General features: G+C 48.2%; 1 protein-coding gene and 1 pseudogene across 1 annotated transcript; both read right to left on the reverse strand.

The window, feature by feature from the left end:
- Positions 1–20,904: 20,904 nt before the first annotated feature.
- Positions 20,905–24,072, reverse strand: LOC149353257 (uncharacterized). Its single transcript, XM_089582431.1, has 3 exons — positions 23,804–24,072; positions 22,938–23,134; positions 20,905–21,887 (listed from the first exon to the last, which is right to left on the reverse strand). Exons 1-3 carry the CDS (start codon positions 23,961–23,963, stop codon positions 21,420–21,422), a joined length of 825 nt encoding a protein of 274 aa, XP_089438557.1. The 5' UTR covers positions 23,964–24,072; the 3' UTR covers positions 20,905–21,419.
- Positions 24,073–49,787: 25,715 nt separating this feature from the next.
- LOC149353258 (U2 spliceosomal RNA) lies at positions 49,788–49,943 on the reverse strand (annotated as a pseudogene).
- Between the last annotated feature and the right edge of the window lie 22,146 nt (positions 49,944–72,089).

A 72,089-nucleotide genomic window follows, 5' to 3' on the forward strand; every position in this document is an offset into this window, starting at 1 on the left:
GTCCACTGTGTTAGCTACCAACGGTTTATATTTCTTCGGGCTATTTTTTTAAACTTGCTAAGAAATTTGCTGGAGAGAACGACAGCGATGTTCACAAAGCTTGCGAAACATTTTTTTGTGATGCGGCTGCACGTTGATTCTCGCTTGCTGCCGGAGAAGGCTGCCATGCATGGACCAATCGCGCATAATTTTTGTGCAAAAGAGGTTAGCGAGTTTGGTCGTATTTGTTCGACTCGGTTTATTTCCCGTCTTCACTGCTTACTGAAATGCTACCGTCCCCGCCTAGTACCACTCGTCGCCCCGAACCACGCCAAGGAACGCACACCGTGGGAGAAGCCGCTGCACGTCTCGCATCCTCAGAGTTTCGCACGCAGCCGACTCTTGGCCGCGCAGTTCCATTCTACACAGTGCGCAGCTGTCGTCCAACGGCACCTTGGGGAGACGAGCAAGGGAGGGTGTGGCGTGGTGCTCGGCCCCCAAGGCGTACGAGCACAGTGTGCTTTGGACATATAGCCACCGCCGGGATGCTTCCATTAGTGCTGATTATTCGATGGTGGGCCACCGAGGCAGCAAGAACTCAAGCTTTCAGGAAGTTGGGGCGGGGGCAAGGCGAGAGGACGGAGGAACGCTCACAACAGGATCGGGATGGATTAGCAGAGAAGAGCGCGTGTTCATAGATGTGTCCCTAGCGTTGCTTCGGGGGAGCTCCGGCAGGCAGGCCGGCAGGCAGGCAGGCCGGCAGGCAGGCAGGCCGGCAGGCAGGCAGGCCGGCAGGCAGGCAGGCCGGCAGGCAGGCAGGCCGGCAGGCAGGCAGGCCGGCAGGCAGGCAGGCCGGCAGGCAGGCAGGCCGGCAGGCAGGCAGGCCGGCAGGCAGGCAGGCAGGCCGGCAGGCAGGCAGGCCGGCAGGCAGGCCGGCCGGCAGGCAGGCAGGCCGGCAGGCAGGCCGGCCGGCAGGCAGGCCGGCAGGCAGGCAGGCCGGCAGGCAGGCAGGCCGGCAGGCCGGCAGGCCGGCAGGCCGGCAGGCCGGCAGGCAGGCCGGCAGGCAGGCCGGCAGGCAGGCCGGCAGGCAGGCAGGCAGGCCGGCAGGCAGGCAGGCAGGCAGGCAGGCAGGCAGGCAGGCAGGCAGGCAGGCAGGCAGGCAGGCAGGCAGGCAGGCAGGCAGGCCGGCAGGCAGGCAGGCCGGCAGGCAGGCCGGCCGGCAGGCAGGCAGGCAGGCAGGCAGGCAGGCAGGCAGGCAGGCAGGCCGGCAGGCAGGCCGGCAGGCAGGCAGGCCGGCAGGCAGGCCGGCAGGCCGGCAGGCCGGCAGGCAGGCAGGCCGGCAGGCAGGCAGGCAGGCAGGCAGGCAGGCAGGCAGGCAGGCAGGCGCACAGACGGACGGACGGACGGACGGACGGACGGACGGACGGACGGACGGACGGACGGACGGACGGACGGATGGATGGACAGACAGACCGACAGACTGACAGACAGACAGAAGCACGGATGGACGGACGGAGAGACAGACCGACAGACAGGCGGACGGACAGACGGGCGGATGGAGGGACGGACAGCCAGATGGATAGACGGACGGACGGACAGTCCGACAGACCGACAGGCAGAGGACAGACAGACGGATGGACGGACAGACAGACGGACAAACAGACGGACGGATGGACGGAGAGACAGACAAACAGACAGACGGAAGGACAGAGACGGACAGACAGTTCGACAGACCGACAGACAGAAGCTCGGACGGAGGGAGGGAGGGAGGGAGGGAGGGAGGGAGGAACGGACGGACGGACGGACGGACGGACGGACGGACGGACGGACGGACAGACAGACAGACAGACAGACATGCGGACGGACGGACAGAGAGACAGACAGATGGACGGACGGGCAGACAGACACACAGACAGACAGACGGACGGACAGACAGTCCGACAGACAGAAGCACAGACGGACAGACGGACGGACAGACAGACAGGTGGACGGACGGACAGAGAGACAGACAGATGGACGGACGGACGGACGGACGGACGGTTGAGCATCCGCCTCACATGCGGTAGGTGCAGAGTTCGATCCCCAGTGCCGCCGGTTACACACCGGTGATACAATAGGTACAAACTTCCTCTGGCCTGGTGCTCGGCTTACTCAGGGTGAGATGCTTGTGAATGGGTATGTGACCCTATCTGAAGCAAACGAAAATACCTTGTGCCATGGTGCTTGCCTTTGCGCCATAAAAATTCACCATCATCATCATGCTTTGCAGTTTATCTCCTCAATGACTTAGCAAGGCGATGCCATCAGTGAGTCGCAGATTACTTGGCTATTCTCCATTAACTCTTATTCCCAGTTGTTGCCAGTCCAAGCCTCTGAATACCTCCTGTAAACAGGCAGTGAATAGCATTGAGGAAATAGTGTCTGCCTGCCTGACACCTTTTCTTATTGGAATTTTATTTCTGACGTTTTGGAGGACTATCGTAGCTGTGCAGTCGGTATAGATATCTTCCAGTATTTTTACATAGGGCTGTTCTACAGCATGATTCCGATGCCTGCATGACAGCTGAGGTTTCGACTGAGTCAAATGCCTTCTCGCAATCTATGAAGGCCATGTATAAGGGTTTGTTATATTCTGCGCATTTCTCTATCACCTGATTAATAGTGTGCATATAGTCTATTGTCGAGTATTCTTTACGAAAGCCTGCCTGATTTTTCGGTTGATTGAAGACTAAGGTTGTCCTGACTCTATTAGCGATTACCTCAGTAAATACCTTATAGGCAATGCACAGTAAATTCACCGGTCTTTAATTTTTCAAGTGCTCGACACCTCCTTTCTTATGATTTAAAATGAAGTTAGCTTTCTTCTAAGCTTCTGCGTGTGCAGGATGGCTAGTTTTTCTAGTACAATCCCCCTCCGTCCTTCCGCACACCTGCTGTTACCTGATCCTCACCTGCTGCTTTCCCCCTTCGCATTGCTCCTAAGGCTTTCTTTACTGCCTTTTTTGTTAATGGCGGGATATCCCATTGCTGTGTGATACTGCCTATCTCATTTACGTCCTGATTACATTAGCTACTATTTAGATTTGTGCAGAAGTCTTCGACTACTTTAACTATCTTATCCATCTTAAGAGTACTTACGTGCTGTGAATTGTAAAGCGTTTGTGTGCCATCGCAGGCTACCAGTTAACTATGTTTACTGGCTAGTATTAGGTATCAACCAGCACTAATGTCTGAAAAGCCTTTCCAGTGAACGCCTTTAGGAAAGAGCACACGACATACGCCTACATATGAACGTCGCTTAACAAAGCCACCATGCCACTTCCGGTTAGATAACGTTCTCTTCCGTTTCCGGAACTATGGTGACGTCACAATGAATTGTCGTGGCCTGGGTTTGAAGCCCACTTCGGAAGAAATTTTACCTTTCTTTCTTTCCTGATGTAGGCACTGCCGATGACATTGTGATGTCATGCGGATTTTCGGTCCGTTTCTCGTGGATGGTCGGTCAACGCCGGATTTTGACTGATGAGCCATAAGGATTTCGCCTTAAAAAATTACCGATCATTACGTTACTTCCTAATGTGAAATTTGAGCGCAGCTTATCAACTGTATCAGCTTCTCAATAGATTGTGGCGAATAATTCGAGCAAGACATGTATGTTCAGTTACAGACAACTTGTCATTTTTCACACATAAGCCTTCTTCAAGAAACACTCTGCTAACAGTTCTTGATTGTCATGAAGGAAGCTTCGTGGTCAGAGAAATAGATGGATATATGCTCGACTTAATGCACCAATGCCTGGTTCTCAAAGACGAGGTCTATGCAAGTATTTCGCGAGGTTGTCACAGCCGTGGGAGGCGTTACAAGCGAGAGGAATGGGATGTTCTCCCGCATTAGGGGTAAGAAATTTCTTTTTGTCTTTACATTAAAATCCTCACCAACCCTGCCACCCTGGTAGGTTGCAGTTAACGGTTGATCGTGAGAGTTCGCTCACCGTTGTCAGCGCTAACGCATGCAGCCCACATCTCTCTCTCATCACCCCACGTATGTACCTATAAGCGCGATTCTGGCGTCCACTGACCCAGGGAGCCAGTTATGCACAATTCTTTTCCTTAAAATGATCGGAGTATAAAACGTTGTCAACGCCAACGTCAGTGAACACAATGAACGCCGACGGCCTATGGCTTCAGCGCCGCGTTTCTGGCACAACGTTGTCAATGCCAACGCATGCAACGCACATCTGTCACTACCGCCACGTAGTTCAAACCACGATTGAGGTGTCCACTGTTTCAAGAGGGCAGTTAAGCGCCTTCCCTCTGCTTTACAAGCTCCTGCTCCACTGGTTCCGCAGCTTAAAGCGCGACTAAGGTGTCCGCAGCTGGTTACGAGGCACAACAGCGACGGGGACGCCGCGAAACGCAGAAACGGGCACCAAAGAGCTGCGCTCTAAAAAAAAAAAAGAAAGGAAACTTGTCACTACGCTTATGCGCTGCCATATTGGAGCGCTCCCTACCGTGTTTTGAACGAACGAAATATGCGCGCTATCTGTGCCCAAAGGAGCAGCCGCTGCTCACTTCGACGGGACGCACAATGATACAAATAAAGAAAACGGAGGCTGCCTCCGCGATGGTCGTGGCGGAGGCGTTTTTATTTCAGTCAGTAAACACATTTATTCCCGCAACACTGATATTGATGTTGGTGAAATCGAGGCAGTGGGGGTAGAAATCAGATTGCAAAACGGAAAAACGGTTTCGGTAGTCACACGAATGTCCTCTGCGAATTCAAAGAATCGGTGGTAACTATTAATAATAACTGTTTGGTCATCGCTGGCGATTTCAGTCTGCCAGAAATAAATTGTTCACAGCAGACCCCGTTACCTAATATCAACAGCGGGTCCGGAAAAGAAATGATGAAGATTTGTAGCTCCTTTTCACTAACCCAATTGGTCCAGGAACCCGCCCGTGGGAACAATGTTTTAGACCTGGTGCTGACCAATGAGCCCGCGGCCGCACGGTCTACCCTAGTACTACCGGGTATAAGCGATCATATGGCGGTTATGTGCGAAATGAATTAACAATATGTAAGGTTCGCTAAATAGAAAGAGCGGCGCATATATACGTACGCGAAAGCACGCATGGCAGAGATCTCGTTTTCACTTCAGAGGTACTTGGATGTGTTTGAAACATTAGCCGAATCTCAAAGCGTGCAGTAATTGTGGAACACATTCAAAACAAAAGTTTTTGAGGTGCGTGACCAGTATGTGCCGTCTTGGGTAATGACGCAGCGGCGCAGCAAAAGTAAACCTTGGTGTACAAGAGAGGTACGGAGAGTAATCCAAAAACGAATAAGCGCTTATGTTGCCTTCAAAAAGAACTCTTCAGCAAAGCAAAAGCAAAAATTGGAAGCCATAAGTGAAAAATTGAACACTGTTCCTAAACGTGCCAAGGGTACATACTTTGACTCATTTCATTTATGCGTCAGAGAACACCCCAAAGAACTGTGGCAGCTAATCAAATGAAATGGTAGAGATGACGTTTCCGTTCCACCACTTGCCGTCAACGGTGACATTATTGATGGAAGCCTAGATAAAGCCGAATGCTTGAACTCGTTCTTTAAGTATGTGTTTTCTGCCCATAGGAACGAAAACCGAACATTAGTTCATTCCGGTACAGTACTCGGTGAGCCAATGAATGATATTGTTATTGATAAACACGGCATTGAGAGAATATTACAACGGCTCGATAAGTCCAAAGCCACCGGCCCAGGTGGATTGCCATCTGCCTTGCTTTCCGCTTGCGCTAATTCTTTTTCCAAATTCTTGCCCATTATTTTTTGTAAATCACCGCAAGAGGCGCTTTTCCTCTAGACTGGAAAGTAGCAAATGCTGTACCAGTGTACAGATTAGGACCTTGGAATATTGTTAGCAATTACCGACCAGTCTCTTTAACAAGTGTCGCTTGTGAAGTGCTCGAGCATGTGTTTTACACTAGGACCATGCAGCATTTGAATAAATACTCTCTGTTGAATCCTCAACAGCACGGTTTGTGTAGCGGCTTTTCTTGTATTCCCCAACTTACAGAATTAACCCATGATATGCGTGTGCTTTAGATCAAGAGATTGTTGTTGGCTGTGTGTTCTTGTACTTCAAAAAATCTTTTGATGTTGTTTCCCACTCGCTGTTGATTGAAAAGCTGTCCTGGTATAACAAAAACGAATCAGTTGATATATGAATAGAAAAGAGCATCTTAATTTAAGAATCCAGCAGGTGATTATAAATGGAGAACAGTCAAATGGTGTAGATTTCTCTTCTGGTTTACCGCAAGGGTCCGTTCTGGGCTCATTGTTGTTTTTAATTTATATGAATTTACATGAATGACATTTGTGATTGTATTTTCTCTTGTGTACGACTATTCGCGGACGATTGTGTGATGTACAGGCAAATTACTGATCCAAATGACTGCACCCACTTACAGGAAGACAGACTTAAATAGGGTTGCCGTATGGTGCGATACATGGGATATGCAAATTAACCTATAAAAAACAGTACACCTGTGCTTCAATAGAAAAAAGACATCTCATGAGTATGCTTATAATATTAATAGCGCAAAATTTGAAATCATTGACTGAGCACAAGTTTGCAACTGTTGTATCAAATAACTCTTCTTTCTATGCTGAATTGATTCCATTATTGCATATTTCTGATCGTTCATGCAATTCCTGCATTTACGCTCTTGCCTTGTATTTTCCTTCCCCCACGCACACTGTAATGCCGTACAGGCGCTGTGGGTGCACTGATAAATAAATAAATAAAAACTACCTGCCTTCACTGCTTTCCCTTCATTTTTAGTGCGAAAGCATTCATATGCTCACCAACCCCGACCGTGAATCTTGCCAACCAACCTTGTGGTCTTGAGCCGTTGCCCAGCAACAGCGACGCCACGTTCAGTTCCTTGTGTGAAATAAATGAAACATACATTGCCGCGACTGGGTTTCAAACCCGCGGCGGTGCGAACAGATCAACTTCGCTGGCCACTGCACGAGAGCTCTATGATATCGCCGCAGCCGATCACGCCTCGTGTTAAACTGCAACACACTTTCGCGCTGTGCATTACACATCGTCATCTTAACCTCGATCAGTACTTAACCTAAGCCTAATTGTCGCCAGTCGTGCTGACGGCCCAGCAAAGCAAAACCATGCAAGAGCCAGCCAGGCTAAACACATGCTTTCGCACGCCTACTCGGTTTAACTGCGTTAAAACCATACAATTCCTTGTTCTGTCTATACGACGGCTCAGTAGAAAAAGCTGCGTACGAATTGGTTTTCGGTGGCCTGTCTATTATTTATCTCAGATCACGGCGCGCGCTTTTAATGTTTCGGGACGAAAGTGCTGTCGCACTTTCAAGACTGTGCTGAGAGCGGCGTGAGCCGCTCGCTTCGAGACGTTGACCTCATTCGTTTAAGACGCGTTTGGCAGCACTGCAATAGGGCAGTGCAACAGTTCAATCAAGTTTTTTTTTTTTTATAATTCGCGTGCTTTCTTGAAATGCTGAAAAAAAAACGTGTAGGAGATACGTTGCTTTGAGGTGTGATTTTCCTGCAAATAAAAACCGACTGATCGACTGACCGACCGTCCGACCGACCGACCGTCCGACTGACCGACTGACCGACCGTCCGTCCGACCGACCGACCGACGGACCGACGGACCGACCGACGGACCGACGGACCGACCGACCGACCGACCGACGGACCGACGGACGGACCGACGGACCGACGGACGGACCGACCGACCGACGGACCGACCGACGGACCGACCGACGGACCGACCGACGGACCGACCGACGGACCGACCGACCGACCGACCGACCGACCGACCGACCGACCGACGGACCGACCGACGGACCGACGGACCGACCGACGGACCGACGGACCGACCGACGGACCGACGGACCGACCGACGGACCGACGGACCGACCGACGGACCGACCGACGGACCGACCGACCGACCGACGGACCGACCGACGGACCGACCGACCGACCGACGGACCGACCGACCGACCGACGGACCGACCGACGGACCGACCGACGGACCGACGGACCGATGGACCGACCGACTGACTGACTGACAAAAAAGTGAATAGGCTGTTTCTGAACCTCTTTTAGAACTGAACGAAGCGCTATTGGGCCTAAAAGAAATATTGGATAGCCTTACCAACTGAACTAATTAAGTGAAATTTAAAAAATTCCGCACTGTCTGGAAGGCGTTGAAGTAATGAGCGTTAGTTGTTCGGTAGCGCCATCTATCGTCCATGTGATGTATTATCACGTGATTAGGCTACTTTTCCATACCTTACGGAGAGCGGGCGCCTACCGCTTTGAGGTCGGATATTTTTGACCATTTTGGGCTGAAAAAGTTTTCCGACTCTTTGAAGGGCCATTTTTCCTTACCTCAGGGTGGTAGGTGCCCGGTCGCCATGAGGTATGATATTGTGAACTGCCGAGTGCTGACGACATGGCCGCCATGTTAAGCCTAACCATAATTAAATATTAACCTAATTAGACAATATTGGTGTCTGACATGTCCTACTCATCGAGCCCGTTACGAATATCCATTAGTTAGATCGTGACGTTATCAGTTAGCTGATTATACGCAATTAAATATAAGCATTACCATAACTAAATATTAACTTCAATAACTGATAATTAATATTAACTGATAACAATACGATTGTTTGCAGATGACTGTGTAATTTACCGAGTAATATCGAGCCCTCGCGACATCGTTGCTCTCCAGACTGACCTTGATGAGCTAACTAATTGGTGCGGCAGGTGGCAAATGGTAATTAACGCCGATACAACTAAACACCTCAAGTTTACTTCCGTTGCCAACACGAGCCCTAATGCCTACTCAGTTAATAATACTACCATTGAAACTGCAGCGTCGGTAAAATACCTCGGTGTAAATTTTAACTCTAATTTATCCTGGAGCACTCATACTGAACAAATCACTAACAAAGCCTTAAAAAAACTTGGTCTTCTTAAACGCCGACTGCACCAAGCCAACCAGGACACAAAACTACACGCATTCAACATGCTTATCAGGCCTGCGATAGAATACGCGTCGGTGATCTGGAACCCTCATCACGCCTATCTTATCAACATGTTGGAAGCTATTCAAAACAAAGCTGCTCGTTTCATCCTTTCCCGTTACTCTCGGTATCAAAGTGTAACAGCACTGAAACTATCGCTCCATCTCTCGCCTCTGGTCATGCGCAGAAAATTCAGCCGTTTATCCTTTTTCCATACTATCTACCACAGCAACACACCATTTTCAAGCTCTCATCTTCTCCCGGCACCGCACACATCGGCTCGTGTAGATCACATGCAGAAGATTAAACCTATTTTCGCTCGGACAGAACGATACAAATACTCACCTTTGGTATTGTCTATCGAAGAGTGGAATTCGCTTCCTTCTAGCATTGCGACTATCGCTGAAACATCATCATTTCAAACAGCTCTTTGGTCCTATTTAGAAAATTCTAACATATATTGATGTGCGTTCTCTTTTTTTTTTATCACTGTGTGATTCACTTCTTATGTTTTGTTTTTTTTTTCTTGGTTGGTCCAGTGTGTGTGTGTGTGCTGGCCGTAACGTTCCGCAAAATGTTAGATGCTGTGTTTAGTAACTTTCGAAGCTGGGATTTTTCTTGATTTTTGCGGGGTTTGCTACATGTGCATTTTTTCAAATACCTCATATTAGCCTTTTTTTTTTCCTCCCTCTTATTAACTTGTACCTGCCTTCTTAACTTGTTTACTTCTGTTTTCAGCCGTTTGTATTCTGTGTTGTATATCTGCTGTTTTCTTTGATGAATCCCCCCCTATGTAATGCCCGCATTGGGCCTTTAGGGTATTGAAATAATAATAATAATAATTAGTTAATTTTGGTGTTTAACCTGTTCTACTCATATAGAGGATTCCAAATATCTAATTCGTTTTATGATGCCTCATTAATTACTGAGTTCAAACGATTAAACATAGTCATGTGACTAGTTAATTATGACGTCGCAAAATCAGTGACGTCACCAATCACCAATTCGACATACTAATGACGTCACCAGTCAATCACCAATTGGGTTGCTATATCGATTTACTATGCGGGCCGCCATCTTGAATTCCTCGGACTTAGAAAATTTCACGCCAAAGGGAGGTTGTAGCAGACCCCAAGAGATCGAGAAACGTGATGAATAAGAACTCTGAGGAGCGCCACCCGCGGGTTAACAATATCTCGTTGATTTCACCCAGCTGCGATGCAGCGCCTTTTTTTTTCATGCCTTGGCTCAAGTTACGTGAAATAGCCTGAATATACACTCTTGTCATGAGAGATTTTACTACACGGGCGGAACACACGTAACACCGGGCGCAACTCCCTATCGATGTAACGAAATGACTCGAACTGCACTAGTGGAATAATAATAGAATAATCGATGACAGTGGTACGTAGCCGATTGACGTTCCAGAGGCAAAGACGTTGGCGAACCTGGGTCGTGTTCCCGTTCTATCCAATGCTCCACGCACTCATGAAGAACCAATGTTTGTGAGCAAGCAGCCGCTGCCTGCGACGACGTACTACATCGCCTACTCCAGATTGACAACTCCGCCTCCCCGCTTCATTACCTCCGCTCGCAAAATCACCTCCGTTCGAACTTCACTCGACAGGTTGGATTTCGATTCATCTCCCGCTCCCCCAAAGCATCTTTCAAGAGACTACAGAAGAGAAGCGTGAGCTTGCTGCAGGCGCTCGTGTGGAGACGTAGTGAGCAAAGCGGAGGCAGTGCCATAGACAGTGAGTCGCGCGTAGGGCGAGTAAGGTTATAGATAAAAAGAAGCAACTTTTTGCAGCACTGTGAAAGAAAATCCGCGCAGCACTGGGCGTAATCTTCGTCGGGAGGACGCGCACTGGGGCAGTCGCGTGCCGTCGCTGCTGATTGCGTCGTCCGGGGCCGCCCGCGTGCGCAGGGCCTCCAGAGACGCCGGAGCGGGGACGCTCGCTCGGTCTGCGTCGGGCGCGGATTAAGCGGTGTTAAATTACACGCCGGTATTAATCCCGGCCTGGCAGCACTGTGGGCCCTCAGAAAGCAGCGTGATTGAAAACGTCTCCGGGAGCAAGAAAGGAAAAAAAAATAAGAGGGGCAAGTGGCAAGCAAAATTCGCCGGATAACAACGGCAACGTGCTGGAGGGCGACGAATGTGTTTGGCTTGCAGCGGCGACAAGCAGTGTTGTGTCGCGAGCGTCGGCCCCTAAGCAAATACATTACGCTCCTGGCACGTTCGTGCTCAGTGTTGCTCTTTAAAGCGACGTAATGCTTTGTCTAACGTCGGGGCTCAAGCGCTGTCGTGTCGGTCATGAGCGTTGTTTCTTTTTTTTTTTTTTCGTATGAGCTTACGCACGTAAAATATCTGCACGAAAGACTGCCAGTGATTCACTGCTCTTACTTTAAGCGTACTCGTGGCTGAACCCCCCCTTTTTCAGGAAAAAAAAAAAGAACCAAAAATGTTGGGCGTTTTGAGCCTCCTGCACCAACCGGCTTTGATATTGTAAATCCGCATTTGACAAAGTTGCAGTTATGTTGCTCTGAAAAGACAAGGTAGGTTATTTTTGTAGTAAACTTAGCGTCCGGCGTTTCTTTATCATCTCGTCGTATGTCCCCTCATTCTTTCTTTCTTTTTGCCGGCATAGTTGTCGCGCCTTTTCTCGGGCAAAAGTCGGCCCCCTTATGAACCCCCAATAGTTCAGTTTTACTCTCCTACGTTCGTTTAATTTCATCTTCATCAGAACGTGTACCTCGGACGCCCAACGAATTGCAGACATTGGCGAAACAGTTCTGGAAGGACTAAACATCAGTGACCCTCACATGCGCTTTCGCAATGTAGGAGAGTTACTTTTTAAATTCGCATGCCATGTTTTTGCCCCGAGCTAAAAGCAAGCATGACTCCAGAAAAATGCATTATGCCTGCTGATCTTATACTGTGATGGTGGGCCCTTCCTTTCGTAGATGCGCTCGTGTCACTGGTTGCTCAACGTCTGAGTGTGATTATTTCTGCCTGATTAACCCTGTGTAACTGAATCAAATCTAAGTTTACAGCTGTCGTCCGCATGACCGTTAGCGTTCCAGTGACGTGGCTTCGGCTCGAATGCGGGCTCCCATAAATATCCTCAACATTCCCTCCATTCGGAGTTGAACATTGGTAATGAGTTCTGTTCTCAAACGAGACATGTTCGCAGGCGAGCTTTAACGGTTGTCACGGCCCGAAACGTGAGAACATGCCAAAAAACTCGACTAGTTCGGATCCGGTCGCTGAAGCGCTCGTAGCGGGGCCCACGAGAGATCCGACGGCCGTTAACGCCTCATTCGGACGCTATCTAAACGGGGCCGCAGGTGTCGAGCCGTGGCCAAGAAAATGGGCTGGCGTCGCTTCCTCCGGGCGCTTTCCTCTGTATACGGGAGCAGAAAAAGGAAAGAGAAGCGGGTCTTCGAGTGCGCCATTGTTCTTAAGAACAAGAAAGCGACGAGAAAGGGAGGGAGAGGAAGAAGAGTTTTCAGCCAAAACGGGGCGGTAAACAATAAATCGAGATCCCACCAACTGTCCTCCTCTTAAATCCTGGAGCAATACGATCGACGGGAAGCGCGAACGAGCGAAGCCCGTCGCGATATCCGCGAGTGTTTCCCGGCTTTCGTGGCTCTGCTGGGACGCTACAACAGGGCAGCGAGGAGCCCGTACCGCTCGCAAGCGGCCGAGCGGGAACGGGGTCCGCGCACTCGGAGCGGAAGGAGAGATGCCGGCTACCAGGATTGGCCTCGCGGGAGCAACAGCGGTGTTCTTCCTCTTCCGAGCACCCCTCCTCCCCTCCCCCCTTTTCCCCTCTAATGGGCCACCCGGCGGGACGGTGAGGAACGAGAGCGCGAAATAAAAGCGCGCGCGCGCGCAGCGGCGCAACCCCGCAGCAGCTCACTACTGCCTCCGGGGTTATTATAATCTCGAGAACAATGGCCGCGCCGCCAACCAAAAAGGTACCCGGCAAGAAACAGATGGCTGGCCGCGGCCTTTCTGCGTGACCTCCCCCACGTTTTGTTCCCTGCCCACGCCAGGAGCACCCCCCTGTTATCCCCCCCCCCCTCTCCCCCCGCCTCTTTACTTCTTGTCCAGCGCGACTTGGAAACAGAGGGAAACACGAAGTGCGCGACGCGGTGAAGTTGAACGTACAGGCGAGGCCCCGGAGGATGAATCAATGGGGAGGCGGCAAACACTGGCACACAGGCGGGGACACGGGTCCGCATGGTCGCGCAAATTAAGTGAAATTGATCAGCCGTAAATCGGCCCGCGCACGACCCCCGGCGTCGCCATACGCGGCAACAATCGAAGCGGCGACGGCAAGTGTATCGCTTGGCCGGCGGCTGCCGCTCTCACGTGCCCCGTGCGCTCTTGGGACGCTGCCGCGGGACGATTGAGGGCATTCATGAGGTGGTCCTTAACGATATGGAGCTCGGCATGCTCGCATGGGCAGGGCTGTTTACTGATTGGCTGAGTCGGGACCGTCTTTAAAGTCCTTAGTGAGGCAGTTGGCTTCGGGGAAGCAAAAAGAGAGGAGGGAAAATACACATTCTTCACATTCTGCTATGGATTGAGAAGACTGACATTGTGCTGGAGTCAAATTACTGTGGGGCTCACGAGACTGTCGCCCACACTTAGCCGGCTTGCTACGCACGCTGTCCTGTTGCGTAGCTCCCCTGTCTTCCGTTTTACTGCTCAGAAAAAAAGTTTCCTGAAGTAGATCGTGCTTTTCCAGAGACCAAGTAGTTGAATTTGTCTTCTTGATGTTTTTACTTAACAAGGCAGTATTAATTTTTTTAGATAAACGTGAAGAGCACTGAAAGTGAAATTATTGTCTACCACTGGTAAAACGGCACAATTAAGTAACTCGAAATATCACAATTTCTGCCCGCTCAATTTTCCAGCCGTACGATGGCCACCCTGCTTAGGTTCTTAAGCAGCTTCCTTGTAGTAAAAAAAGAAAAAGAAATGCCCAGATGCTGCGTTGCACTAGAGAAAAAGAAATGAACTGGATTGTTTCTAGGTGAAGGAAATACACCGCAGACCACCGCCATATTTTATTCTAAAATTTTCGGCGCTTTAAACACAACCAACGAAGCAAAAAGTTATTAACTTTTCGGATGATTGCAGTCAATTAATACGATGACTTTTTAAAAAGAACAATTCCTGTAACGGCAATGTGACTGCACATATAGCACAATAAAGCAAGTAAGACGGGCAGAGTATATTTAACTGCAAGTTTTCTGCCAATTTGCACTGCAGCTATAACGCCAATAATTTCAGTTTGTCGGTAAAGCATGAAACGAAGACAGAAAATTTGTAGTGCTACAACTCATGGTAAATTAATGATTGTATACGAAATGAAAAGCCTTGCAATAAGGCAAAAATTAGCACGCATTCGCATCTGATTATTATTTCAAAATTTTCAATTGACGGTAAGCCCCTGACCGCAAAATTTGCAGTTGACAGTAAACGCCTGACCACTTTTGCTTTCGTGATTTTCGCATGCGGTTACGTCAGTCTCCTTAGTTGGCGAAACATGCTTCGCTTTTGCTATTTTAGTCGACTATGCAAGAACTAGCCCAACATTCTGAAATTTCACAGAAGTGCACGCACGCGCAAGCCGGTGCTTTCGCTTTGCGTAATGCATCTGCAACGACCACAAGAAGCCTGCGAGTGCCTTCAGCCTTGCGCCGAGGCTTACAACTCAAATTTAGCAGATTCCCTGCCCTATGGCGTATCCCAGTGGCTCGAATCGGTATAATATATCGGAACCGAAGGCGAAAATGTGACTTTAAAAGCGAAGAAAATCACCCTATTCTATCCTTGTTCCGCAGGTTGAGCATTTAAGGAGCGCTTAACGATGCGCAATATTTGCAGGGTAACATCAAAACTCTTGCGCAATCTCCCTGGCAGAGCTGATCTAGGGTTGCAAGCCAGTGCGCGCTGCCAACACAGAAAAAAAAAATAATTCTGAGCCCATAGACCGTTACAAAAATGGGGGCGTATTTAATAACTGTGGTTCTTGGACAATCTTCTCGAAAACAAATAAATCCAGGCGGAACGCATGTTCGCTGCCGCGTGAGTGGCAGGGCCCCCTTTTTACTGGGCGCAATTATCTCTTGCGCTCAGCGCTCATTCCCCCCCACTTCTAGGACTTGCGTCATCCGCGAATAGCGAGAAAGGCGCGCCGCGCGGCCGCCTCCCAGTTGTGGGAAATCAGTAATGGCGTGCAGCTGGTGCGAAGCACTTCTTCTGGTTTTCCCGTGGAAGGAAACTTTCGATCACTCTAGTGTGAACACGGCCGTGCAATCCTTCGACCGCCTGTTCCTTCTCTGATCGACGTCGAGGCCGGGCTTACATTGCGCAGCTGATGCTTGACTCATCCTTGAGACAGAGAGAGCGGGTAGCAACAACGGCGAGAAAAGCGCGCGCCTTCGAAATGCGACACTGGTGGGTAATAAAAGTGCGACACCAACGAATATTTGCGCGACGTCGAGTCGGTGGAATGGTTACTTCTTACTCTTCTTCATGCTGGCGCACCTGAAGCGTGTCGTGCACACGAAATATTAGGTGCGGTACGATAAAGAAGAAGCATCACCTCGATCATGGAGCATTTCTTTGTTCGTTTGCGCCACGAAGACCGTTAGGCGGTGCGGTTTATCAGGCGATGATCGTCGGTTTTGAGAAAGCGTACTTTTGCACAACACGCACGGCCCCGAAATGACTGACCGCGGGAGCAGCAGTAGCCATTAGCCTCGCAAGAAGCGTTTTTTGTTCTAGACTCACCGCGCCAGCATGCGTGTTGCGTCCAAACTTCACAGCCTAAATATTTAGCCCCCTATTAGTCCCCTGCGAGATTAACCAACGGCAGAACTGCTGCGCTGCTGGATCCTAAACTTTGGTGTCATGATTGGCGCTCACGAAATTAAGGTTTTCGTAACCGAAGCAGTGAAAATGAAAGGTTTTTCATGGACAATAACAGCACCATCGCTCTGGATACAGAAGCCCGAACTCTATATATGCATCAAGACTTGGCAGTACTGGAGCGGTCGGCAACTTATGAGGCGTATAATTTTGTACTGCGAGGTGCAAAACGTGTTGATGATGAACCTGCTTGTGCCTGCGTGAAGAATATGCGCCATTTTTTCAATTAACGCACCTCAATGCCTGTATACTGTCGAAGCAAGGACGACGCTCTGCCAAACTGAGTGACGCGTGGTCTATCTGCCGCCGAAGTTGCCTGCCAGCGATGAAAACGACAGCTAAACCATAGGCTGGGATGTTTGCTTCAACAGGGCATACTGTTCAGCGGCCCGTTATTGCATTTAAGATTGGGGAAAAAAAAATACGTATTATGCGTCAAAGCTTGCTGTTGGGCTTGATGGTGCATCTTGAATGGTGAAATCATCATCATCATAATCAGCCTGTCTACGCCCACTGCAGGGCGAAGGCCTCACCCATGTCTCTCCAATTTACCCTGTCCTTTGCTAGTTGCGGCCACCGTATCCCCGTAAACTTCTTAATCTCCTCCGCCCACCTAACTTTCTGCCGTCCCCTGCTACGTTTGCCTTCTCTTGGAATCCCCTCCGTTACCTTTAAGGACTAGCGGTTACCTTGCCTTCGCATTACATGCCCTGCCCAAGCCCATTTCTTGCTCTTGATTTCGACTAGGATTTCGACAGACAGAGTATAACTAGCAGAGCTATCGAAGCTAATAAATAAGCGCAAGGTAGCCGACATAAGCCAGTTTAACATGGAGAAAATCGAGCATGCTCTAAAGAGCGGAGGCAGGCTAAAAGCAGTTAAGAGAAAACTAGGTATAAGTAAAAACCAGATGTATGCGCTAAGAGACAAAGTGGGAAATGTCATTAGCAATATGGATACGATAGTTAAAGTAGCCGGAGTTCTACACAAATCTATGCAGTAGCGAGTGCAATCAGAACGTTACTGAGAGAGGCAGTTGAGCACAGCAGTGGGGCATCCCTCCAGTAACGAAGGAGGAAGTAAAGAAAGCCTTAAGGCCGAGTCACACTGAGGAAACAGTCCGCCAACCCGCCCGACAAAACAGTGTTTTCGTCGGGTTGGCGATCCTGTCACACCGCGTCAACACGAACAGTGGGGAAACGTGTCGCCGTCTCCCGCCGACATGTGTCGGCCACATGTGCGCCACTTGTTCAGCAACTCCCTGTCACACCAGAAAAACCAGTTCCGGCGCACTCCCCGCCACCTCTCTGCCTTTGCTCGCGCGCTCTCTTCCGTGCGCGATCGCTGCGTGTGTACAGCCGCGGAAATTTTCGATACCTTGCGCTGCCGTAGCTGCTTGTGGTTTTGCAGAATGTCGGAGGAAGTATCGCCGTGCGCGGCTGCTGCAGCAGCATCCTTGCTGCTATACTGCGCCGTCGATTCTGACTCGGACGACGAGCCGCCACCCCAGAAGAAACCGCGCTCCAAATGGATGATGGGCTGGCTGCGAAGGGCGCCTGAGCAGGGCGCTTTCGAAAACTTGATGCGAGAGTTGGCCCTAGAAGATGCGGAGGGGTACCGCCGCTGGATACGTATGGACACCAGCTCGTTCGAAGAACTTTTAGCCCGAGTGAGACCAGCAATCGAAAAAAAGGACACGAATTTCCGCCTTGCCATTCCTGCTGCAGAACGACTGGCCATTGGACTGCGCTACATCGCCACAGGTGAGCTCCTAGCTTAAAATTTTTTGTCCGCCGCAGTTTCTTATGCTCGGGAGATCGCTATGAAAGCTTCTTCTCTGAGGTAGCCTCGTTCGCTGCCGTATGTAGTGTACGTGAAGTGCACACTCCCAAAGCGATGTGCCCGCTTGTGGCATGAGTAGGCATGAGCGCAAAACTAATTTTGCGTGTGTTCTGTCCTTATCTATCTGTTCTATGAATACATCTCAGCTAATTTGTTGATCTTTGACCTCGTTTTCAGGAGACAGTCAAATGTCCATACAGTGGCAGTTCAGAAGGAAACACAACACAGTCTCTGGGATTGTGCAAGATGTGTGCAAGGCCATATATGCCGAACTCAAGGAGGATTTCTTGAAGGTATGTAAATGGTGCAATTTGTCGGCTCTGCGACTGAAGTGAGACTATACAGTGTGACTTCTAAACAATTTTTTGTTTTAAGAACTGAGTGACACGTCGGTGCGTTCTTTGGAGATTAATTCTGTAGCTAAAATGAACTCATCAACTTTCTAGTTTTGATTTTTGGGGGGCAAGAGTCAAGGCCGTCAACGTCGAAGATGTGCAGTTTTTGCAGTTTTATCGGAAATGTGCTTCAAAGTTTCAGAATTAATATTATTAGTGGTTTTATTAGTGCTAGCGGGAATAAAAGGACAGGGACAAGACAGGAGAGCTTAGAAAGTCAAAATTGTGCATTTCAAAGCTGTGTCAGTTGCCTATACTAAGTCACTGTGCGTAGTACTGCCACCGAAATCCTGTTAACTTGTTCTACGCTGTAAGATACACAAAGTGCGTCTCTATTTGCAGCATTCAAAATGCTATCGCCCCCATTTTATAAATGTGCAACGTGGGAAAGCCAATTCAATAGCTTTGAGGTGCGTATTTTTTGGCGTTTCATATTTTGAACCACATTGCCGATAAAGAAAATATACTGGGCTCACTATACATGTTGACGGCCTTCAATTCTGCAACATAATCTCTTCTCATAAAGTAAAAATTAAGAATTTTATTGTTTTTTTAGGCAAATAATTATTGGGGTCTATCACGTACATGCCTGCCTTGCTGTACAGTCTACTTAAACAAACAGCACTGACGTAGCTGTCACAGTTTCTGAAAATAAAAATCTGTGAACGTTAAAAAGATCATCTGGTATTGTTTTGAAATTAATCTACAAGAGATGTTTTGGTTATACAGAATAATTTGATCAAAATTTTATATGGAGCAATTTGTTAGTGTATTGATATATTTTTGTGATAATTTAATGCAAAGTTAAAATTCTGCCATTCCAAATAATTATCTAACCTTACACTTCAATACACTTATTAGTAGAGGTAATAAGAAATCATAAAAGTGTAGCGGCATCCTCTGTGGTTTGTCAGCTCAAAAAGGTTCAACTTGATCACTTGTAGGCGTGGCGCTTATGGGACCTCACTTGGCTTTAATAAAGCAACCAATCTCCACCGACCTTCCAGGTGGCAGGCAGAAAAATTGAACCGCTAGACTTATTCACTGTGTCCCACAGCTGAGAATTCTGCTGTGGAATATGAACGACCAGCAAAATGTCTCTTACAGGTTCCTAGCCGCCCCGAGGAGTGGAAAGCCATAGCACAGGGCTTTCAAGACTTATGGCAATTTCCACACTGCATCGGAGCTCTGGATGGGAAGCACATAGCTATAAATCCACCAGCCAACTCCGGTGCGCAATACCGAAACTACAAGGGATTCTTTAGCATTGTGCTTATGGCACTGGTGGATGCGGAGCTAAATTTTGTGTTTGCTGATGTTGGCCGTAATGGCCGACTAAATGACAGCGGAGTCTGGAGCGAATGCGAGATGAAAAAGGCCTTGGAGGTGCAGCCATCACCGCTGCCCTGTGCTGAAGTCCTGCCGCTCTCGAAAAGGACAGCACCATATGTCATCGTGGGTGATGAGGGTTTTGGCCTAAAACACTACTTAATGAGGCCATATCCTGCTGGTGAGCTGACCAAGGAGAAAAGAATTTTTAATTACAGGTAAGCACAGTACTGAAGTTTAGCTTGCCATTTAACCAATGCTACTAATATCACAACTAATGCACACGCTCAGCGCAAAAAAAGTCACGTAGCGATTCATTCACCCAGCACTAAGTTTTATGCAGTTGTGTGACTTGTCATGAATGTCTGCTTGCCTTGCTTCAAATACTATTTTGGATGACATGAAAATAACAAAAGGAGTAGATTAATAACAAAACTTTTATTTAACATGAATAAGTACCCATGAATGCTTGCAAACAACTTCAGAACTTGGTAGCAGACCACCAGTCAGCGTTGCCTTATTTCTATTTTTGCGATCCCTTTCAGACTTTCCCGCGCTCGACGGACAGCGGAAAATGCTTTTGGAGTGCTTGCAAACCGCTGGCAAATTTTCCGCGCCCCACTTCGACACTCTCCTGAGCGAGCGGAAGACATTGTGTTTGCTACACTAGCACTGCACAATTACTTACGCTCGAAGAAAACCACTCGGCAACTTTACACCCCTCAAGACAGTGTGGATGTAGAGGACGTTTTGACAGGTATGTGTGTTTTGAAACTGCTGTACATGATGTGAAAGCCTGAAACACAGAGCTATCTAATGCAGTGCATGTGGCACACACTAAAATGATTACAAGAGCACTTATGGCTTGACGATCACAGGCTCAGAGAAAATTTCTGCAAGGCTTTTCATGAAACGTTCAAGCCTATGGGCCTCTCTCTTGACTGATACAAATATATTATTATAACCAAGAGTTAATTTTTCGCATGTATGGTGCTGCTATCTGATACATAGGGCACGTACGCAATGGCTCTTGGAGGGATGGTGTGAGCCCATCTGGAGCCATGAGCCAGCTCCCAAGAGTTGGAAGCAACCACTCCGTCAATGCCAAGGCTGTCCGGGATACGTACACGGAGTACTTTGTGAACGAAGGACAGGTCAGCTGGCAGTGGCGCCTCGTTGCCTAATCAGGAGCTTCTGCCACAATGAAGGCGTAAGTTGCACGTTCTTGTTGTGCCTTGACAGCCTGACTATGATGCGTTTGCTCAACTTTTTTGCTCTTCATTCACCATGCAGTGTAGTGGAAATGTAGCTTTATGCAATGCTCAAAGTATGTTTTTTTAACTATTGGTTTATTCAGAAAACAGAGCACAGCTTAGGGAGGCATGCTTATGGCAGGAAAGTTGGTTGAGTAAGCTGCGTTGCCCTGGCTGCAACAGTAGCACAACAAGATGGGCAAAAATTAATCATCTCCAAGAATAATCTTTTGGTACAAGGCTATGTAAACTAAGTATCTGCTTTGCATTTCATGAAAAGAGACTTACAAAATCACTATCTCTATACTAACATCACAAAAGGAAATCAAAGATGGGTAAAATAATACACATTGTCCCAAAGCACTGCATGCTTCTTCCACACCTCTGTTGAATTTACATAAATTACACACATACGACATGCACTGACATAAAAATGACTCACTTCACACAACAAAATGACATACCATAACATCTGATGACATTACTTCAATTTTAATTTCGGTTGCAGAACAATTATAACACACAACACCGTATTAAATTAGGCACATGTGAATTTTGTTTGAGTCTGCACTCAGCCTACGTCCCTGATCATTCATCTGCTTCCTGTATAATTTCTACTTGTGTGTTATGAAGTGCCATGCTATACTTTACAATGGCATTATATCCTGCTAAGTAGGCCATTTGTCTGTGCGGCCCTTCAGGCACCTGCCGCAGTGCATTGGCCATAGTTGCAGCAAAATCGTCGCACTCATCTTTTTGCCGAGCGGCACTCGCAGACTTATTTAAAGCATGCACTGCTGCTTCTAGAAGTAGCTTCTTTTCGCTGCCACAACTTTCCTCCTGCTTTCTTTTGGCAGGCTCTCTCCGATGAACAATGGGTGGAGTGGCTGAAGCGCCCCTCGAAGTGCAGCCGTTGTCTGCAGGCCCATCGTTCACCATGACCGCAGTGCCTACTGTCTCATCTTCTATGTTGTCAACAGGCTGCTGCGTCTCATCGAAGCACAACTGAGCACTCTCTGTTGATCCGGCCTCTTCATTCTCTTTTTCAACCTGCGACTGTGAAATAAAGCAGAAATAGCGCAGAGTTTCACTTTCATTCTATTCCTTCCAGCTTGCTGAATTGTTTATTTTTGTTTGGGCTAGTAGTGGAAGTATTTATTTTATATCACCATATTATACAATACGGCCAAGAGGATGGGCTAAAGAACGGAGACGAAGTATGCCTCTTGATGAGACCTACAACCCGGATTACATATTGTGACACCAGAGGCAGAGCGGGAAAAACACATGACAAAACACTTTTAGAATGTTTGCACAGTGCAGTGAAAAAAAAATTTAAGGTGTTACCATATTATTCAGTAGCAAGCAAAACAATTTTCAAAATAAATACAGCAGAATAGGAAAATGAAAGAGGCTCTGAAAATACAGCATTATTAAAATAAACAGTATAACAGAATAACGCAAATTAATCCGCACAATGTCAACAATTTCTGGCATTGATTAAGATTATAGAGAGGATAAAAAAATCTTCAGTTTTACTAAAGACAAACAAACTGGTACTTTGTTGTGCAGTTGCTACAAGAGATTGGTAGCCTTACCTTACACAGGGTTACCTTACACAGGGTTACCTTACCTTACACCTTACACAGGGTTGCAATATGTGGCTACCTGACCTTTATTAAATAGTTAGCTCTAGATCTTGTAGTGGATAGGGAAACCACATGTAAATAATATGCTATATTCCTAGAAAGGTAAGTAATGCAGAAATAAATGAAATCATGCTTGATTTTGTAGGAAATATGGGCCATCAAACTTAAGTTGTCGCAATGAAAAAGATTGCCAACATAAAAAGTTTCGAACTATTTCTACAGCTGGGCCTGTACACAATGAATGTAGGGCTATTTTATTAAGCGAAAATAAGCTACAATATAGTAGGTACGCTATTCACAGAATGTCGCTGAAGAGGAATAACATTACCAAATAAAGGGACTGAGTGGAAGAGGCACGCCTAGACATCCATGCACAAAAATGGAAAGTGTTTATTTCCCAGGCAGAGTGCAGTGCCCAAGAAAACTGGCTTCACTGAAGCGCAAAGTTGTGACTTACATTTGCCGATGCCATATTTGACCGACTGTCACGCTTCGGGCATCCACTCAGCAGAAATAGGAGTTCCGCGTAGTGGACCCATCGTGGCACATAGATATCCTCCTGTCCGGCTCCTGATTTTTCGCTCGCTTTAACTTTTCGGTTTTCGCGCTGGAATTGCGAGCGCAGGTTTGAAAACCTCGCCTTGACTGCTGCGGCTGCAAAAAATAAGGCATCACCTCTTTAGAAATCTTGAAGAATAGACACAATGATGGCCAGCCGACACCACACCTAATTTTGTTTATCTACAGTACTGCTAACTACAGGTTCCAGTTGTAGCAGAGTGGGGTCTGCACATTTACATTAGAAAAAAAATAAGAGGGCTAAAAAAAATCGTATCATGCCAAAAATACGAATCAGAAATGGTACGATACAAGGCAAAACTGAACAATTACAATTGTAACCAGCTTGATAAATGTGCAAGACCAGCGCAAAAAACGCAACACACAGAATTAAACAGGGGCTACATGCGTTTGCTTTTTGCGTCCTGTGTCTACTTCAATGCATTCATTCCGTATTTTGCGCTGCTGTTCCACGATGCATTGCCACCCCGGCCGGCTTTTTGCCCAATTGAAGAATAATTGGAGACGTGTCACCTTAAGTACACATCAGTACAAATCACGCCACAATCTTGACAGATTCATTAACTTTGTTCCACCCTGTCAGAGTGAAAAAATGCATAATTATACATATCATTCTTGCAATGAAACTGGAACTCAGTTAAATTATTCTGATTGCTATTTCATAGGGGGGGGGGGGGGGGTTACAGCGCTGCTTTCTTGTTCATCTCACGTTCAAAAGTAGCAGGACAGGTAACTCGCGCTCACCTGTGAAGTCCGGTCCCAATTTGGTAGCGATCTCTTGATAAGCGGACTCTTTCCAATCACGCCGATGGTATTTTGGGTCCGTGATGTCCCATAAATATCTCCTCTCTTCAACCATCCCGATCAAGTCAGTTTCCTGGCGGCTGGAGAACGACGGCAGCATGTTTGCGGGAGCAAGTGGCACACTCGTCTGCTGTCGCGGCTGCTAGATGCTCGAGTGGTGCTATCTCGCGCACAACCCCGTCAAGAAACTGCTAGTGCTCGCGGCCGAGGTAGGCTCTACACACGGCACAAGACATTCCTTTTGGCTCCCTACAAAGCCGCATTCCTCACTGCTCACAAGAATGCGACGGGGAAATGTGCTTCTCCACGGCGGTGGCATCCGCCAGCCGGTGGTTGCCACGGCAGCCTCCCCGTCCGCATGCGCCCGCCTGCAAGACGCCGTACGCGGCAGATACCATTGCGACGAAAAAAAACCACGACCTTCTGAAAAAAATGCCCATGTTTGCACTTCGAAAACGACGTTTCCAAGCACGAAAGGCACAAAAGCGGTGAAGCACCGCAAAGTGCTTGGTTTGTTCGTGCGGTGTCGCCAGGAAATTCGCCCGGCCGGCGAACAGCGCCAACAGGGTCCACGAACGCTGTTTGTTTGTTGTTCCGGTTCCCGGAAGCTGTCAAACCGAGGGAACATCCCAGCAACCTGTCTCGTTTCCCTGCCGTTCGTGCAGTGTGACAAGAAGTTGTGGGACGAGTTGGTTGGGCGACTTGTTGACGGCTCGTTTGCGAACATGTTTGGTTCATGTCGTTGTTGTGTTCCTGCAGTGTGACTCGGGCTTTATGAGCAATGCAGAGGGGGAAAGCAGCTGGTGAGGATAAGGTAACAACAGATTTGTTGAAGGACGCAGGAGAGATTGTGCTTGAAAAACTAGCCGCCCTGAATGGTGGAATACAGAGCAAAAAACATGGAACAGTCCGTGTTCATGTCACCTTATTTCCGTGTATATTTCTTCACGCTCTATTCCGTCGTTCAAGATGCGCCAAAGCTTTAGCAGTAACTGAATCACGACTGCAAAGTACTCGGTCTCAAGTACACACTCGGTTCCAATTGCACCTGCTGCGATGGAGAACACCATTGTAAATGTAATGTCATAAAAATTATCGCAGCCTGCTGCGGAAGTATATAACAACAAAATCGCCATGCTTTGCAATAAAGTATCAATACTTTTTTTGATGCGGTAGCGTTAAGGGCACCGTTCGGCTATAGATTTCCTCAGGCGCTGCCGGCGGTGTATTATACCGTATTATACTACAATTGTATTATACTACAGCTTGGTGAAGCGTTTTGTTGCCAAAAATTTCGATTTAATGACTCAGATGGTCCGTAAACAGGACCACAAGGCAATAAACGCGACAACTAAACTGCCCGAGAAGCATTTCAAAGCGGGAGAGCGGCACACGTGATTCCCCCTTTCATCGTCACGCAGGCGCTGCCGAGAGGTGGCGCCACGGTATGTCCTCGCACCAAATATCCTTCTGCGAGCAACACGTTCGTCGTTGATATCTTAACCGACGAACTAAAATTGAACCCGCTTTGGCAGAAGCTTTAAAGTTTATAGCTTTGGTCATTGAGCTTCCATTCGTTTTAACAAGTTGCCGACAAGTTTAATTACAGATGCGTCGTTTTGTTTATTCATTTAACACGAACAGAAATTACCGCCGCGGTGGCTCAGTGGTTATGGCACTCGGCTGCTGACCCGAAAGACGTGGTTTCGATTCCGGCTGCGGCGGTCGCATTTCGATGGAGGCGAAACGCTAGATGCTCGTGCGCTGTGCGATGTCAGCGCACTTAAAGAATCCAAGGTGGTCGAAATTACCCGCAGCCCTTCACTACGGCGTCCTTCATAGCCTGAGTCGCTTTGGGACGCTGAACCCCCATAAACCAAACCAAACCGAACAGAAAGCAGGGAACATGAAGCAAACGCAATGTTGAGGGTCTAAAAGTTGTTTTCTGGTGCAATGCAACTTCGATTTTCAAAGCTGAACTCGCATTAATCAACTAAGCATATGCATTTGATGAGGTGGAGAGCTGATCTAGTCACTGTATTCGGGCATATATTGCGGCGTTGAAGTGGGGAACAAAAAAAAAAACGATGGCGGTGCTGCTCTGGTAGCTGATGTTGTATTCGACATTGGCGCGCTTTTACACGCCAAAGGAAGTAAGGATATATAACAGGCTCTTTTATCTGCCTGAAGCAGCACTCAAACATGTTACTTTTGCGTCAGATGGGGTCACAAACGCTGTTCTGCGCTGCTGCTTTCTTGTTGTATTTTTCACTGCTGCAGTATACCTCAAAATATGCTTTGAGGGGCGACTGCAGTGGAGGGCGACATCAGTCCTTGTGCTCAATAGCAGTTCCTCGTGTATATTTATAAAAATAAGAAATTTCAGTTAAAAACGTGGTGTGGAAACGCCGTACTTTTTGTGAGAATGGGAACAGTCGGTGCTCGATATAACAGTGTCTAGGTTGGGGCAGAGTAAATGAGCATGACTATCATTTGGAACGCTTGCTTTGTACTGAATATTTTAAGACTGCGTCGATAGACCTTTTAGGTGCGACTTTATTTGCTACTGTTCAGAATTTATATCTCGGAATAGCCAAGTAACGAAGTGTCGATGTGCGATTAGATCTGTGGGTACTTCATTGTTGAAACGCAAACCTTTCTGGCATACGCGCTTTTTCTACTGCACTCAACGTCTCCAGCTTGTACGCCGCGCGCTCCTTCAAGCAGTGGGGTGCAAGTTTGATAGGAAGGGTGTCTAGCGCTTTCTCTAGCCCGAAAGGTCAAGGATGTGCATAGGACCACCTTAATGACTGACAACCTCACAGTGTGCGGCAGCCCTTCAGCACGTCAGCAGAGCCCAAAAGTTGATGCTGGAGTTTTTCACGACCTAGGCGGGGCGCCTCAATCGATCCGATATGGCGGCGTTACGGAGTACTTCTCCTGGGATCAACGCATGCGGACTCGCGATCGTTCTAAAATTCAGCGATAAATTTGCGCTTGTTTGTCGATGGAAGCAACCTTGTTTGATTCAGTCAGTCCCTCAACTCGAGGTTCTAAAGGAATAAACAAGAAACAAGAAAGAAATCACTGTCTGGCGTTTGAAAACGACCGGCGCGAATTTGGAGTGGTAGACGGTCGACGCACGCTTTGGTGGGAATTTAAAGCTAATGATAGCGACGATGACAAGTTTTGCGCAGCGGGTGAATGATAGAACCAGGAGATCAAGTAAGAACCAGCGATTGTCAGTTTGCCATGCTGCTTCACATAAAGCAATCTAGAATAGTTTGACAATTAATTTCGCTTGGGCTTTAACTGATAAAGAGGCGCCTTTTCCGTTTTTCATGCCGATAAATTTTATTAATAATGCGCCGCAATAATTCGTATAGGTTTCTAATTGTGTGTACAGGTGGAAAGCGAGACCGATGAGGTCGTATTTTTCAGTGCGCTGTCCTCTTGTAACAAATAACCGTGCTTTGTGCCCTCCGTTTGTTCACATGCAGTGGATGAAAGGTACGCAACGAATGTAAGTTCATTATGAACAAATACCTCCGTTCGATTCTATTCGGCTCTTGTTATTCGTCCATCTGTCTTAATTCCAGCGGCCGCGAATGCATTGGGCAATCGAAGTAGAAAAATAATCAGAATGGTGTGGGACCCGCCGCGGTGGCTCAGTGGTTACGGCGCTCGGCTGCTGGCCGCGAAAGACGCGGGTCCGATCCCGGCCGCGGCGGCTGAATTTCGATGGAGGCGAAATTCGGCCGGGGCGGCTGAATTTCGATGGAGGCGAAATTCTAGAGGCCCGTGTACTGTGCGATGTCAGTGCACGTTAAAGAACCCCAGGTGGGCGAAATTTCCGGAGCCCTTCACTACGGCGTCCCTCATAGCCTGAGTCGCTTTGGGACGTTAAATCCCAATAAATCAAATCAAATCAGAATGATGTGGAATCCGAATGATATCGTATTGCCCCCTTTTGCGGTAAAGAATGCACCATGCATACACGCATGCTGTAATGAAGTCTGCAATTACAGAGAGGGTCTCACACAAAAATCTTCGCGCTTGAAATGAGCCTGTTGGTCATGTGTGCTCAGCGATGTTTTCTTTTTAGATATATAGTGCCTCGTACTTATGCAGGCCCTTGAAGTGCAGGCAGGTCATTAGACTGGGTGCCTGACAAGAGCTGTGCTTTCAGGGTCCTGCGAGTGTTTCACTGCATAGCTGGAACCTCCTGTTCGCATGCTTTCTCTGTTTTGCTGGCACCAGAAAAATCACGCAGCGACACCTAACGGCTCTTATACTCTCTTATCCTGTAGGCACCCATGTAACAGGGTTCCAAATAAATATTTCTGCAGTAAGACTCTGACAACACTGTCAGAATGCGTCAGCGAACCACTCAGGCTATAGAGCAAATTACACTGTTCTGCGTGCTGAACCTTCTTTAAGTAGTTCGCAGCAGCGCCGCATCATGGCGACGATTTCGTGAGAATAGCCGGTACTGCTGATATCGCACATAAAACTTGCGCCCTCTGCATATATTTGTGCACTGTATGCCTGCATTCTATATATATATTTACTTCTTTGTGCTTAAACGAGACGCCATACGAAGCCTTTAAACCCAACCCAAATGTAGTTCGACCTCCCAGTTTGCGGCTTCTAAAAAGTGCTCCTTGAGAGGCCCAGATCAGCCGTTCGGCCTGTAAGGACTTCGGTCCGGGCGAAGCAGTGTGCAGGGCTCGTAGCTAGTCTGGCGGTACGTAACTTTGAAGCACGGCTACGTCAACTAACACGAAGCGGATTCGCCGAGCACTACTTTGCCGACGCATTCTTTCTTGGGCACGAAGAAAAAAAAAAAAAGTGAAGCGGTGAATAATCTGACGTTGGTTGTTGCGGTTGCTTGGAGGGAGCAAGGTCTGTAGCAACGCAGGCGCCCACAACGCTTTCCTGCCTCTCGGCCGGGTCAGCCTCATGAAGAAAGAACCCGTTAACTACCGCAGCGTTTCCGGTTCGCCGCGGGCTCCTCTTGCTGATGAGCGAAGCCATTAGAGCCGATGACTTATGGAGGCGCTGTTTTATGCATAACCCCGAGCTTCTTGCGTCCGGCGCAATTACATCCGGCGAAACAACACCTGAGGTTGGCGACCTCAGCGCACCCCGGCGGGAACAACTTTGTCGACTATGGACCTGCCTGTGCAGGGCACGTTGCAATCTTCATCTGGCGAGCGCGTTACATATATATCAGTGTGCGTGTGTGCGTGCGTGTGTGTATGTGTGCGTGCTGGTGCGTGCGCGTGGGTGCGTGCGCTACACTTTCACCAATTACACACCTTCCGTTCCGTCCGCTGACAGTCATTTTCTTTGACCGCTAAATATAACCCGAGCATGCAATTCTATTTCCATTCTGTAGCGCCTTTTAAAATATGCATTGTGCGCGTCAGGATTTTGTAGACGCTCGCGTGGTGTTCTGCAAACAGTGAAAAGTGTAGTCACAGAGCAACTAGTAAGACTGCAGCAATGTGCTCGTGTTCGTCTCATATGGCTGGAAGGTTGATATTGGTGTGCCAAACATTGTCCTTACGACCCAGCAGCTGCGACCAGACGTGCCTTTGCCGCGTAGTGCGCCTCACAGATGTTTTACACAAGGCTGACGAGCACTGTATCTATTATTCACTCAATGTTGGTCGAACAAAAAGTGCCTGCTTTCTGCTTTCTGTGCCGGCTAATAACCGGAACAGTGCGAATTTATGACGTAAAATAAGATCAGGTGTGTCACTGATCACTGCTAAGAAATATTCCAGTAGGATGTGCATTAATTCGTACTGAGTGGCGGTGAAATAGGCAGAAACCGCAGCAGATAGAACGTTCTATGACTCCTCACCTATTAAATGTTTGCTTATGTAATGATCGTTTCATCATATTGTTTGCACTCATGCTGGTGGTACGGTTCAGTCCGTGAAATTACAAATGAAAAAAGACTTGGCTGAGATACCTATTTTGCAGTAATGAAAACTGCAAATACGAATAGTGGTTCTGGAAGCAATAAAATTTTCCAAGTTTTTCATTAACAAGATAAATGAAAAACCATATCTGCGATCGCTTAGCATTACCTCCTCCTGAAAAAAGTTCTACGGGTTTTACATCATAAACCTTCATCAGCTCGCCCAACGTTGGTCTTTACTAAGCAGACTTTTCATTCACTCTTCTCCTACCATGAGAAAAAGGGGTGTTTTTTGCAGGTTCATTTTATTACTTTTATTGACAATATACGCTGGTGACATTAACATGCAGCGCTTCAAAATGAGGCTAAATAAATGCAATGTACGACTATATGCATTTGAAATAAAAAACAGTAGGAAGTTGTGCGCCACTATATTTGTGAAAATAAACGTTTGATGGAAACTCCGGCACATGCTTATAATGTTGTGCTTAAAGTGCAGCTGCATATGTTTCAGAAATCGACGAGCTTAACAGGGTCGAATATGTGAAACTTGCAGGCATGCGAAGTCCTTTTGGGCTAGCACTTGAAATGGCGACGTAATCGCCGATTAAAATCGCGACGGCCTTCAAGCTTTTCCGCAGCGCAAAACGCCTAGTGGGGGGCGCACGATGACGTCATCGAAGGTATCGGTACATTTGCAACGCATACACGCCCGCTTTGAAGGAAAAAAACCAACGCCCCCGAAGGCAGAGCTCGCCCAACGTTGTTTGGCAGCATCCAACGAGGCACGGTTGGGTGTGGCTGACGGCAGCGGTAATTTCAAATCATACCTTCCGTGACGTCGCACCAAACTTCCTCACACTGCTCTAGTGGTTTGATAAGAAGCGCACCATTCAATCATCGATTGCGTCACTAGTTTAAATGCTAGTGTAAAAAAAAACTTCGCATGCTTTATCTACAGCCTATATAGATTCGAATCCTTGAATATCGCAAAATTCTCAACAAGTAGTGCCCTTCAAGGATGAAAATGAAATCAAGTGTTTTAAAATTCCGAAAGATAGAAAAAGTTTTTTGCCTTACTGCCAAAAGCGTCAAAAGAAGTTACAGAAAGTAACTATTTATTCAAGGTATTAAAGAAGCGTTTCCTTCAAATATTTTTAATGGAAAATGTTAGCATGTAGAAGACGCCAACTCCCACAAATATGCTTTAGGTCTCTCGACACATGAAGCAAATGGGGAGTTGCAGTGCACAAGAAACATATTGTGAACAAAAATTTAGTGAACACAACACCAAAACTTCAAAACGCATGCGATTATTATGAAAAATAAAAATACGTTGGCTTAAATGTATCAGGTGCGCAAAATGTTTGGAATCCCAGTGACTGACAGCCGCGCATATATATAAAAAAAAACTACCTTCAAAATATTTTGAGCCACAAAAGAAAATCATCACTGACCAAAGTTGGTATGGCATCGGGCAATACAGATCCTTAACGTTGTAAGAAACTCGTCGGCATGCAACATGACATGAAAAGCAGTAAAATACCTTCTGTTCATTAAACTGAGAGGACCAATAAACAAGCTGGATTCTCTCAGTAGAGATGCAGTCGTAGGAACTCGGCAATACCCTTGTAAATGAGCAAGACATTGAAGGACGTGGTTCAGCACTTGCAACCCTTTTTTGTGCATCGTAGGCTTTAGGCAAGGTTACGTGTTCAGGATGAGCATCCAGAGGTACTTATTCATGCTGACCCAAAGCGTACTGCCTTCATTCAGAAAAACCGCCCGACAACATCGCTTGCTTCTTTCATTCGTTTGGCTTCACCACATGGTCAAAATGGTTTCCAGCACAACGCCATCCCGGGATACAGGAATCGTTTGTTTGGCAAAAAATGTAAAATTCTGGCAGAAACGGCAGAAAATCTTGGCCATATAATGAAGACATGCAAAAAGTAACGGTCATAACACCGGAACCGAGTGCTGCCAACCCTAGGGATTTTTCCCCAGATCTATGAAATTTTGACGTTCTTTAGGGGAAAAGGAATTTTTTGTATAATCTAGGGAAATTTCATTTGCTCGGAGAATTATTTTTTTCTCCTTCAAATTGTGAAGACATTACAAGCTTTTCGTTGTTTTTTCTCTACAACTGACGGAGGCCCGCACAACACCGCCGCGCGCTCGAGTAAAGCCTGTTTCACATGGAAGTGAAAACGCTTTGTTGCTGCGGCGCAAAAGCTGTTTAGAGCCATCGCGGCGGCTCCAGCAGTCACAGCGGCGATGTTCCAACAAGTTACAAATTTTTCGCAGCGCTGCGCTGCTCAATTTTCAGTCGCTTGCATGCATGTGAACCTGCCTTTACACGGACGTAGTCTGACATGTATGGTCCCTGACGTGGCCAGTGGCACTCGCTGATGTGATCTGGCGCGCCACCGTCTTCCCTCAACACGCGCGCCCCTTGCTCACACTGTATTTGGAGCTCACGGCACGACGTGAAATTCCTATTTAGTAAGCATATCTGCATGTTTGTTTTGATGACTAGGAAAGAACAAGGCGCCATTTTTTTTTATAAAGCAGCGCCGTGTTGGAAATCTGAGCTATTCTAACTAAGGGAACAATTCGCAGTTCATCCGCCGCGGTTATGGCGCTCGGCTGCTGGCCCGAAACACGAGTCTTCGATCCCGGCCACGGCGATCGAATTTCGATGGAGGCGAAATTCTAGGGGCCCCTGTACTGTGCAATGTGAGTGCACGTTAAAGAACCACAGGTGAATAAAACACTTGGCTTCTTGAAACGTCACCTGCGGGATGCCCCTCAACATGTAAGACTACAAGCATACATTTCACTCATCAGAACTAAACTGGAATTCGCATCGGCCATCTGGAACCCTCACCAAGCTTATCTAACAAACGCCCTCGAAGCTGTGCAGAACAGGGCCACCAGATTCATTCATTCCTCGTATTCATACGACGTTAGCATATCATCTCTAAAATTACAATCAGGTCTATCTAATCTTTCTGCTCGCCGTCGCACTGCCAGTCTCGTCTTATTTCACAAGTTTTTTTATTCGCCACTCAGACAAGAACCCTACATCTGCGCACCCCCGCCGCGCTGATCACATCGTATCAGGCACCTTCTTCAAGTTTTGCGCCCACGTGCCCGTACTACTGTTTTCTCTAATTCATTTTTTTGCCGAGTAGCAGCTGACTGGAATGGCCTTCCCCACGATATCGCTGCCATCACCTGCCCTGGAACATTCATGACTGCATTGAACACCTGTACTTCATAAAAACCCACCCCTTATGTGACACCCCGCAAGGGGTCTTTAAGGAAAATAAAGTGATGTGATGATGTGATGTGGTCTAAATTTCCGGAGCCCTTCACTATTTCATCCCTCATAGCCTGGGTCGCTTTGGGACGTTAGACCCTCCAAAATCATAAACCATAATTTCCAGTTCTACCACGATGAACAAATTGAGTTGAGGACACAAAAGGCATACAAAAGCTAATCACTGCTTCATTGTTTTAACTGACTCAAACTGTTACGCCAGCCACCCTCTAGAGCAATCGCAGCAAATGAACAGGCAGCTTTATATCGCAGTTCCGTACACTGCCCAAGCGACCTCCAGGCATTTTGTACATGGTATCCTTCGGCTGAAGTTGAAACCGACACAACATAAGGGAATAAAATTCAGTTAATTCCACATGCCGATGCATGGTTAGTAATATCTTGCGTACAGTGAAAAAAAAAGAGACATATACAATATAGAGCCTTTAATTTGTAATTTCCAAAGAGTGCTATGGTTTATCTTGTAGCTTAGAAGTTCTTCATTTTATAGCCTTCATTTCAAATTTACAGCTAATTTGCTTACCAATGTCTGGTAATAGGGAAGCTGCATGATAAAACTTGCTACTGAACTACGCATAAATATACAATTTTACAATTTTACAATACAAACTTGTAGTGTAGCAGCCGCGCTCGCTCACGATGGCGAACTGTGAAGGTGAAAGACGACGACGATCTTTAGGTGTGGAGCTCGCTCGAAGCCCGAACGTTTGGCTGTACCTTTGCTGAACGTTGCAGAGCGACCTATAGGTTCTGCTGAGTCACAACTCCCTCCTACATTTGGTGGAGGCTGCTGTAAGTTCCCCTCTCGTCCTCATCCTGGAGCTTCGTAGCCGCACCTTACCTTTGCCGCCTGTTATGCCTGAAGTCACCAGCCAGACAGCCCCCATTCCGTCGCCTACCATCCTCTGTTCTGGCGGGCTCCGGCAGCGAGATCCCAGCGTCTTCAGCGTTGCCGGCGACCACGATGTCGACGACTGGTTGGCGACTTACGAGCGCATCAGCGCCCACAACAAGTGGGACGATGCCACCAAGCTTGGTAACGTGCTCTTCTACCTTAGCGACGTGGCCAACTTGTGGTTCCGCAACTACGAGGCCGACTTGCCTACCTGGTCGTCCTTTAAGACCAGCTTCTCGTAGGTATTCGGCCGCCCAGCTGTGCGCAAACTGCGCGCCGAACAACACCTCCGCGCTCGCGCTCAGCACGCCACTGAAACCTTCACCAGTTACATAGAAGATGTTCTAGACCAGTGCAAACGCATCAATCCATCCATGCCGGAGGCCGAGAAAATTAGTAACATCTTGAAGGGCATCTCCGACGACGCGTTCCAAATGTTGCTCGCCAGGAATCCACAAACAGTGGTGGATGTCATCCAGCTTTGTCAGAGCTATGACGTCCTCAGGAAGCAGAGGAATTCTACTCGCCGACCCGGCGTGCTCGACGAGTCCCTTCCTGCGCCGGCGGTCTGCAGTCTAATCTCTCACCCGGCCTCACTGCTTCCCCAGATCAAGGCCTTTATACGGGAAGAGGTGGCCCGCCAACTGTCCCTCCTGCCTGTGTCTGGCGACCCTGCGCCACCCCTCGATCCCGCACTTCGACGCACCATCCAAGAGCAGGTCGCCGACGTTTTGCCCTCTAGCCCTCGGCTCCCACCTGTGACTGCCCCCCTCACTTACGCTGAGGTTGCCGCCAGACCCCGACGCCACGACGCCTATGTTTCCCATCCATCTGTCGCGCCGCTACCACCTCCGCCGGCACCTATCCGTCGTCGTCTGCCGCCTCGCCGCGCCGTCATGAACCCATGGCGCACTCACGACAACCGCCCCATATGGTACGCCTGTGGCTTGCCGGGCCACGTCGCCCGGCTTTGTCGCCAACACACGCCAAGTTTCCGGGACGGGCAGGCCCATTCCACTACGACCTTGCGCCTCCTTCGCTACCAGTTTCCTCCGGCACCACTGCGGACTCCTTCCATCTTGACCGCTCTTCATATTCTTTACGCCGGTCGCCTTCTCCCCGTCGCCGATCTATCTCTCCCATGCGCCGGCGATCACCTTCTTGTCCGGAGGAAAACTAACAGCCGCAGTTCCGGAGGCAAGAACTGCGATTCTATCGAACTCTGCAAGTCCTCCGTCTTCACCAGCCAATGTTATCGAAGTATTTGTTGATGGCGTCGCCGTTCTCGCCCTTGTAGACACGGGCGCTGCTGTATCCGTTACTAGCGCAGCCCTTTGCCGTAGACTCCGTAAAGTGACGACGCCTTTTTCGAACTTTTGCCTCTGTACTGCAAGTTCGCACAGCATTCAACCTCTAGCGTCTTGCACAACTCGCCTTGTTATCCGGGATGTTGTGCATATCGCCGAGTTTTTCGTGCTGTCCTGCTGTTCTCATGATGTAATTCTGGGCTGCGACTTTCTAACCCTTCATCATGCGATCATCGACTGTGCCCGTGCCAGCATTGAACTGTCTCCGCTCTCTGCCACACAGCCGTGCGACACCTCTCCCCGACTTGGTAAAATGCTAGTCGCTGAAGATACTGACATCCCTGCCTTCTCTGCAGCCCTGGTTCCCCTCTCTTGCGCCTGCGATCCTGATTCGACTGTTCTCTTTACTCCGACTGATGCTGCTGTCCGTCGCCACTGTTTCCTCATTCCGTTCGCTCTTCTGTCTGTCTGCGATGGCCACAGCGCAATCTATGTCACGAACCCTTTTTCTTGTCCATCAACGCTTCTCCGCGGCGAATGCCTGGGACATGTCGAATCAGACGATCACGCTCTTCCATAATCCCTCTCTGAAGAACCTGCCCCTCTCCAGATAAATGCCATTGGTTCGCCTCCTGCTGCGCCAAACCAAGACACCGTTTCTGTCTTTTCCTGATCTATCGATGCCAGCCTTTCGCCGCACCAACGTGCTCAGCTCGTCGCATTACTTCAAAGTTTTCGTCCATCCTTCGACTTCCCGCTGTTACGTTTCGCCTCCTTCGTGAGAAAAAAATCGGCGTGGTAGCAGCGGAATGCCGATGAGTCGCGAAAGGCATGCGGGGTAAACGCCTGAATTAGCCACGGAAGCGGCGACGGTCATCCACCCCGCATCTAGCCAGCCAGCTCTGCGGTACAGAAAGAAGCTAGCTACCACGTTCGGCAGTACTGGACATTCCAAGGGGTACATCAAGTTGACAGCAGCAACCATCTTCCAGGAATAAGTGGTCAGCGACCCGCGCACGTGCGACCACATGAAAAGCGCGGGAATGCTCTTCGAGAACCTTCCCGAATCTGCGCGACGCAGATGGCATCCGTCTCTCTCCCAACACGTGACGGGGGCGTGTTCCCTATTGACAGTGTGTGTGTGTGGGTGCCACAGTGGACTTTCAGGACCCTCCTTTCCCGACAAGCCCGCCCCCATCTAGGGAGCCCAGGGACAAGGAAGGATATAAAACTCGGCGCCTTGGACGGCCGAGTAGCTCCTGACCATCTGAGCTCATCGTCTTGTAGCTTTGCTCCTTGTTTTGAGACTCTCTTACTGAGACGTTCTCTCAGTTGCTGTTTGTATATATGTAAATTCCCTTGTATAAAGTTCTTCTTCTTGTCTTTCCCTTAAACCTCGTCTCCGACCTTCCTCATCCCCTCTCCGGCACGACCATGCTACCTGATCTTTAATAACTGGTTGCCAGCGGTGGAATCGAGTCAACGGACGTCAGCGGAGAGACGTGGTCAACGGTTTGCTGAGCAGCAGTTCGGCGAGTCGGGAGCAGTGCAACAGCCCTGTGTGATGACTGGTTGCCTGCAGCGGAACGACTGCGCTGGGTTCTTGGCTGCGAGGTTTGGTGAGTGCGGGACTTTCCTCTACTAAGTTTTGCCAGGCTTTTGTTAAGTGTCAGAAACAGAGCTGGTAATTGGGATTGTCGTTGCTGCCGGGTTAGTGCGGCAAGACAATAGGGGCAGTAGAGAAAGCAGCACTCGGAGCGGCCATGGGTTTGAAATCGTTACGCAAACCGAAGTTACTGGAACTTGCAAGAGAGTTGGGTCTGGATGTCTCAGACAAACTCAGAAAACCAGAGCTGCTGAAGGCTATTCTTGCGTTGGAGGCTGAAGATGACGAGCTTGCGGAATGCCTTGAGACCATTGAGGAAAGGGAAATGGCAAAGAAAAAGGAGGCCGAACTTGAGAGTGAATTGGCAAAACAAGAGAAAGAGGAATTTGAACGTAGGGAAAAACTAGAGAAAGAGGAGCAGGAGCGACAGCGGGAAATAAAGCATAAACTTAACGCGATCAGAAGTATAAGAACGCGATCTCGGTTAAGTATGTTCAGAAAAGGGGAAAATTTCAGTACTTTTCTGGAAAATTTTGAGAAAATTTGCAAGGAGGAACAGCTGGATCAGGGTGATTGGCCAATTGTGTTGATGGGAGTCCTTCCGTGTGAAGCCAGCAACGTATTAGCGCGGTTGTCGGACGAGGATGCCCACAACTATGCGGTAGCTAAGAGTGAGCTTTTCCGGCACTTTAGACTATCCGCAGAGGTCGAATTCACGAGCCAAATTAGTAATGGTCAGCTACCTTGCGAGAGTGTCAGGGACCGAGTTGGGAGGTCAGCTCAGTCGCCGGATGACACGGCTGCTGCTCATAAGTGGCGGTATAGGACAGGTTTGGTCCAGGAAAGGCAGGCCACTTCAGCAGCGTGGACCGATGATCTCGGTCGAAAAACTAGCGAAAGGTGCAAATCCGCAAGCCACAAGGGCTCAAGGGAGAGTTTGGGCACCAGTGCTAGGAACAAGGAAAGGTGCAATGCGGTGGCTGCGAGCCCAGAAGCGCATGCACTTTCTGGTAAGGAGGCGCATTTCTGCGGTCAAGGGGTTAGTACCCTGGAGAAAGACGCCGAAGGTCTCAGTGACCAGGGAAATGTAGTCCTTGGGTCACGTGAGGAAGGTCATCACGGGAATTTAGTGAAGGCCGTGTTTAATGGAATCCAAGAGCAAGCTGTGAGTCGCAGCAATCCCGTCGACGACAAAGCCGAGCAATCTGCTTCGTTAGCGAGCACAGACAACGCTAATAAGGGAGAAGCGACCGTCTCTAGCACTGAGGCAAAAGCTGCTTTGACAAGTGAGGCTGATGCTTTCGCTCAGGAGAGCAAGTTGTTATGCCCAGCAGAAAGTAAAGGGCTGTCGGGACACCTAAGTGCTACGACACGCAGTGACTCATCAAAAGAGCGAGCCGATAGTTCAAATTGTGGGGAAAAAGGTGGCTCGCTGCTGAGTGAAAAAGCCGATCAGAAAGGTGAGGGCACCGCGAAAAAGGGAGGTGCGCAAAGCATAACAGCTAGGGCAGTTTCCGGAAAGCGGCCGAGCTCAAGGAGAGCCAAGCCAAGGGGTAGACCGCAGAAAAAGGACGAAGGACGGGCCCAAAACATTGTAAGGGTTAAGGCCGGCCAAAAACGTAATCGTCGGAAACTGCCACCGCGACACTCTAGATGCGATAGGCACCGTACGGAGGCCAGGTTGCCTAGGCGAGTTAATAAAAAACGAAAGCCACCTGCCCGATTGTGGAGACACTGCAGAAGTTGTTGCACGACGAGTGAAACACGCAGCGGGCCAGAGAGAAGCACGCATTGCTACCTCACGAGGGAACGCAGCAGAACGCGCTCCGTGAAAAAAAGAAACGAGGGAGTTTCTGGAATCGAGACAGAACACGCAGGCATTTCTTTTATGCACGACCGTCACCCCCTCGTATTCAACTGTTCAAGTGCTGCTCGGACGTTGGAGACGCGCGGGCGGGGTGCGGAACTAATCGTTGTTGCAGGGCGTGTGGAGCTCTCAGGTGTCAACGCGCAGTTAGGCCCCTCGATTTTTGTCGGTTGTCGGCAGCTAAAGCCACTGTCAGTCTGCGACCGCGCAGGGCGCGGCTGAAGAATGGGCAACCCCTTCGAGTCGCGAAGTGGGTAGTTAGCAGCATAGTCTAAGAATGAGTCGATGCTGTTTGCTTTTTCTTTTTTTTCATGCAGAAGGAAAAAGTTTCGAGCATATATAGTTTTGAAATGCTCTTTGTTAGTTTTCGCAGCAGCGGTATAGTGTTTCTTTGATGCAATGGGTTTTGCACCATGCACTTGTGGTAGCGTCCGCTGACACGCGGAAGTGCTAGTAAGATGGGCCATTGCGGGTCAATAGCATAAGCGCCTGGAGTCGGTTTGTTTTTATGGCATTAGGGGAATTAATGTGACTTTGGCTGCGATGTTGAGTGAATCTTTGCAGGGTTATGCAAGGCTAGGGTAATATGCTGACATGTAGAATGAAAAGGGAAACAAGCGTGTTCGTAATTGTCGTGATCATTACGAACTGACCTACGTTACAAAAAGGGAGTCTCCAAGGTAATGCCGATGGCTTAATTCGAGGTCCCTAACGCAAGAATAAGCATCAAAGTTGCTGCTTACTGGTGTTTTTTTTCCTGACGTAGGATTCTGAACATATCGTTTTTGCTTTTTTGTTTCAAAGTGAGACTGGTTTTGCAGTGTAATGTTCGGATCTGTGGACACTGAGTGCTGCTGGACTGCTCCCAGGGATTAAAGGATTAAATGACTGAATAAGAGGGAAAGAGGCTGGCATTGCTTAGTGTGGATTGTGTCGTGCTTGCTGACTGACCGGTTGGGTTTTCGGCGTAGTTGTAACGCTAGCAGGGAACCGGTCATTTTGAAGTCACGTTGCAGTGCCCTTTGTGAACCTGAACGTGCGAAGGAAGCCTTCGAGGTGCGCTGGGCTCAAGAAGCAACGAGAGATGACCGACTCCAGTTAAAAGCAGCCTCGAGCGACATCCCTCCAGACAGCGGATGCAGTCCCCTGTCCATCGGGATCTCCTTCTCCCGGCGGGGCAGTCTGTTACGTTTCGCCTCCTTCGTGAGAAAAAAATCGGCGTGGTAGCAGCGGAATGCCGATGAGTCGCGAAAGGCATGCGGGGTAAACGCCTGAATTAGCCACGGAAGCGGCGACGGTCATCCACCCCGCATCTAGCCAGCCAGCTCTGCGGTACAGAAAGAAGCTAGCTACCACGTTCGGCAGTACTGGACATTCCAAGGGGTACATCAAGTTGACAGCAGCAACCATCTTCCAGGAATAAGTGGTCAGCGACCCGCGCACGTGCGACCACATGAAAAGCGCGGGAATGCTCTTCGAGAACCTTCCCGAATCTGCGCGACGCAGATGGCATCCGTCTCTCTCCCAACACGTGACGGGGGCGTGTTCCCTATTGACAGTGTGTGTGTGTGGGTGCCACAGTGGACTTTCAGGACCCTCCTTTCCCGACAAGCCCGCCCCCATCTAGGGAGCCCAGGGACAAGGAAGGATATAAAACTCGGCGCCTTGGACGGCCGAGTAGCTCCTGACCATCTGAGCTCATCGTCTTGTAGCTTTGCTCCTTGTTTTGAGACTCTCTTACTGAGACGTTCTCTCAGTTGCTGTTTGTATATATGTAAATTCCCTTGTATAAAGTTCTTCTTCTTGTCTTTCCCTTAAACCTCGTCTCCGACCTTCCTCATCCCCTCTCCGGCACGACCATGCTACCTGATCTTTAATACCGCACAGCTCTCTTGGCCGCACATCCGTCGTAACACACAGCATTGACACCGGAACGCATGCTCCTTTGCGCCAGCGTCCTTATCGCGTGTCGGCCGCTGAACGCACCGTCATTACCAAAGAAGTGGACGACATGCTTCAGCGTGGCGTCATCCAGCCTTGTCACAGCCCCTGGGCCTCTCCCGTTGTTCTCGTGCGGAAGAAGGACGCATCCATCCGCTTTTGCGTTGATTACCGTCGCCTCAACAAGATTACGCGCAAGGATGTGTACCCCTTCCCCGTATCGACGATGCCCTCGACTGTCTGCAAGGCGCGAAATTCTTTTCCTCATTGGACCTCCGCTACGGCTACTGCTGATTGGCCAAAGACGGCCGTGGTTGCGCCCGACGGCCTCTACGAATTTAACGTCATGCTATTCGGCTTGTGCAATGCGCCGGCCACATTCGAGCGCATGATGGACACAGTTCTCAGCGGACTCAAGTGGCACACGTGTCTCTGCTACCTGGACGATATCGTCGTCTTTTCTCGACACTTTTCGTCCCACCTGGTCCGCCTCGAGCGTGTCCTGCAATGTTTGACTGACGCCGGCTTGCAACTGAATTTGAAGAAATGCTGCTTCGCAGCCCGGCGGCTTACCATATTGGGCCACGTCGTCTCCAAACAAGGCGTCCTTCCCGATCCTGCAAAACTGCGCGCAGTTGCCGAGTTCCCTCGACCCACTTCCCTGAAAGAGCTACGTAGCTTCATCGGGCTGTGCTTTTATTTTCGCCGCTTCGTGCGCAATTTCACTTCCATCCTGTCTCCCCTGGCTGATCTGCTTGCTGGCGATACCAGCCTCTCGTCTTGGACATCAGACTGCGATGCGGCGTTCACCACGCTTCGGCGCCTGCTTTTGTCCCCACCGATCCTACGCCATTTCGACCCCAGCCTGCACACTGAAATTCACACTGACGCCAGCGGCGTGGGTCTCGGCGCCGTTCTGGCTCAGCGGAAGCCTGGCTTCGCCGATCATGTTGTTGCGTATGCCAGCCGCACTTTGACAAAGGCCGAGCGGGATTATTCCGTAACGGAAAAGGAATGCTTGGCGATAATTTGGGCTATTGGAAAGTTACCTTACCTATACGGTCACCCATTCTCTGTCGTTACCGACCACCATGCCCTCTGCTGGCTGTCGTCCCTCAAAAACCCCTCAGGACGTCTTGCTCGTTGGGCGTTGCGCTTACAAGAATACGACATTGAAGTAATCTATCGGTCTGGCCGTAAGCATTCTGATGCCGACGCACTATCGCGGTCCCCTCTACCCTGTGACTCAGACTCCACATCTTTCGCCACTACTGATGCCTCTTCCCTTGATATTGCCGACATGCCATTTGAACAACATCGGGACCCGTGGATCGCTTCCGTCCTCGCACTCCTGTCTTCACCATCTCAGCGTCCTGCGACCCGCACTCTGCGTCGTCAAGCCCGCCACTTCGCAATCCGGGAGGGCCTCCTTTACCGCCGCAGCTACCTTCCCGACGGGCGCGAGTGGCTCCCTGTCATTCCTCGGCACCTCCGTTCCGACATATGCGCCTCTTTCCACGCCGACCCCTACCTTGCATTGGAAGGAAGGAAGGAAAGAGACTTTAATGGATAATGGAGAGGTCATTTCCCTTCGCGCATGTTTAGCGACGACAGCATCATACACGTACTCGACTTCTGCAAAGCAGTTTTGTCGCGCCAACAAAGTGGGGAGCTGCCCCACTCCCTTCGCCTCCGCTTCTACTGGCGGGGAATGTACCGTTTCATCCGACAGTACGTTCGTTCCTGCCCGGAATGCCAACGCCACAAAACCCCTCCTCGCCGTTCCATTGCTCCGATGCAGCCCTTGCCTTGCCCCACGCGCCCATTCGACCGAGTTGGCATCGATCTCTACGGGCCCCTTCCCATCACTCCGTCTGGACACCGCTGGGTCATAGTGGCAGTCGATCACCTTACCCGCTATGTCGAAACATCATCTCTGCCATCCGCGTCTGCGCCCGACGTTGCGTCTTTCATCCTGCATCATCTGGTCCTACGCCATGGTTCCCCTAAGGAGCTTCTGAGTGACCGCGGCCGTGTCTTCCTCTCAGACACCGTCGAAGCCCTACTTCGCCAATGCCGCATTGTTCACCGCGCTACAACGGCCTACCACCCTCAAACGAATGGCATTACTGAACGTTTCAATCGCACATTGACCGGCATGATCGCCAAGTATGTTGCCTCTGACCACTCAAACTGGGACCGCATTCTGCCATTTGTGACATATGCGTACAACACTGCCACACAGAGCACAACTGGCTTCTCTCCGTTCTTTCTTCTTTACTGCCGCGAACCTACCTGTACCATGGATACCGTGCTTCCGTATCGTTCTGATGTGTCCGAGTCTCTTCCCCTTTCTCAAGCTGCGACCTATGCTGAAGAATGCCGCCAGCTTGCCCGCTCTTTTACAACGCAAGATCAGACTCGCCAGAAGCACCTTCGCGCCCCTACCAGTCCGCTGCCGTCCTATACCCCCGACTCGCTAGTGTGGCTTTGGGTTCCCTCAACCAGTCCCGGTCTCTCCACAAAACTCATTTCAAAGTACCACGGCCCGTACCGTGTCGTCTGCCAGACCTCTCCAGTCAACTACATTATTGAACCGCTTTCGCCGCTCCGAGATGCGCGCCGTCGTGGCCGTGAAACAGTGCACGTTGACCGTCTCAAGCCGTACTACGATCCGCCTACCGTGTGTGCGCCCTAAGTCGGCAGGATGCCTCCTTTTTCGCCGGGAGGTAATTGTAGTGCAGCAACCGCGCTCGCTCACGGTGGCGAACTGTGAAGGTGAAAGACGACGACGATCTTTAGGTGTGAAGCTCGCTCGCAGCCCGAACGTTTGGCTGAACCTTTGCTGAACGTTGCAGAGCGACCTAGGTTCTGCTGAGTCACAACTCCCTCCTGCAAACTGAACACTATTTTTCGTGTCTAGAGCAATCTAGGGAAATTTTGGTTGCAAATTGGGGGAGAAATGGCCCTGGAGGTTGGCAGCACTGCCGGGAACATATTATATTTCAGTCTGCATAAAAGAAAACAGTAAACCGAAGCTTCCCGGTTGACAGGAATTGATGCTCTGAGCCGGATTCGTGGATTTTTCATTCACTCAACTAAAACTATCATATTACACCATTCCGAGGCACACTGGTACTATTAGCGTTAAAAAAATTATTTCAAGACGCTACAAAGTGTGACACCAAGGCCGTCTGTAAGAGTGCTCGGCTATCAGGGTGTCTCTCATGCTCGTCAAGGTAAGTTGTGGAGCCCACTGTTCAGACCCGCACCAAAATTCGCCGCTTTGAGCTTGAGTTACTTACTGCTTCAGAAATGAAACCTGACTTCTTAGACTACATAACTGATTGTGTAATAAGTGTGAAAGTGCATTGCAACCTTCCAGTGGAAGGTGATTTCTCTTCGCGCATGTTTAGCGACGACAGCATCATACACGTACTCGACTTTTGCAAAGCAGTTTTGTCGCGCCAACAAAGTGGGGAGCTGCCCCTTTTGTAAGAGGTGAGTGTTATCTACAGATCTTTCCGAAAAAAAAAAATAGACCAGCTAATTGGGCAGCTGCGACTTTGCAGTAATGCTACCTGTATATCAGAAAATGCGATAAATGAATAATCGATGTGTATAGTCAATGTCATTTTTCAGTGAGTAGTTCAAATGTACCTGGTTAACTTAGAGAACGGGTGGCCCCTTTTGCAAGCGCTTCTCTCCTGGGGAAAAGCTGAGGACCTGGTGAGCGGATGATTGTACAGTGCTGCCAACCACCAGAGCCTCTTCTCCCCCAATTTGCACACGAAAATTCTCTAGATTTCCCTAGGTACGAAAAATAGTGTTCAGGTGTGTATTGTAAAATTGTATATTTATGCGTAGTTCCGTAGCAAGTATTATCATGCAGGTACCATATTACAAGACATTGGTAAGCAAATTAGCTGTAAATTTGAAATGAAGGATGTAAAATGAAGAACTTCTAAATGAAGCTACAAGATAAACCTTAGCGCTATTTGGAAAGTACAAATTAAAGGCTCTATATTGTATATGTCTCTTTTTTTTTTCACTGTACGCAAGATATTACTAAACATGCATCGGCATGTGGAATTAACTGAATTTTTTTCCCTTATGTTGTGTCGGTTTAGACTTTAGCCGAAGGATACCATGTACAAAATGCCTGGAGGTCGCTTGGGGAGTGTACGGAAACTGCGGTATAAAGCTGCTTGTTCATTGCTGCGATTGCTCTAGAGGGTGGCTGACGTAACAGTTTGAGTAAAGTAAATCAATGAAGCTGTGATTGGTTTTTGTATGCCTTTTGTGACCTCAACTCACTTTGTTTATCGTGGTGGAACTGGAAATTATGGTATATGATTTTGGATGGTCTAACGTCCCTTGGCGACCCAGGCTATGAGGGATGAGATAGTGAAAGGCTCCGGAAATTTAGACCAACTGGGGTTCTTTAACGTGCACTCACATTGCACAGTACACGGGCCTATAGAATTTCGCCTCCATCGAAATTCGACCGCCGAGGCCGGGATCGAAGCCCAGTCTTTCGGGTCAGCAGCCGAGCGCCATAGCCACTCAGCCACCGTGGCGGGTGAACTGGGAATTGTTCCCTTAGTTAGACTAGCTCAGATTTCCAACACGGCGCTCCTTTATAAAAAAAAAAAAATGGCGCCCTTGTTCTTTCCTAGTCATGAAAACAAACATGCAGATATGCGTACTAAATAGGAATTTCACGTCGTGCAGTGAGCTCCAAATACAGTGTGAGGAAGGGGCGCGCGTGTTGAGGGAAGACGGTGGCGCCAGATCAATCATATCAGCGAGTGCCACTGGCCACGTCAGGGACCATACATGTTAGACTACGTCCGTGTAAAGGCTGGTTCACATGCATGCAAGCGACTGAAAATTGAGCCGCGCACTTTTGCGAAAAATATGTAACTGGTTTGAACATCGCCGCTCTGACCGCTGGAGCCGCCCCGATGGCTCTAAACAGCTTTTGCGCCGCAGCAAGAAAGCGTTTTCACTTGCAAGTGAAACACGCTTCGAGCGCGCGTCCGTGTTGTACGGGCCTCCGTCAGTTGCAGAGAAAAAAATCTGCCTCTCCCGTAATCGAGAGTAGAGTAAGCATAAAATGTTTACGGGCATAACACATTGGTTGTAGATGGTACTAGTCAAAATCTTGAAATGGGTCTAGTGTTCACCACACCACACTCTTCTTGTTGCGTCGAAGCGATCGCCTGCAATAGTGCCGGCTTAGGCAGGCAGCCGCGAACCGTGGCGGCCTGGTCGCTTTTGGGAGCGACCGCATAATCATGGCGTGGTCGGCAGCGGCGAGCAGTCTTCTGCTATGGCGTATCACTCGCAAAGCGATCGCTTTCCGCAAGACGCTTCCTCCCTCCCCTTCATCAGGCTCCATTGCTCGGCTTAAACAGCTGTGACGGTGGCGGCATTGAAATGCAGGACGATGCAGAAGCGTACGCGGACACGATGAGACGCAGGCCTGACAAGAATGTATAAGGAGCGCGTTCTAATACTCCGCGAGCGTGTATACATCTGCCTGCCAAAGGGGCAAACGTCATGAGTAGGGCCCGGAAATTTAGGCACTAAAGAACCCCGAAATAGGCAGGCATCTAGGCTCTAAAAAATATTGAAATAGGCGCTGTAAAGCAAAAATAGGCGCTTTGAATAATACTCTTTATTCATAAGTAAAAGATTTGTAAATCAAGCATGGAGCGTACGCAGTCCTCAACTGAAGCAATAAAGCGCATTCTCAGGTCTTCCAACTTGAAGCTCCTTCTGTTTTCGCTAACCATAGCTTTGCACTTTAAAAGGCTTCTTTTGACATCACATGAACTCAGTGGCGTGAACCTAAAACATGAGAATTCATAGGTGCTCAGGCCTTCAGGTGATGTGGCCGTATCGTCTCCGCGTAGAAAGTCTCTCATTTGGGAAATTCTAGGGCATCTATTTTTTTCTACTAATTGTTGCATTTTTGTAGAACCAGTAGCGCCCTTTCCTTCCAGTCCCCTGAAGTGCTGCTAGTACTTCTGCCACTACCTTCAACGATTCATCTATTCAGAGTCCAGCCTTTTCCAACTTTGTCATCCTTTCCGTCAATGTTGAGAAGTTTGCACTAATGCATGTCAGGTCTCTTTCCAAACCCGCCTCTTGCTACACTTCGAGATTAACACTTAGTTACACTGCGTTCAAGTTACAATTCGAGAAAAACGTTCGGCGTGACCCGCGCCTTTTGTGCGTGCATCGGCGCGCACCTTTCACCATACATAGACAGATGTCTCAAAATTGAAAAACGGCACCGAGGACCGAAATGCTGTATTTAGGCATTTATAGGCAAAAAGTGCGGTTAAATAGGTAGTATTTCCTAACAAATGACAAAAAGGCAGGCAAGTGCAAAAATCCCCCGTTTAGGCATTTATAGGCATGCTCAATTTTCAAAACTTTATTTCCAACGACTCGTTGGGGGTCATGAGGCAAAAAAGCTGCCATTGGCAGCTTGAGGGTGCCTGATGCCCGTACAAGGCAGCAGCATATAGCCAACACAAAATTCTGAACACTTTCACATAAATTGACTCATCGAAACACATTCCAAACACATCAAAACACAGCACAAGAAAGTATACAGTACGAAAAACATAAAGGCAATGAAAATACATTGAATACAATTAGCTGCACAAAAACTGGGATGAGAAAAAAATTTCAAGTGTCTGTTTTCTATTACATGCGCTTAAGTCAAAATTTGCTGACAGTAATTTGTTAAGCAAGCACGGCAAGTTGTGCGTGAGCGACTGTAGCATATAATTTGTACGTCTGCGTGGTATCATCCATGTCTCAGATCCACGGGTGCGACAATCACTTTTCTGTTTCTGCAAACAGAAAAGGATGTTTAGGCAAATGCCTAAATTTCCGGGCCGTAGTCATGAGCTGAAGGCCCAGCGGCCGGTCGGTTAAGGCCGATTCACACGACGGGACCGTTCGCCCGCGGCCCGCGCACTACGTGTGCATACGTCAGCACTTTGAGGGGCGCGCTGTCGGCCGCCATCCATCCATGCATCCAGCGCGCCTCTCAAAGTGCTGACGTATGCACACGTAGTGCGCGGGCCGCGGGCGAACGGTCCGTCGTGTGAATCGGCCTTTACATGCGCGAGTGTGGGACCGCAGCGCCATCCTTGGGGACGGCGCGGAAGCGGCCCCCCGCGGCGCTCTCTCGTAGAGTCTCGTTAAATCTCGTACGGTGCCCGGATGCTCTCGTTTCAGTGCCCGGATGTTGGCTCTCGGTCTCGGCGTGACGTCACCACACTGCCGACAACGGGAGCTAAAAGCATTTCATGCTTAAAACAACGAAAAGCTTATACTGTCTTCCCAATTTGAGAGAGAAAAAAAATAAAAGATAAAATGCTGGGGGTGAAAACGAAAACTGAAACTAAAATCTCGGCCTCTCCCGTAACCGAGAGTAGAGTAAGCATGAAATGTTTACGGGCATAACACATTGGTTGTAGATGGTACCAGACAGAATCTTGAAATGCGTCTAGTATTCAACACACCACACCACACTCTTCTTGCTGCGTCGAAGCGATCGCCTGCAATCGTGCGGGCTTAGGTAGGCAGCCGCGAACCGTGGCGGCCTTGTAGCTTTCGGGAGCGGCCGCATAATCATGGCGTTGTCGGCAGGGGCGAGCAGTCTTCTGCTGTGGCGTATCACTCGCAAAGCGATCGCTTTCCGGAAGACGCTTCCTATCTCTCCTTTCATCAGGCTCGCAGCTATGACGGCGGCGGCAATGAAATGCAGGACGATGCAGAAGCCTACGCGGACACGACGAGACGCAGGCCTGAGAAGAATGTATCTGCAGCGCGTTCGAATACAGATGTATGAGCTGAATGCCCAGCGGCCGATCTTTTGCATGCGTGAATGTGGGACCGCAGCGCCATCCTTGGGGACGGCGCGGAAGCGGCCCCCCGCGGCGCTCTCTCGTAGAGTCTCGTTAAATCTCGTACGGTGCCCGGATGCTCTCGTTTCAGTGCCCGGATGTTGGCTCCCGGTCTCGGCGTGACGTCACCACACTGCCGACAGCGGGAGCTTTCTGAAAGCATTTCATGCTTAAAAATACTCTCCGAACAAATGAAACTTCCCTAGATTGCAGAAAAATACCCTTCGCCCCTAAACGACGCCCAAATACTCTAGGGTTGGTCATAGAGTAACCTAGAAGTAAAGAGCGGACACTCGGGCCCTTTCGCGGCCGAGTTCGGCGCTTCCCCGTTTCCGCCAGATGGCACTGAACGTGCAAATAAAAAAAAAAGAAAAAGAGTATGGTCTTGGCATGTCTTGGCTTCCTTCTGCGGAGTGACTGATGCGCTCATTGTCACCCTGACAGAATGCACGTATAGGTTCACTGCCGCTTGCCAAGCGCACGCGATGCGTGGCATAACGCCTTTGCGGCTTGTGGGTGACGTGTTTTGCTGCGGCGTCCAGGCAAGCGATCAAAGCCAAACGCTTTTGACGAGCGTCGAAACCTGGATAATCGTTGCGTGCTCCGTAATCGTCACGCTGGTGGCCAGCTGCTCAGCTGGGCAATGTGACACCGCCTCTTCCGCGAGAGGGGAGAACGCACAAGACGCAATGAAAGTATCGCCTCGCATCTCTGAGGCCAGTGCGTTTCCCCGGGTCCGCTAGGTGCGCTGTGCACAAAAGTCGGCCGCTGGGGCCTACGGGAGTGTCCACTCTTTACTTCTATATTACTCTATGGGTTGGTAGCACTAAAGCCCCTTGATGTTTAGATAGCATTGGGTGTCCACCTCCACAAGAACCATGCGTTCGCACAATCCTCAGCCGTCAGCCATTTTTCTGAACAACGCCGCCAGTCTTGGTTGTCAATTGGCCGTAAATGAGAGCCGCATTCGTAAAAGTACTTAAGGCGCGCAGTCAATATGAGTGTCTTCGTACTCCTTCCGCGCAGCCACATAGGACCAGCTAGTATTTCGCGTTAGTGTATATCTGACTTTGGATTGCAACATTGCCCCCGGTAAGGGGCATGGGCTGTACCCGAATGTAGTGCAATATCGGGACAACCCGCGGCACAGTGGGAGCAAGCTCCTACACTATGCCATTTCCCAAAAATTAGTGGAAGGAATCCTTTACAAACTACAGGTACACAATGCCAACCAAAAGGCCGACCCAGACCTCCTCCCAGCTGACACACAAGGTAGTGCCAGTTACGCGCACAGTCTAAAAAAAAATGCAGAATCACCAACTCTCACTAACGCAGCATCATACATCCTGTTGAAAAAAGTGACCTATCTTGAAGGTATCTCTTATTTTCAACCACTAACGATGGCCTGAGGCACGAGGATCGCTTATAAATTGACACAACATCGTCGGCCGGAGACACCGTCATCTCCGCGAAGACGCCATCTCCGTGGAGACGGAATAGTGGCGGCACCTGGGGCCAGCAAAGGAAAGTATTCTGCCGCTAGTCGCGTTTCTGACCACGCATTTCATTGCCGCCACCGTCATAGCTGCGAGCCTGATGAAAGGAGAGATAGGAAGCGTCTTCCGGAAAGCGATCGCTTTGCGAATGATACGCCACAGCAGAAGACTGCTCGCCCCTGCCGACAACGCCATGATTATGCGGCCGCTCCCAAAAGCTACAAGGCCGCCACGGTCCGCGGCTGCCTACCTAAGCCCGCGCGATTGCAGGCGATCGCTTCGTCGCAACAAGAAGAGTGCGGTGTGGTGTGGTGTGGTGTGGTGTGGTGTGGTGTGTTGAACACTAGACGCATTTCAAGATTCGGTCTGGTACCATCTACAACCAATGTGTTATGCCCGTAAACATTTCATGCTTACTCTACTCTCGGTTACGGGAGAGGCAGAGATTTTAGTTTCAGTTTTCGTTTTCACCCACAGCATTTTGTCTTTTCTCCGTTCTCGTCTCTTCCCACGACAATGCGTGTCTGTTGCGCCGTCAACTGAGCGAGAAGACCAGCAAAGTCTTCGGGAAAGACGTTTCAAAAATAACGGTCCATTGCATCTCAATGGGACGACACTAGCAGACGACAGGACGTCGCTACACACAGCAAGTATGAAGCCTCGTATGCTCAGCTCTGTGTCGTCCCATGCCAACTCTGCTCTTTACTGTGTTGCACGTTTCCGCACTCAAGCCCAAATGATGCTATCAATGGGGATAAATTTAAGAATAGGTAGAAACTTTCACCAGGCAGCCGACGCTGCAGTGACCATTTTACCAAATTGTGTTTAGACCGAACCGTAGCGAGGGCTAGGCTACTATCTGGTGAGGTGTCGACGGTGTTAGATTGGTTCACATTAGCGCCTCCAAAAGTTATGATACTGCTTTTTACCAAAGGGTATGATACTCCAAAATGAATGATACTGATTAAGTGTCCGATAGAATGTTCAGTGGGAGCGCCTTCCAAGCGGTTGGCCTCAGTGCCGTCGCTATACTGTCGCATCGTCGGCAGGTCCAGATCACCCACCACTTGAAGCTTCGTCCAGAGCTGAGCAGTATGCGAGCGCTTCCATTTCAAGCGAAGGGAAGGGCGCGCGCTCTTCGTGCGGTATTTTTCTGCGGCCGCAAGCCGCCTGGACAATCACACGAGCGGGCACGCACACACGCACGCACGCACACACGCACGCTCGTTCTCTCCTTTCGTGGCGGGTGGCGTCGACTCCGCGACGGCGAGCGCGGACACCTCATGCGGAATGATTTACGAGCGGGCTCTCGGCGAAACTTGGCCACGCTCGAGCGCCTTGAAACAACGCGCGCCACTCTTGGACGCGCTCTGCCGCGGAAATAGCGCTGCCGCCGCGGTCGACGGCGACGCCGGCCTTGCGCGCCGAAGACGGATGGCCGCGGCCGGCTCGCTGGCTGCGCTGGCTCGCGCCCCCCTCGGCACACACTCGGATCGGCGCCCGTCGAGCGCGGATATCGGGGTTAATAAAGCGAGCCTTTAATTGCGGCCTGCTGAAGAACCCGCCGGTTTGAACACCGTGCGCCGAAGAAACGTTATTCACGGAGACGCCCCGGCAGAACTGTACTTGAGAAGTTATCCTGTTTTCTTTCCCTTTTCACGGGCACGCACGCACATTTTATTTTTATCCTTTTCGCTCCAACGTGACTCTCAGTACGATGACGCTTGCCCGCCGCAAGAGGAGAGTGACCACTGCGTCGTGCTGCTGTCGTTTTATGGGACGTGCGCTCAATGCCGAGTGCTGTTCTCGACGGGGGTGAAATAGAACGCCAGGGCATTGCTATTTTCGGACAGGTCAGAAAGTTGCAACCGGTAGAATATAATCCCAGACTCTCTGATGTGGCGAAAACGACAACCCAAGTGAAGTGAACTGAAGTAGGTCACATCACACACGAGGGCATCATTATTGAGATTCGACTTTCTCGGCGTCTTCCAGAGCAAGATTTAGCGTATTAAAAAAAAAATCATTTTGCGCGACGTTGGGATATATAAAATATATAATCTGAAGTATAGTAAATGAGTTCAGCAGTTTAATGCCTAAAAGAACTGATAAGGAAAATTGCCCAGGAAAGCAGTTGTGATTAACGACCCGTATTAATTTTTTTTTATTTGAGTGTTTTATTTGTATAGCAACGAGAAATTACTCGCCCTTCTAACCCGCTTTGGCACAACTATAGACCAGGGAAGTACGGTACTCCATGGTGTGTCTCTTGTGTGCGTGATTGTGTGAACAGGTTAAAGAACTCGCGGCAGTCCAGAACATTGATTATGAGGCATGACGCTGAACCACCCATGTAGTTCCACACCCCCCTTTTAAGAAGCGACGCTGGGCAATAAAACCTTGGCCTAAGTAAACGCCCTTCCGTCTGGGAAGCCTGCCCGGATGCATAGAGCAAGTGATGTCGCCCTTTGTTGCCAGTTCATAGCAGCGTGGCCAGCTCTGAGGTGCTGTTTACCATCATAGAGCTCCTAAAACAGCTGTGTGAAGTTTCAGGCAGCGTGTGGTATTAGAACACTGTTGTGTTTCTGCACCCCCCCCCCCCTAACTCTCTTTGTGTGTTCCCGTCACACCTGTGTCCACTTAGGCCATGCCCAGAGGCAGTGGTCTTCATGAAGCACGTGCTCCCATGCAACCTCATGACAGGTGGAAAACGAACAAGAGGGAGGTATTCAGCTCCTGGATTCCTGGTACCACCACTTCGGACCACGTGGGCCCCCCGATCATGCAGCTACCGTGAACATTCATCGAGGCCGACAACCCCGCGACGGCGGTGGGAAGTGGGATGCTTGGAATGCCCCTCCGAGCCTCAGCGGATTAGTGTAGCAAGAATGCCAGGGGCCATTGTCAGCAATGACCCCAGCGAAATTCCTATGCCGGAGTTATTGTCCGAGCGACCACACCAAGGCGACGAGCCGGCGCCGGTCACGCTGGCGGATAATTGAAGAATTCTGTGTCCCCGACTCGCGTTCTGGGCATTCGGCGGGGAAGCAAGTTTATTCACCTGCTGGAGGACTTCGGGAGATTCCTATCCCGCAGCGCTGGATGGGTCAGCATCTCCTCCTCTCATCAACCAGCTGCGAGAGAGTGAAAAAACCCGCACCTGCCCAGCCGTGGGCGGTAACAAGAACGTCCCCTTCGGTCCATCCGATTGGACAGTGTTCGTCGACCATTATTCCCCAGCCAGGGATCTGGGGAAACCGAACGATATTTAACTCGGCCGTGAGTGTGGCCGAGAGAAGCCTGCTATCAAAGTTGATATATTTTGCCGTGCTAGTAGCGTGTCCCACCAGGCATCGGGTCCAGGATCACCTCCGCATTGCCGAAAGAGGAAGGAAACGTGGGCCGGAGACGGGGAGTAGGAGAAGTGAAGGAAAAAAAAACTGTATTCACATATTTACATTATTTACAAGAGCGGGACTGAGAATGGCTCTCAGTGGAAGGGCAACGTCTTCGTCAACCGTAGTCGACTGGAGCTAGCAGGCTTCCTTGAGACGAAGGCGTTCTTTTTCTATCCTGTCAGCCTCCTCCTTAGCGGCTTCCTTGCGGTAAAGGCGTTCTTTTTCTATCCTGTCAGCCTTCTCCTTGCGTTCCCTTTCAATCCTGTCGGCCTCCTCCTTAGCGTACCTGATTCCCTCCTGAATGACTTCCCAGGTCTCCCAAATTTTGTCACCCTCCTCCTTAGCACCACATTCCTTAATAGCCTCAATCAGCTGCGGCTTTCTGTGACTCTTCCTGGCCTCAATACCCAGCTTTTCACACAGCAACATCAACTCTGGCTTCTTTAGCTTGCTCAAATCCATGGCAATTCCCGAACGAGGACTTTCAATACAAGCTGCTACGTGAAATGCATAAGCGAGCACGTGCAGAAAAACAATCTACAGGAAGTGATAAATTTCCAGAGTTATCAAGCCTGGCAGATTCTTAAAGAAAGTCAAGCGCTCACCACTGCTGAAGCCAGGACCAAGCGTGGAAGATCCCGCCGCTGCCAACCAGTTGATATATTTCACCGATGCTAGAAGCGTGTCCCACCAGGCATTGGATCCAGGATCACCGTCGCATTGCCGAAGGAGGAAGGAAACGTGGGCCGGAGACGGGGAGTAGGGGAAGTGAAGGAAAACAACTGTATTTACATAATTACATTATTTACATAGAGCGGGGCTGAGAATGGCTCTCAGTGGAAGGGCAACGTCTTCGTCAACCGTAGTCGACTGGAGCTAGCAGGCTTCTCTCGGCCACACTCACGGCCGAGTTAAATATCGTTCGGTTTCCCCAGATCCCTGGCTGGGGAATAATGGTCGACGAACACTGTCCAATCGGATGGACCGAAGGGGACGTTCTTGTTACCGCCCACGGCTGGGCAGGTGCGGGTTTTTTCACTCTCTCGCAGCTGGTTGATGAGAGGAGGAGATGCTGACCCATCCAGCGCTGCGGGATAGGAATCTCCCGAAGTCCTCCAGCAGGTGAATAAACTTGCTTCCCCGCCGAATGCCCAGAACGCGAGTCGGGGACACAGAATTCTTCAATTATCCGCCAGCGTGACCGGCGCCGGCTCGTCGCCTTGGTGTGGTCGCTCGGACAATAACTCCGGCATAGGAATTTCGCTGGGGTCATTGCTGACAATGGCCCCTGGCATTCTTGCTACACTAATCCGCTGAGGCTCGGAGGGGCATTCCAAGCATCCCACTTCCCACCGCCGTCGCGGGGTTGTCGGCCTCGATGAATGTTCACGGTAGCTGCATGATCGGGGGGCCCACGTGGTCCGAAGTGGTGGTACCAGGAATCCAGGAGCTGAATACCTCCCTCTTGTTCGTTTTCCACCTGTCATGAGGTTGCATGGGAGCACGTGCTTCATGAAGACCACTGCCTCTGGGCATGGCCTAAGTGGACACAGGTGTGACGGGAACACACAAAGAGAGTTAGGGGGGGGGGGGTGCAGAAACACAACAACACCGTGTATGTGATGCCGCTGTCCTAGTTTGAGTGGTGGGCCGGAAGTTTTGCGTCCTGGTCTGCATGGGGCGGATTCCTGATGAGGGCTGCCGGAATATACATGTAGTTAAGAAGTCCTGTCCTCCGTTTGTTTTTCTTTTTTTTTTACTCCAGGACATGACGCACCGATGCATGTGATTTTTATTTAAAACCGAGAAGCTAACTAATGAAGTACATTCATGAAGAAAAATTTTGATTTCATTACTACATTATGCAGTCTAAATATCCGCCAGGGAAATTTGCAGTGTGCAGAGGGCACCTTACGAAATAACTCTCACAGCTTCACCGAAAGTGTGTCCTTCGTCGACGTCTCATTCTTACAGGAGAAAAAAGGCTTGCGAAAAAAAAAGCTGATAATCACAGTGATAGCACCTAGCGGACCCGGGGAAACGCACTGGACTCAGAGATGATAGAAGATAACAGGAATCTTGGAGGCTCTACTTTCATTGCGTCTTGTGCGTTCTTCACTCTCGCGGAGGAGGCGGTGTCACATTGCCCAGCTGAGCAGCCGGCCACCAGCGTGACGATTACGGAGCACGCAACGATTATCCAGGTTTCGACGTGCAACGCTCGTCAAAAGCGTTTGGCTTTGATCGCTTGCCTGGACGCCGCGGCGAACACGTCACCCACAAGCCGCAAAGGCGTTATGCCACGCATCGCGTGCGCTTGGCAAGCGGCAGTGAACCTACTACGTGCATTCTGTCAGGGTGACAATGAGCGCATCAATACTCTTTTTCTTTTTTTTTTTATTTGCACGTTCAGTGCCATCTGGCGGAAACGGGGAAGCGCCGAACTCGGCCGCGAAAGGGCCCGAGCATAGAGTAACATAAAAGTAAAGAGCGGACACTCGGGCCCTTTCGCGGCCGAGTTCGGCGTTTCCCCGTTTCCGCCGGATGGCACTGAACGTGCAAATAAAAAAAAAAAGAAAAAGAGTATGGTCTTGGCATGTCTTGGCTTCCTTCTGCGGAGTGACTGATGCGCTCGTTGTCACCCTGACAGAATGCACGTAGTAGGTTCACTGCCGCTTGCCAAGCGCACGCGATGCGTGGCATAACGCCTTTGCGGCTTGTGGGTGACGTGTGCGCCGCGGCGTCCACGCAAGCGATCAAAGCCAAACGCTTTTGACGAGCGTTGCACGTCGAAACCTGGATAATCGTTGTGTGCTCCGTAATCGTCACGCTGGTGGCCGGCTGCTTAGCTGGGCAATGTGACACCGCCTCCTCCGCGAGAGTGGAGAACGCACAAGACGCAATGAAAGTAGAGCCTCCAAGATTCCTCTTATGATTATCATCTCTGAGGCCAGTGCGTTTCCCCGGGTCCGCTAGGTGCGCTGTGCACAAAAGTCGGCCGCTGGGGCCTACGGGAGTGCCCGCTCTTTACTTCTATATTACTCTATGGCCCGAGTGTCCGCTCTTTACTTTTATGTTACTCTATGCGGCTGCCGCCGCTGCACATGAACCGCGGCGCTCGGCGGTTCGAGGTTGTTATTTTGCTTCTTATACGACGATGGAACACATCGAAGATTACCCGGAGTATCTTGGCGTCATCCCCTACATGTTAGAACCGATTGCAAAGAGCAAACCTCTCTAAGAAAGAAACGATGCTGGCGCAAGCCGTGATTTTGACTCGAACGAAAGCGAAGTGTCAGCATCCACACGTGTTGGAAATTACTTTGGTAAGTATACTTTTCTTGCCAAACTACATTTAGAGATACAATGGATGAATTTTGAGGCCAGAAAATGCAGTATAGCACTGCCCGACGTAATTTTCCTAATGCAATGTAAGCGGGATGCGATCGTCGGCATTTTTGTCTTGCCGCTTGTCAGTGCTGCCGCAAATCTGCTTGTAATCCACAAAGATCATTGGCATGCGCAAGAAGTTATCAGACTCTTTTTGCACGCAAATTTTATGCTTGCACCACTTCATGGTCGCTGCATGCCGGCTCCATTCATAGCATACAAGTTCGCAGCGCTTTGCGACAAAACTCGTCTAGGTGACAAACGTGCGCTTTCCGTTTTGCGTGCTAAGATGGGAGCTAGCAGTAAACTAAAATCCTCGTTTAGCCGAGTTGGTTCATGCTACAAGTCCTTGTAAGAATACTTTCATCCGTATGCGCCGCCTTTATCGTGCTTGTTCTCTGATCTAGCGGCAAGTGATTTTTTCACTAACTAGATGGACTCGTGCTGCAACCGAGCAGGACGAATCGCAAGGCTGGCTGTAGCACACTTGACGCACAATTATATAATATTATTATTAATGCATGAAGCCATGCGGCAGTCGGCAATTTTTTACGACTACATGCGTTATTAGAAATGTATTCCTGGCAGTTGAGTGACGTCATTGTAAACACTGCTTCCAAAACTCCAAAACAGGTGTTCCTGCGTCCGCTACATTCCAGAGGGGAATGAAGAAGACTGCTGGTTCTGCCATGAAATTAATGAAATTACCAGAAAACAGACGGTATTGCACCGGGTTTCAGTCGAGCTGACTGTTGACAGGCCCAGTGAATGCATTGTCGACAGACTCTGGTGATAGTTCTAATCACGAAAGTGGCCAGAGCATAGCACTGTTGCCTTTGACGGCTTGAAATCCCTTCGCTTCACAGCAGCGACTCACTTCGCGGAGAGCTTCTTATTTTGCGGGAAATATAATGATAGACCACATCGTCGCGGCCGCGGATGTTCGTGCAGCCGAGGGCTGCGCAGAACGCCGGCATGATGGGTCCACCGCTTCATTCGATGCTGCACACCTTTCTGTACCGCACCAGAAACATAAAAACGCACAAATAAAGAAACACACGGCAGCTCGAAGCAGCTTTTGATGGCGCGCACGCATAAACAAGCACGGCCGCGGAGGCTGTGAAGCGACAGATTACCGGTGCTTACGTCACCACTCCGCGGTTTCCGGTTTTGGCTCGCATCGTCAGGGTCATCAGCAGCGCTCGGCGGACCGCGGAGGGCGGAGCTACCGCGTAATTTTAAACGGCGATTACGTCGCTCCTAAGTTATGAATCTGTAAAAAAATTTCACCCGCATGATTTATAAAGTTCCCACATCCACACGTGAGCATTTTAATGAATTCGAAAAACTCTTCAGCTTCCCTTTAAGCCGCACTCCTGCTTCGCGGTGAAACCTACTTTTCTCAGCGTTAAGAGCCGATTTAACAATCGATCGTGTTCCCTCTAAGTAGGACACGTACTGTACAAAGATGAAACTACTACGATGAGTTGTATGCTAAGCAGGCAAAGAGCTTAGAATTACTGCGAGGGTGCAGCTTTTTTGTTGTTACGATTAAGAACAACTTCATTAAAGTTAAGAACAACTTGTATGCATGAAACGGCGCTCTTAAAGAACTTTGATATTCTAGAACGTAATGAAGCGTTGCTTATTTGCCAAGCTATCTTTTATCGACGTAGGCCCTCGAAGGAAATTTTCGTGTAAACCCGTCGCCATAGGATGCAACTCGACCAACCTTACAAGACTGTATGTCCGAACTGAAAAATAGAGAGAGAAAGAGAGAGAGAGAGAGAGAGTGAAAACAACCCCTCTATCGCAAACTGCGGTATTTCAAACAGACAATGCTTTTTCGGCAAAGTGGACTGCAGCTGCGCGTACAGTGAGCTGCAGCGCAGTGGAGTATCACCCTACTCTGTTTTCGTGGCAGTTAAGCAGCCTCTGAGATAAACTAACGAAACCTGTCTATCCGAGCCATCCATTTCTTGGAGAAAGACGGTGTGCAGTAATCCTAACAAAAGCGTTACGCACAAAGCACAGAGCCTTTTCTCAGACAAGGACACAGCATGCGCTCCTGAATGTCACGGAAGGCTCAGGACACACGTCAACGGTTGTCAACAAAATAAGAAAGGTTACGCGAAAACTAGAGGGGCTCACACTGAAGACAGATCCGTCCCCTCTTCGGAGCCGCCAATGCACTCGTTTCTACACAACGGGCTCTTATGTGCGGTGCGGTGCGATAGTTAGGCCTAACGACGTAGTTTTTCCGTCGTTAGTTTCTGAAAAAATGTTTCGTCGAAAACAAAAACTGCACCAGTCGTGAATACGCACGGTTGTCACTTTCTTTAAACCACGTTGTTGATTTCCGGCAGTACCACCATCCAGAAAAAGAAAACTTCAGTTACACGGACCGTATGGTTGAGAAACACCACAGCGCAAATGCGACTGTCTGCACTGGGCCCACTGAGGAGACGCGTGAAATTTAACGGACCTTATACTCACGCCGTTGTTTAACAGGCGTCACGTGCCCAATGGCGGAAGAAAAAAAAAACGCTCTTCGCTGCGTCTCGCCTCATTTCCCTCTCGCGAGCAGTGAACTAATTCTATGTGCAGCGCTTCGTGAAGTAACTGGAACCGGGTTCCACATAGTCGTACCAGGGTATAAGCGACTTGATTACTTCTCTGTTTTGTAGATAGTGTTCAAAAAGCTCTCCCCTGTCCTTTCTTGCTATCGCTCCCCTCTATACTCTCCTCACTATCCTCTCCCTTTCCCTTTTAGTTCCGCCGGCTGCAGCTAGGGCGCCTATAATATTAGATAGCAATTGCCGTGGCCGGCAACACTCTTTTGCCTCACCGTTTTCTTTATTTTCTTTTTAAAAATAAACCACTACCACCACCACCATAAGCGACGCGAGGGCTGCTTTGCAAAAATCACCGCGTCCCACTTAAGTTCCTCGCAACGAGGCCAAAAGGACGCGGGGTAAGTTAGTCTTCCACCTAAAGAAAAGCTGACACGAGTGTCGATGGTTCCAGATAAAACATACTGAACGGAGATTTCAGCTAGAATTTACGCGGAACTAAGGCTATGTGAAACCAAGCAGGGTGATACTCCACTGCGCTGCAGCTCAGCCGTACACACAGCTCACTGAAACTGTACACCACCTCTGCTTGTCAATTAATTCCTGCATGCAAACAGACATAGTATTTTTAGATTTTGCAAAAACGTTTGACAAAGTCTCGCTCCCTAAAATGTTACTTAAAACCAGCTGTATATTTAAAAATTAAGCGATAACTAAGTGGTTTACGTCCTATCTTTCATGTAGATCACAGTATGTTCAAGTTCATGCTCATAAATCCAGCATTAGTCCAGTAGGCTCCGGCGTTCCGCAGGGCAGCGTCCTGGGCCCTCTCCCGTTTTTGATTTTCATCAATGACTTGCCTAACGAACTGAGCGTACCGGCCAGATTGTATGCAGACGCCTGCATCATTTATAAACAAATTGGTACTCTGGAAGATCGCGTTGAACTAAATCTAAATTTGCAAAAAATCAACGAATGGTGCAAGAGGTGGCAGATGGTATTAAATCCAAATAAAACAGTTTTTATGAGAATTACAAGAAGGAAAACTACCTCAGATTATAGTTATAGCATCGACGATAGAATAATAACCAGAGTCAATAAATACAAATACCTTGGATTAACACTTACTTCTGAGTTACGTTGGAATTCACGCACAGATAATACATGTTCAAAGCCCTCAAAAGCACTATGGAGCCTCAGACGAAATATGCATAGTGCAACCCCTTCAATAAAATGTCTGATTTTTAAGAGCTTGATAAGGCCGATCCTTGAATACGGAAAAATTGTTTGGGACCCCCACACCGCAGTAAATTGCTCTAAGCTAGAAAGAATTCAGCGTCTCGGTGCTAGGTTTATATTTAATAGGTACCGACATTCTGATTCCCCAACGTCCTTGTGTAAACGTGCTGATTTGGAAGCGCTCGAATTTTGAACCAAATGTGACAGGCTCATGTTTATTTTCCAGATTATTAATCACAGCTTGAAAATAAACCATTAAAGTACTTTGAAATTAAAACTGGAGAAATACCACGCCATCGTCACAGCTTGTACAGTACGGTCCATTGTTAAAGGGAACATGCGATCGCGTGGCCTCCGCGCTTCACGAATCCCTGCTACCTAGTTGCGACGAGAATATGCGGCATGAGGTGCATGCGCGGAAAGACCAGCCGCCGTGCTTACTGCGCATGCGTCTTGTGCTGACAATTCCCACAGATTCTCGGCGGGAGCGCTCCGTGAAGCGCTCAGGCCACGCAATCGCATGTTCCCTTTAACAGTGGACCGTACTGTACATACCAATACCCACTGTCCGAAATGATTGCTTTAAGTTTAGTTTTTTTCCAAAGAGCCATTAAGGAATGAAATATGCTACCAAACTCTGCTGTCACTTCACAACCACTGAGGGAATTCTTAGATACGCTGCACAATGTTTTATCGTCTTCATGAAATATATGCCAAAGTTTTATTTTTTGTATAAGTGGTGAACGCTTTATGTACCGAATTTTGTGCCCGTTTCAATGTTTGTGTCATTGCCATTTTTTATACCTCATTATCAACGCCTGTTATATAGCCCGTGATCATGGCTGACAGTGTAAATAAATGAATGAATGAAATGAAACCAAGACTAAGAATGTGGCGTTGGAACAAAATAACTTGAATCCAAGTTGCAGTGAAACAATGATACTGAACTCAGTTAATAAAAATGCTTGCGATACCTTACTGTATACGTTCATAAGGCGTTGTCTAGAAGTTATTTTCCGCAAATACCGCAATGTGAGCGGAGAAGCATAGTTGCGTATGTGAAGCGAGAGAGGGAGAGGACCAGAAGAACGGACAGACAGGGAGGTTAACTAGACGACACCCGGTATGCTACCTGACCCGCGGAAAGTGGGACAAACGGGAAAGAATCAAAGGAAAGATAGGAATGGGAGATTAATTTTGCACGTCTCCGTAGGTCATTACTATGAGGCTGCACAGGGCCCATACTGATCGTTTATAGGGATCTAAATCTCAAGTTTGGTCGAGCGACAACCACGCCGCGCTTCTCTCCTGGTGGCGAGCCGTAGACGACTGGGGATACGCGCTGCCGGTTTGACGGCGTCGGCAGCATGCGCGCGCGCTCCTCAGACCCGCGGGGAACAGCAGGGGACGTCGCACTGCTAGTTTGGTGCTCTTATTGGGCTGGCGTGTTGAGTAGCGAATCGGGATTTTCGCAGTTACACTGAAGCGAGCTGCCTCGTGGGTTGCCACAACAGTGCAGACAACACGAAGGAACGCGATCCGCCTGTGAAGTTGCACCCTAATGTGAAAGCAACCTGTTCCAGGAGCCTCTACTTGGCTTTCTCCATTTCTGGGGCTGGCTGGTGCATAAATTTACTTCATCATTTGCATGAAAGCACACCGCAGTACGTGATTGCAGTGAGCTTTGATGCTGCGGCTTTGCCGGTGCATCTTCCTTCTCGAACGAAAAGCTCCCACTTTTCCTGGCATGACCCCCACGCCAGCTATGAGAGAAAAATAAGGAGCAAGAATGAGGCATCTTAGACATTTTGCGCCGTTTCTGAAGGGCAACTGCCTTCCCACACTTACTGCTACCAATACTCAGAGCAACATGTCGCAAAGATCGGGGGTGTGTAGAAAACGAAAATTAGAACGAAAGAATCTGCTCAAACGTTTCCTAACATAAAACACTTAGTACAATGTGTGGAGTGTGGGTTTGCATCCGTGCTATTACGCGTGCGCTTTGTGCGCACGGTACCACAGTGTGACTGTGGTTTGGCACCACTCACTTACACTGAACATGCACCGAGTTCGTGCAGCAAGTTTTACGTCTTTTAAGCCGACATGCTCACAAAACTCAAGTGTAGGCACGGCGTGAGAACCAAAATAAATTAGGCGGGCAGTACTCCTGTCCTCAGCGTGCTTAAAGTTCAGCTGCCTCGCGGGCAAATCAGCGGGCGATGTTCCAACAGATGGAGCACGCGTGTCCCGTACCTCTCCACGCTTTTCAGTATTACGTGTCTTTACGTAGAGATCATTCACTTAAAGTTAAAGAATACAGGTGCCGGACTGACCTTTTTAAAATGTCTTTTTTCCCCAAAACGGTTTCGGAATGGAACAAGCTGCCTGAGGAAGTAGTGTCCATATTATCAAATGATTCATTTTCTTCCATGCTGTGACATTTTTTTGTGTATAATAATTCCGTGTTCTTTCTATCTCATTGTTATCTTTTTTTTGTAACCACCTGCACGCGGTGGCATTTGTGTACTTTTTCTTCTACCCCCCCACTGTAATGCCAGCCAATGGCGCTGTGGGTATGATGATAAATAAATAAATAAATAAATAAAATAAAGTATGCCAAGGACGGGGAGAATTTTTTTCAGTACGCCGTAAACTTTTCGTCCTCGACAGTGCACGATTACTTCTGCAAATATGCGATATGAAAACAGCTAAAGCATATGCCTCATATTCTACAACGGAGTACATCTATCGAGTGCGCCGCTTCGTATCGAAGTTCTTATAGAGCGGTCTGTATTTTAAGCCTAAAACAAAATGCTAGCTTTACCTCAAGGCGCATGCCGTGAACGACATGTTTGCTGACTTTCGAAACACATTTCCCTTTCAGTCGTGCTTCGTCGTTGTCAATCATCTGCTCCGCAGTGCACACGTGAGCAACGAGCTTTTCACCTTAAATAAAGTTAACTTTCCGGAAATATCTGCCAAGCTGACAGATCTTTTTGAAGCAGCACTGCAGGCGGTTCATAGTGATGAGCCACAGACGCAGCGCGAGTGCTCCGTACGTGCACGAAAACGAGCGTGAATGCGGTGACGAAAGGAGAAAGCGCGCAGTGGGTATCCCCAGTTTCTGTTTCTCTGCTAGAGATGGCGCTCCCCGCGGAGCAGTAGCGCCGCTCAGCGGTGCTTTGGGAGCCTACGGCCTTGAACTCAAACCTGTGTTCTTTAAGAATTTCAACAGAGAATTCACAACTTTCCTTTCAGACGAAAGTTGTATTCCAAGGCCCCAGAATCTTGGCTTACCTAAAAAGGCGAGGATCCATCAAGTGGGACGTTGCAGCTAGGAGGACACTGTCACGCTCAGTACGAGGGCAGTCAGAAAGCAGTCGCCTAATCGTCTCATTGCACCCGCAGTTTTCATACGGTGGAAAGTCTATCAATGCCATTGTCCTAACAAAGTGGTTATTCTTCTAAATCATCATTTTGTAACAACAAACGACTGCAGCTCATTGCGCGTCTTTTGGTCCAACGTCAGCTTTGCACAGCCGTCAAGGCAATCGTTCTTCAATTGTAAGCATAAGAGCAGAAGATAAAAACGACTCTTCGCCGCACCAGTAGAATTTACAAAATAGCACTAGTGCTACTGTTCTCGCTCCGTGAAAATCGGGACGCATATTTACGGTTAATGGTAATCGTTAGGAAAAAAATAATGATAACTGTTACCACAAAGTTGGACTGCTAACACGACAGTGGCGCACCATAGCAGACGTTAAGACGATAATGTTTGCTGTTTCCTTCCTGTGCGGCACAAATACTTTGCGTGATATATGCACGCATAGCTCCTGTCAAAGTAGAAGCATGCTTTTTATTTCTCAATTATGACAGGACAAACATTATTTGGATTTTGAATGGCGAAAGCGCACTCGCCAATAAATTACCGCGGAGATCCGGGGAACCAATTTGTCCGTTTAAAGTCATGCTGGTTCTTCTCGAAAGCGACGAATGAAAAACGGTCGCGGCCGTAATTCTTCGGACGACAAATTTTTCAAAGCGAGAACGCCACTGCTTCATATTAATTCTGACTCGGTTGCAGCTTTCACTTTGTTTTCTATCAAACTTCTGAGTTCACAAAAAACCTCTTCAGACATTGAACATGCCGAGAATAACTGAAAAACGTATCTGTCATGCGCATAGGGAAAAACGGCTGCTTTGTGTGTTTTGCTTCGAGCTGAGCTATGTCCGAATGCGCTCGTGTTTTGAAATGTAAACACACGCAGCGCGGCGACCTTTTGCTAACTGCGGGGCACTGCTCATTTTTTCTCCTAACGGAATAATTATTTATCTTGGCCTGTCATTCGCTATACCGCTTTCATGCCGTCTGCTATTGCCGATTTTCAAGAAAATGCCGCCACACTACGGCAGCGCCACGAACTAGTCTATATAGGGTCGGCGCGCGCGGAACCCTGTCGTTTGCTCCTTTGCGATCGCTTCGCCGGTACATTCAGACGTTCCTGTCACAGTCTTTCTATAAAAAATGTATCTGAGGTGCGCTGTTCCATGGATATTTTACCGCGAACGAGATAGAAGAGTCGCTAAAGGGTCACTGCGCAAATTTTTCTGAATGGAGAAAGAGTACGGGAACAGAAAGTTTTCCCGCCGTAGTAGGACGCTTGCAGAATCATGACGGCGCAGTTCTTGCCTAGCACTGAGTCTATAATTTTAAAAAAAGATGATGTGCCTAGACTGGAAGGGCGTATGCAAATTATACGAGGTGCTATTCGTTAATAGACATCGCTCAGCACACATGACTAACGGGCACGTTTGAACAGCGAAGTGTTTGGTCCTGACGGAGTCTGCAATGACAAGCTTTCTTACGGCGTGCGTGTTGGGTGATGATGAGCATTGTTATCCATGGAAAAGAAGGCTGAGGTGATATGATGACTTATTCGAATTTTTTTCGCACTTCACTGTAGTCAGTAAGACAGGCGGATAATAAGAATCTAACAAAATCGAACGAAAATAATTGTGTAGTAGCGGCCTTACATTCATTGCACGCCTAACGTCCACTGCTTAGCTGCGCTGTAAAGCTGACCTCACTGTTCTAGCTTCGCCATTCTCCAATTCGTTTTACCAGTCTTCCGTTCATTTTACGCGAGTCTTCATAGTCGATGCCACTGATCTTAAATTCTCGTCAAAGCGCGGGTCAACCGCCTATCGCTCCACTCTCGCACCAGCCGTTTCTAACTCCGGACAGCGATTATGCGCTTTTCTCTTGTATATTCTTTTACACACTCGAAAAACAAAAGCCCGGCTCACGCGAGGTTGCCAGCGGCGACAAAAAAGCGCGAGCTTATCGTGAAATTTTAAAACAAGCGAGATTCCACCTACGCTATGTACAATAGGACTCGAAACATTGCCATGCTGTATTACTTGAGTCGCCCTCTCTATAGGTTGTGGAATCCGCCGATTCTTTTAATTATGTTAGCGTTATTTCTTTAAACTTGTTTTGTCATTATTACCAGTCGACTAACCAGCGCCTCTACGAGCCCTCTTTGCTCGTCTGAAGCATTAATTTGTCTGTTTCATTTCATTATTCACCTGAACAGCTGCCTATTCTTTAGCTGCTTTTCACATGTGCACATTATCGCTATTTCTTTATTTTTGTTTGTTTTTATTTGTACGTTTTTTTTTCTCTGTTTTAGGTGTTTTCATTTTGCACTGTTTTTGCTGTTTTGGTGTTTTCGCTTTTTCGTTATCTTTCTCTTCGCTGACACGCCTTTGCCTGAAGGAGAGGCTTTGTTGACAGGTTTATTTTTCTTTTTTTTTTCCCCTATCGTCTTGGCTCTTGCATTATTTGTCCTGATTATCGCTCTCTGTGTGAAAAAAAAATGATTGTACTTTTTTGTGTGTACTCGTATGGTGTACTAGCATCAAGCCCTTAGGGTTGTTCTTGGGCACTGGAAATAAATATTGATTGATTGATTGGTTTGTTGGTTGGTTGATTGGTTGATTGATTGATTGATTGATTATTGTTATTAGTTTTCTCCCGAGGATGTTGTGGCTGTACATCGTCTTCCTGCGAAGTCAGGCTACATACAGATCCTCCTAGGGCACTTCTCCAGCGTAGCTGCTGGAGAAGGAGGCTTTAATGCTCGACGCAGGCTAATAATAATGTTAACCCGCTCCCTGTGATCAAATGGTAAAGTACGGGGGTATTTATCTAGACTGTGACTTAAGTTGGCGCTCTCACCTATCTTATGTTTGTAAACAACTGAGAAGTGTGTCATGCCTTTTATACAATGTCAAATTATACATGCCTGTCTTGGTTAGAAGAGTGATACTTCACTCCTTAGGCTAATCAGTGTTGAAATATGGTATTTTCTGTTTCTTTAAGTGTGCGGAATTTCGGAAAACGCGGGTAAATGATTTGTTAAAGAGTGCGTTAAAAAGTGTAGCGTATAACACTTTTTTTGCCTAAGGAAGTTTTGTTTCTTAGTTTCAGCTTTCCTAAATTTAACTGTGCGTTTCTTCAATATGCCGTCGACAGACGTATGTGGGCTGAGGAATTCAGAGTTGCACGCTCATGTGCTTATAACCTGCGTACTGCCTCCATTTTGAGTTAGAAGGTCGCCCTTTCCGGCATTTATAGCGGTGTAGTACATCAGAATGCAGCTAAGGCGTGCTAACTAGCAGGATGGTTGACTAGTATTGCATAGTTAACTTCTTAACTACTACTGTTAGACTGCTAAGTTAAGGAGTGTAGCGCATCGTAAGTAATATCCATATCAGGTTTTTGAATTTCAAAAAAGCGCTTACCCTCGGCGCTGTGGACCAACAAATTTTGGTTATTTCGATGAGTTACGGGCACTGGAGAGGTTGCTTTGCCTGTAACCTTCTCGAAAGAGCATGTATTTTGGCGCGATGTAGCCGAAATTTGTTGCGCCACAGCGCCGAGGGCAACCGTGTTTTCGAAATTCTTAAAGCTGATATGGATATTACTTACTACACGCCTCTCAATAATTACTACATGCCTCTCAATAATTAGGGAGCTTAACTGCGATAGTTAAAAGTTCACGATTCAATATTAATTAACCAGTCTGGTAATTAGCTCTATTCTGATTCATTTTATAGGCTGACAATGCTATGCTGAAAAAAGGGCTCTTCTAACTCAAAAAGCTTATTTAAAAAAAATCAGAAAGTCTTAGGTGCAACACCCTGCATATCCCGACTGTTTTCAATCTCCTTCCAGACGACTACTTTGAAGTCGATTCAAAGACCAAGGTAAAAACATTCGTTAAGAACTTCATAACTTTAGTTTTTGTAATCCTCAGATATGGCAGCCCAGGTGGCCTGAATTAATTCTCTTCTCTTATACTCACTTGTACTTTTTTGTCTTGTTTATTTTTCTTTTGATTTGTTTTGTTGACATGCATCTCTAAAATAGCACCTTGATTACTTTACTTACTATGTTTTATTTGTGTCTGAATATCTTTGGCTATGTCTGACTGTACATGAAATGGTTTTATTTTTGGACCACGTTCAACAAGCCTCACACTAGCTTTGACAGGCCCGCCTCATTGTGAAGTTGTATGCGATTTCTGCAATTAACATTATTATTAATATTATTGTTATTATGTGCTTAATTATTAAGATTATGTGCTTTCGATCACCCGTAAAGCACATCATAATGGACATCTTTATTTTTACATACCGATGAGTGTTCTCCTTGTTGTAGCCCTCTGCAATAAGTGAGCCCTTTGAAATATTTTGGAGTGTGTTTTGACAGTGATTTGACCTGGCGTACTCATACTGCACAAGTTTGTAGTGAGCTTCGTGGCGTATCGTGGTTATTGTTCAATATCAAATCTTTCGCTCATTTTTCTTCGTAAGGTGGTCGCTTTTGCGCTCGCCTACAGCAATGCACGCTATTGTATAACCCGTTTTGGAAACTGCTCTGTGTATCTTCAAAAACAAGTCGGTGCCGTGCTAAAGGGGATTTTGCAGAGCGTTGCGTGCAGTTGCATGGTTCCAGATGACGTATCCTTGTTTGATTTCCTTGGTATGCTTTTTCGTCTTCTTTTTGCGCACACTGTCATATCTCGCTGCTTTTGGAGTAGTGGTTTCATAAATGGCAATATCCCATGTCGAAATTCAGAAAATGCTCTCGATATCTTGTATCGCGTCACTCTACGCACTTTGCGAAATAAACCCGGGCGATATATATCCCGACTGTTTACAGTCTAGCTCCTTGGAGACGACTACATTCGGGTCGATTCAAAGTCCAAACTCAAGCGGTTCGTTAAAAAACTAAAACACTCAATTTTTCAATAGTCTAGTATGACCTGAATGAATGAATGAATGAATGAATGAATGAATGAATGAATGAATGAATGAATGAATGAATTAAACTGCTTAAATGAAATCTTTCTCTTATACTCACTTGTACTATTTCTTTGTTTTGCGTCGTACTCCTCGTCTATGAACCTCCTCTAAAGTGGTGTACTCCTCGTCAGTGAACCTCCTAGAAAGGGGTGTTTTGTTGATATGTATCTCTTAAATGGCACCTTGATTCCTTTTCTCTCTTGTTACAACTGTATTTACATATGTGACTATCAGCCTGTATCTGAAATGGTTTTATTTTACGACAAGTCAACCAGCCTCACGATGGCTTTGACGGGCCCGACTCTTTGTAAAGTTATGTGATTTTTTTGCAATAAACATCATTATTTCTTTCAAAAAACTGTTGATTCGTTCATTAGCCTACAGTGTACTCAGGTACGGAATTGCATCATTTATTCATTGTTCTGGTACCTGGCATCAACGTGTAAATAGGTTGTTTAAATGTATGTTAAAGGAGTTACGACATGTGTACTCCACAGAATGTAAACCTTTTCCATATGCTACGATTGCCCAATTTTCGATTCTTTTTTGTTTATACAGTGGTACTCAAACATTTCTGGAGCGATACATTTAAAGTGCCCACAGCGTTTTTCCTTCCTTTACGTCATGTACCCGCATTTTCAATTCCTCACACATGTACCAAAATTGGTAAATATACTCGAGCCTATTATGCACCAGGTATACAGGGTCTGTTCTGAAAGTAGTAGGACTGGTTTTTTCCTGGGCTAACGGGCGGACAAGAGGTGGTCTGCGCGTGCAGGATCGTTGAAGGAGGATATTGGGAATGCTGGGGAAAATCGGCAGTCGGCTCTCGGCCGTTGAAGAGAGGAGGTCGCTTGCACTGTGAACCCCTGTCGAAACGTCTCGTCACGCAGAATCATCGAGCGTTTACTGGATCAGCGATACGCGATCAAATTTTGAGTAAATCTTGGTAAAACGGGCAAAGAGACTCACAACATGATTAAGGAGGCCTACGGTGACGCTTCCATGGGTAGATCAGGTGTTTTTTGAGTGGCACGAGCTGTTCCGAGAAGGTAAGGAAAGAGGGGAGGAAGACGACCGCTCCAGACGCCCTTCGACCAGCAAGACCAACGAAAATGTGTAGCGAGTGAAACATTTACTTGACAGTGATCGTAGAGTGAGTATCAGAATGATTGCTGATGACTTGAGCATTCCTCAAACCCAAGTTTTTGAGATCGTGACAGAAAACTTATCGATGAGGAAAGCGTGCGCGAAGTTGGTGCCGGGAGTGTTGTCAGAGGAGGAAAAGGCCAACCGGTAGGATCTTCTTCATCATGTGAATGAGGACCCCGATTTTTTGCCCAGTACAAGGCGGAAACGCTGCCTCAGCCCCCCTACAGTCTCGACTTGGCCCCTCCAGACTTTTTTCTAATCCCGAGAATAAAATCGACGCTCAAGGGGAAACATCACGGATCGGTAGAGGCGGTTCAACAGGCCGTGACGAGGGAGTTAAACAGCATTCCGGTCCAGGCGTTCCTGGAGGCGTACGAAAACTGTGAAACTCATTGGCAGCAGCGTGTAGGTGCGGAAGGGTGCTACCTTGAAAAATTGTAATCGTTTGTACTATTCTCTTGAATAAATTTTCTTTAAAAAAATGAGTCCTACTACTTTCAGAACAGACCATTATTTGATGCTCTTCCCCCAGAAATTAATTTTTGTCAGCCTAACGTTACATTCGTAATAAAAAAATGAGTCCTACTACTTTCAGAACAGACCATGTATTTGATGCTCTTCCCCCTGAAATTAATTTTTGTCAGCCTAACGTTACATTCGTAAAAAAAGCTGAAGAAATTGTACTTGGAATAACTGTGTGTTCCATATTTTCTTTTCTGTGCCATTGTGAAACTTCTCTGTTTCTATCTGTTTTCTGTTTTGTATTTCATTGTTCGCAGTCTGATTTGTTTCTTGTTATCGCTTTCTTTTCTCTCTCTAAAATAGTCAACTTTTGTGGCTTAGTCTTGTTGAGTGGCAGACTTCGCGTGACGAGCTAGTGATGATTTAGGCGAGCCTGATTTCTGAAAATGTGCTTGTAGATTTGTAAATAAATAAATAAATAAATAAATAAATAAATAAATAAATAAATAAATAAATAAATCGTAATTATTCTTATTATATATTTTTATATAATAATAATATAATTATTATTATAATAATAATTATTATTATTATTACCGGTTAGGATCCATACTAAACACGCAATGCTCAGCAATACACTGCTACCTGATGGTTTCCTATCTGGCCGGCCTACTACCACCCCCCTAACTACCACGCTTGATGTTCAAAGCGTCTGAAGCAGTGCATATAGGGGCAACGATGCTGTGTAGTGTGATCTCGCAAGGCGTTTTCTTGATGTGGCTCTACCTCTTGTGTCTGACATTACTGACGTCGGGGAAATTTCCGATTGCACTCTTAATTTTTCTGGTCATATCCATACTCTTAAAAGACGGGCTCTTCGTTGACCCGGTGTTGTTTGCTGAATTTAAAGAGACCTCACTTACTCTGGTTCATTCCTGAAGCTTTAAATTACCATTTGCCTTTCCTCTTCTGAGATACACAACTGTTGTTTGGGTCGACGTGCCGGTCGAACAGCAGGGTGATCGAGGAGGCACAAAAAGAGTTTTCGGCAATCTACAAACACCGCTTTATCTGCAGCACTGCGGATCCTCCCTTTAGCTTTTCCCCTTTTAGTCCCCTTCCCTCCCTGAGCTCCTGGAGCGTGAACGTGGACCTTGTCTTCCTGTTTAAGCTTACTCGTGCCTTGACATATTATCCGGAACTGTTGGCTGAAATCCGCCTGAGAACGCCACCGAAAGCCACCAGAAGATGTCCAATTTTCCACTTTCCACACCTCTCGCACAAGAGACACACATAATCTGGATTCACAAGA

The sequence above is a fragment of the Amblyomma mixtum genome, chromosome 3, assembly GCF_055824585.1.
Source record: "Amblyomma mixtum isolate Tamu chromosome 3, ASM5582458v1, whole genome shotgun sequence".
Classification (NCBI taxonomy): Eukaryota; Metazoa; Arthropoda; class Arachnida; order Ixodida; family Ixodidae; genus Amblyomma; species Amblyomma mixtum.

Coding starts and splice junctions, on each gene's coding strand:
- LOC149353257 (XM_089582431.1), bottom strand. CDS start 23,963: ATGCTGCCGTCGTTCTCCAGCCGCCAGGAAACTGACTTGATCGGGATG. Junction 23,135..23,803: donor ATTGGGACCGGACTTCACAG/GTGAGCGCGAGT, acceptor TATTTTTTGCAG/CCGCAGCAGTCAAGGCGAGG. Junction 21,888..22,937: donor CAAATATGGCATCGGCAAAT/GTAAGTCACAAC, acceptor TTTATTTCACAG/TCGCAGGTTGAAAAAGAGAA.